The sequence below is a fragment of the Nycticebus coucang genome, chromosome 10, assembly GCF_027406575.1.
Source record: "Nycticebus coucang isolate mNycCou1 chromosome 10, mNycCou1.pri, whole genome shotgun sequence".
Classification (NCBI taxonomy): Eukaryota; Metazoa; Chordata; class Mammalia; order Primates; family Lorisidae; genus Nycticebus; species Nycticebus coucang.
The window spans coordinates 43,071,692-43,143,780 of record NC_069789.1 but is presented as its reverse complement, the minus strand read 5'-3'; the positions used below and the strand labels follow the sequence as shown (position 1 = coordinate 43,143,780).

The following is a 72,089-nucleotide window of genomic DNA, read 5'->3' as shown; positions in this document are numbered from 1 at the left end:
CCTGTGCCTCTTTACAGGACAATTTAAACCATTCACATTAATTGCTAGAATTGATAAGCATAATAGTGTTTGGAGTGTCATGTTTTTCAAATATCCAGTGGATATTTTTAATCTTTTCACCACTGTGGAACTGAGTTTTTTTTTTTTTTCCAAAAATTTCTGGATGAGTTTATGTTGATAGTAGACTATTGTGCTGCTTATTGTGGAGGATGGGTCTGAGAATATCCTGGAGAGCTGTTTTAGTTATGGCAAATTTCTTCAGTGTGTGTACGTCATTAAAGTAACTGATTTCTCCATCACAAATAAAAACAGTTCAGCTGTATACAGGATCCTAGGCTGAAAGTTGTTTTGTTTTAGGACAGTGGTTCTCAACCTTCCCAATGCTTCCTAATGCCACAACCCCTTAATACAGTTACTCATGTTGTGGTGACTCCCAACCACAAAATTATTTTTGTTGCTACTTGATAACTGTAATTTTGCTACTGTTATGAATCATAATGTAAATATCCAATGTGCAGGATATATTTTCATTGTTACAAAGGGGTGGCAACCCACAGGTTGAGAACTGCTGTTTTAGGAGATTGAAGGTTGAAGATTCAAGCTCTTCTGGCTTGAAATATTTTGGCTGAGAGATCTGCAGTCATTCTGATACCTCTCCCTTTATAGGTGATGCTTTTCTTATGTCTGACTGCTTGCAGAATTTTCTACTTCATCTTTACTTTGGCAAAGTTAATCACAATGTGTCTAGGAGATTCTTTATTAGTATTGAGTTTTGCTAAGGTTTTGAAATTGTCTACTATCTGGATCTCTGGATCTCTTGCCATGCTTGGGAAATTCTCCTCCATAATCTCTTGGAGTAGAGCACCTGTACCTTTAGGACCATTCTCTTCTCCTTCAGGAATTCCTATAAGACAAATGTTTGTTTTGGAGTGATCTCACAACTCTCTCAGGGAATGTTCAGTTTTTGCTCTCCATTTGTCTGCCTCTTTGAGCATTTGGGTATGTTCCAAAGCTTTACCTTCAATTTCAGAGATCCTTTCTTCTGCCTGGTCAACTCTCTATTACTGAGGGATTCTACTATTTCATAGCTCCTCAAATAACTTTTTCACTGTCTTGAGCTCTGCTATCTCTTTTTTCATTATGTCCATATCTTTGGTAACTTTTCTTTCTTTCTTTTTTTTTTTTAGACTGAGTCTTACTTTGTTGCTCTTGATAGAGTGCCGTGGCATCACAGCTCACAGCAACCTCCAACTCTTGGACTTAAGCCATTCTCTTGCCTCAGCCTCCCAAGTAGCTGGAACTACAGGTGGCTGTTACAACACCTGGCTATTTTTTGTTGCAATTGCCACTGCTGTTTTAGCTGGCCAGGGCCGGGTTTGAACCTGCCACCTTTGGTATCTGGGGCCGGCGCCCTATGTACTGAGCCATAGGCACTGCCCAAGTGACTTTTCTTTGAATTCATTTCATGAGACAACTTTAGACTACTTTTTTTTTTTTTTTTTGTAGTTTTTGGCCGGGGCTGGGTTTGAACCCGCCACCTTGGGTATATGGGGCCAGGACCCTTCTCCTTTAGCCACAGGCACTACCCTAGAACTACTCTTTGGATTTTAATTTCTAACTTTTCTTCCATTCTATTCATCTTGTTTGCCATACATATTCTGAATTCGATTTCTGACATCTTAGCCATTTATCTATGCATGGCATCTTCATTTGTATCTCCTTTGTCATTCCTTGGGGTGGAGGGTTGATTTTCTGTGGTTATTTGTGCCACCTGAGTTCTTCCCTTGGTTCTGCACTGTGTTCATTTTCCACCATTTGGTTATTAGAACTGGTAGGGTGAAATTGAATTGGAGTTTCCAGGTATTAGGGCTAATTAGCCCCTTACAAAGCACTACACTTTGTAATTGTGGCTTATCCCCTAAAACCTTACAAAGGCACCTTTCAAAGTTTCGGCTGGAGACTCTGAGAACCTACTAGTTGAGATAGCACAAGCTACCTCTGTTTTGATATCAGCCAACCTCTACCCTATCCTAAGAACCCACAGTATTAGGTTTAATGTTGGCCATGGAGAGATACAGAGAGCTGCAGCTCCCCACTACTCACCCTTCAGTTCTTTTCCACTATAGAACTTTGGAGGTCAACCTCAGAGTGGCCCTGGGGGCACAGCCCCAGACATGAGTTCTAATCAAATTGTCTCAGGCAGTACAAACCCTGCTTAACAGAGAGGGATCCAACAGCAAAAATAGAGCCAGGGGTCCTTGAACCTGCCCACAGGTCTCAGTCCACACCTGGAGGCCTGTCAGCTCTGTTAGAGTCAGGGGACCACACCCTCAGGTCTTGGTCCACAACCAGCATGCCTCTCCTGGAGGGTTCTGTTAGAGTCAAGGGAACATGCCCTTGCCCTCAGATCTTAGTCCACACCTTGCAAGCCCCTACTTGCCCACCCAGCTGGGGCCGGGGACCAGCCCTGCCTGCCAAACTCAGTCCACATGAGGCAACCACTCTCCTGCTTGTGCGTGCCATCAGAGCTGGGGGTTCTGCACGCCCACCCCCCCACCAGACACAGCCCCAACTGAGGGTCAACACCACCACTGCTTGGGCAAAGTCATAATCAGGGGTCCACTCTTCCTCCCACTGATTGTCCCTTTCTTCTAATGCCCTCTTTCTTCCCCAGTAGTCACAGATTCTTCTCTGATATTCAGAGGTCCACACTATGCCCAGATCTCTCAGGAAAACACCAAACACTCCGTGTTCTGCAGGGGATAGAACTTCAGATTGCCATGCAGGGAGGAAGGATGGACTGGGAGCTTGGAATTGTGGGGGAAAATATTTTTTCAATTTTATGCCTGGCAGAGTGGTATCTAGGTTCATAAGTGGGACCTCCCTGGAGAAAGTGACCTGGTGTTTTACAGCTCTCTCCAGTGAGGAAAAATGAGAGGTCTTTTGTTCCCTGCTCACTAGCAGAGAACCTGCCTCAGGGCTTCTCACTTGGGGGGGAGGTCTCCTATCCTCTAGTAGATAGGTTTTGTACCTGTAATTTGTTTTCTTGAATGCTCTTCCTTGGAGTTACAGCTTGCCAAACTTCTTTTTTGGCTCAGCTTCCCACCTTTGGCTTCATAGAGTCCTATTCTGTCCAGTTTTTCTCCCTCTGGTCAGAAGCCTCTGCCAAAGTTTGCTACTAGTCGGCGATATTCCCAGAATTCCTCCCTACTCTCCAAGACACCTTATTTTTTGGAGTGAAAGTAGCTACTAAATTCCATTGCAAACCCCAACATTTTCCTTCCATTTCTTTTTTATCTTGTATAATGCCAAGGCCCTTGTGTAGTGAGTTGGGTGAAAAGTCAGATGTTGTCCACTTTCCTTTTGAAGGAAATTAAATGTTGTTTTCTACTTTCATGTGAATGGCTCTATTTTAAATAACAAAATGAACAAAGCTTAAAAGAAAATTAGAAAAGCAATGTGCTATGGTTTCCTTTCAAAGGAAGGCACATTCAAAGATGGCACATCTTCCTTTGTTGCCATCATGATCATTTTCCATTTGTTGTGATAATGCCTATAATTAGGCTTGATGAAATACAGGAGGAACCCCATTTTTCATTTTGATAGTTCTCTCTGCCAGTACCACAACTACTCCTTATGGTACTGGAGCCCAAGAAAAGAAATATTTCACTAGAGGCTACAAGGCAGCCTAAAGTAGCCAACTTTGTTAGCCATGGAGAGGCTATGTGGTACAGAGGAAAAGACCATAGTGCTGTGAGTTGGGTGTGTACATGCTGGCCATTTCTTCCCATGTGGACCTGGGCATGTCTCTTTCAACTCACTTGAATGAGTATAATATATCTAAGGCCTTCTCAGACGTTAAAATTCTATGATTAAAAGAAATAAAATCTAGAAGATTACATCTTTTATTTCTCTGTAACTTCAGTATGGTCACAATAGGCAACTGAATAATGAATTACAGCTCGGTGCCTATAGCTCAAGCCACTAGGGCACCAGCCATATACACTGGAGCTGGCAGGTTCAAATCCAGCCTGGGCCCGCCAAACAACAATGACAACTATAACCAAAAAAAAAAAGCTGTGTGTTGTGGTGGGTGCCTGTAGTCCCAGCTACTTGGGAGGCTGAGGCAAGAGAATTGCTTAAGCCCGAGAGAGTTTTAGGTTGCTGTGAGCTGTGACACCATGGCACTCTACCCAGGGCGACAGCTTGAGACTCTGTCTCAAAAAAAAAAAAAGAAGACAAAAATGAAGATAATCACAACTTCAATGAGAAAAGGCAGTCAATAGACTCCAATACTTGGATGAGTAAGAGGTAGAATTGTCTGACAAAGAGTTTAAAACAAACATCATAAAAATGCTTCAACAAATATTCGTAAATTATTTGAAACAATTGAAGGAATAGAAAATCTCAGCAAAGAAATTCAAATTTTCAAAAAATGGAAATTAAAAAACTGAAAAATACAGTAACCAAAATTAAAAAAAAAACCAAACTGGCTGAATGTGTTCAATAGTACAGTAGAAATGAAAGAAGATGAATCAGTGATCTTAATAACATGCTAGTAGAATTTACTGAATCTGACTAATAGAGAAAAAGCCAACTGAGGACTTCAGGAAAAAATAATAAAAGAGCTAAGATTCATGTCATCAAAGTCTCAGAAAGAAAAGAGAAAGTGGGAATAGGCCTAAAAAAGTTTTCAAGGAAATAATGGCTGAAAGCATTCCAAATGTAAAAGACATAAATCTACAGATTCAAGAAGTTGAGAAAATCTTAATTTCTGTGGGTTAAACCCATAGAAATCAACTCTAAAAGACTTCATAATTAAATTCTGAAAACTAAAGATAAATGAAAAGTCTTAAAAGGAGCCAGAGAGAAATGATTCATTACTTATAGAAAAATATCAATTAAAACAACAAGTGTTTCATCTGAAACTATCAAGGCCAAAATGTAGCAGCATATTTTTCAATAAATGAAAGAAAAGGTCAGCTGAAAGTTCTATATCTTATAAAAAATTTTCTTTAGGAATGAAAGAGAAATAAAAATATTCTCAGGAGAAGAAAAACTTAGAGTTGTTAGCAAGCCCTTCATTAAAGACGGGCTTCTTTTTTTTTTTGAGACAGACTATCACTTTGTCACCATCGTAGAGAGCCATGGCATCACAGCTCACAGCAACCTCAAACTCTTGGGCTCAAGTGATTGTCTTGCCTCAGCCTCCTGAGTATTTGCAATTACAGCCCTGTTAGTTTTAAAGACAGGGTCTCACTCTTGCTCAGGCTGGTCTCTAATTCCTGAGCTCAGGCAATCCATCTGCCTCAGATTCCCACAGTGTTAGGATTACAGGCATGAGCCACTGTGCCTGGCATAAAGACTGGCTTTAAAAGTTCTCTGAACAGGAAGGAAATGATAACAGAATAAAACTTGGAATTTCAGAAAGGAAAGAATGTTGAAATGGCTAAAATAGTAGGAACTATAATGGACTATATAATGGATTTTAAGATACTATAAGTATGATCTTAAATCATACTTAATGGTTGAAACAAATATTATAACATCATCGATGTGGCACTCAATAAATAGAGTGGAAATACTTAAGGAAACACTTAAGACAACTATATTTTAAAAGTGTGGTAGGTAAAGAGATAAATGGTAGTAAAATTTCTACATTTACATTCACAGTTGTAAAGCATAAATTCCCATAGATCAGAATGTGCAAATGTTAAGAAAATTATGTAATATGAGGTATTTAAAACATTAAAAAAATACTATGGAATCCTCAAAAATGTTAAAGTACTCATAGGAAGGGAAGAAAAGAACAGAAAAAAAGAATCAAAGAAAACAATAAAATGGTGACCTTGAGCCCTCACATATAGTCTAAATAAAACAATTGAAAAACAGAGATTGACAGAGTAGCTTAAAAAAAATTCAATAATATGCTGACTACAAAACATTTACTTCAGATACTTCATAAGGTAATTTGAAAATAAAAAAGCAGGAAAAGATAAACCATGCAAGTATTAAAAAACAAAAAAAACCGAGATACAATATTAATATCAGGTAAAGTAGGCTTCAGAGAAAAATTAGAAAAATATTATATAATGGTAAAAGAATTAACCATTATTTTACCAATATATAAAGCAATTGGAAAATATAACAATCCTAAATATAAACAATCCTAAAAATATAACAATCCTAAATGCATATGCACCAAACCGTAGAGACTCAAAATAAATGAAGCAAAAACTGATAAGAGCAGAAATCATGGCCATCTCATTTATTCTTTTGGAGCCATAATTTCTTCATCTGTAAAATGTAAGTGATACATAAATGGAGCACTAAATATTTTAGCTTCTGATGTGCATGTGTGAAGTATTATCTAATGGTCCAGCCCACCCATCTGCCTTGCTTGTAATAAACCTCTCCTCTCACCATCGCCATCGCAGCAGCCCATGATTCAGCCCATCAGAGAACTCAAGGCTGCTCTAGCCAAGAGCTTCATGGGGCCCCACAAAGTTGGGTTTCAGGCTCCTGACATAGCCAAGATTTTTTGGTCTATGTGTCCCCAAGGAGATACAGATGCCCAGCAGGCTGATAGGCTTAGTGCTATAGCCTCTGGTCATGACAATATGGACTTCATCCAGGATGAATCATGTCTGCCAAATGGGACTATCTACCACCCACAAACTTCTCAGATAGATGAGGTCATCCCCCTTTCACAGAAGAACAAATAAAGACTCAGAGAGATTAAAAGAATTACCCAACTCATACAGAGATCGACTGTAGGCCTGAGTTTTTAATAAAACCATAGGGGTTGCCAAAAAGAAAAGAGCTGGGCATTAGATGGTGTGTTTACTCAGGGCATCTAGGGAAGCTGGGAGCCCTTCATTTATTCATTCAATATGTAGTTATTGAGGCCCTAAAAAAAGCAAGACAATTATTTTTAGGTGTTCCCTACCATCGGACATTTCTTTGAACAAATTGTTTATCATATTGTTGGAAACTGAAGTTTTTTGTTTGCACTTTTCAGTCCTTCTTTCATAGCTTTCTTTGCCATTGTTTCCCTGAACTCTTGAAAAATTCCCTACTAATCTTCCCTTTGAAAAATATCTAATGAACCTGTTCCAGGTCTCACCTAGCTTGGCCCCACAATAGCATTTGATAAAATGTTTACTTCCTGGTGGCGCCTATAGCTCAGTGGGTAGAGCACTGGCCACATACACCAAGGCTGGTGGGTTCAAACCTGGCCAGGGCCAGCTAAATAACAATGACCACTGAAACAACAATAAAATAGCCAGGCGTTGTGGCAAGCACCTGTAGTCCCAGATATTTGGGAGGCTGAGGCAAGAGAGTTGGAGGTTGCTGTGAGCTGTGACGACATAGCACTCTACTGAGGGCAACAGAGTGAGACTTTGTCTCAATAAAAAAAAAAAAAATTGTTTACTTCCTTTTCACACATGCTCCTTTCTTGCTTTCCTCATTGTTACATATATGTTGCATAAATAAATAAAGGGCATATCTAGAAAGGCTGGACCCTGAGACCTTACCGCTGAACAAATAATCACCTATTTGGGGTGATGTGGCCACCCAGCTTCAGAAGGATGAATATAAAAGACTGAGTTCTTTTTATATGTTATGTGATTGCCTCACTGAGGTCTCTTTCAGTTGTGTCTCTGATATGAGGACACATAAGTTGGATTTAACTGTCCCAATGAAAGGAAGTGGTAATTCCTCATGTACAACTAGGGATGTACTTCTACCAGGAGAAATGAAAGTCTGAAAGTCGGCTCGTACCTGTAGCTCAGCTGCTGGGGTGCCGGCCACATACACCGGAACTGGCGGGTTCTGAACTCAACCTGGGCCTGAGTTCAATGCCAAACAACAATGACAACTACAACAAAAAACAAAAAAAGAAAAGAAATAGCCAGGCATTGTGTTGGGTGCTTGTAGTCCCAGCTACTTGGGAGGCTGAGGCAAGAGAATCACTTATGCCCAAGAGTTTATGGTTGCTGTGAGTTGTGAGTCTGTGGCACTCTACCCAGCGCAAAGTAGTGAGACTCTGTCTCAAAAAAAAAAAAAAAAAAAAAAAAAAAGTCTGAAAGACTGGCAGGAAAAGGTAGCCCACTTTTCTCTTTCGCTTGCTTGATCATTGAGAAATGGTGGGCAAATCTTGTCATTGTTGATGAATACTGCCTAAGAGAGAGTTAAGTTCCAGAGCGAGGTGAATTTTTAATGGAAAGGTTTTTATGCAAGGTGGAATGTGTCTCTTTGATGCATGATAGTACCCATCTGACTAATGCAGGCTCTGAGACCAGGAGTAATTTGTTCAAATGAAATAAAGCCTGTTAATCTTGCCAGTATTCACCTGCTTTGTTTAACACCAACCAGATGATGTAATCTGTCCCTTTCTTGTTTACAGGGATGTGTCTAAAGAGATGATCAAACACAGTACAAAGGGCTCAGTGTGGTTCAGAATAATGAGGCCACTTCCTGGATCTTTATATTACACATAGGAGTTTAGTGCTAGAGGAGAGTTAAGATAAAGAAGAAAGCTATCTCCTTTTTAAAGATGTACCAAAGAACCTTTCTAAATACTATCTCCCTAAAATTGAGTAAATTAAAATAACAAAACTGTGGTAGACTGAATAATGGCCCCAAAGGTATTCATGTCCTAGTGCCCAGAACTTGTGACTGTTACCTTATACTGATAGTCCCTGGTTTACGATGATTCAACTTATGATTTTTCACTTTATGATGGTGTGGAAGTGATGTACATTCAGTAGAAGGTGTACTTTGAATAGCCGCATTCTATGGTTTGAATGTCTATTTGGAAACTCATGTTGAAACTTAATCCTCAATGTGGCAATATTGAGAGGTGAAGCCTTTAAGAGATGACTGGGTCATGAAGGGATGTGCTCTCGTGAAGGAGTTGTTTGTGGATTAATGGATTAATAGATTAGTAGGTTAATGGATTAGTGGCTATCGTGGGAGTGGGACCGACAGCTTTCTAAGAAGAGGAGAGAGACCTGACCTACCCTCTCAGCACGTGAGGCCCTGTGCAGCTTTAGGACTCTGCAGACAGTCCCTACCAGCAAGAAAGCCATCTCAACCTTCTCAGCCTCCATAACTATAAGAAATAAATCTCTTTTTTTTTTTTTTGAGAAATCACCCAGTTGCAGGTAATTTGTTATGAGCTAGACAATATGAACTAAGATACCATGAAACCATTCTGTTTCTCACTTTCAGCACAGTATTCAATAAATTACATAAAATATTCAATACTTCATTCAAAAATAGGCTTTGTTTTGTCTTTTGTTTTGTTTTCTTTCTTTTTTTTTTTTTTGAGTCAGAGTCTCACTTTGTTGCCCTCATAGAGTGATGTCATAGCATCGCTCACAGCAAACTCTCTTGCCTCAGCCTCCCAAATAGCAGGGACTACAGGTGCCTGTCACAACACCCAGCTATTTTTAGAGACGGAATCTCACTCTCCATCAGACTCTTGAGCTCAAGCAGTCCACCCACCCCAGCCTCCCAGAGTGCTAGGATTGCAGGTGTGAGCCGCCACGCCTGGCCCCTAAATTAGGCTTTGTGTTTTATGATTTTGCCTCACGGTGAGATAATGTAAATGTTGGAGCACTTTTAAGCTAGGCTAGATGACTAAGCTATGTATTGGATACATTTTTGGCTTACTTTATTTTCAGTTTAGGGTGGGTTTGAGGAGGATCTGTATAGCAAAAGGGACTTTGAAGATGTGATTATATTAAGGATCTTGAAATTGGGTGGTCCCTAAACAAAATCACAAGGGTTCTTGCAAGAAGGAGGCACAGGGAGATTTGACTGCAGAATCAGAATAGGATCTGTGACAACGGAAGCAGGAGGAGTGATGTGAGAAAGAGGTGAGGAGCCAAAGAATGTAGTGGTCTCTGGAAGCCAAATAAGGCAAGGAAATGGATTCTGTCCACAGCCACTAGAAGGAACCAGCCCTGCTGGTGCTTTGATTTTAACCTAGTGAAAGTGATTTTGGACATCTAGCCTCCGTAACTGTAAGGAAATATAACAATAAATCTAATTAATCTGTGTTGCTTTAAGCGGCCAAGTTCGTGTTCACTTGTTACAGGAGTCATAGGAAACTAATGCGCAAATAAAAGCAAATGGGAGGGACTCCCATTTTTTTTGCCTGTTTGTTATTTCATGTATTTCCTTAGTCATTTGTATAAATTAGTTTTTCATTAGCTACAGTAAGGGCATAATTTGGCTGGGAGTGGTGGCTCACACCTATAACCCTAGCACTCTTGGAGGCCAGGCTGGATGGATTGCCTGAGCCCAGGTGTCCAAGACCAACCTGAGCAAGAGGGAGATCCCATCTCTACTAAAAATAGAAAACCTAGCCAGGCATCTTGGCGGACACCTGTAGTCCCAGCTACTTGGGAGGCTGAGGCAAGAGGATCACTTGAGCCCAGGAGATAGGGGTTGCTGTGAGCTATGAAGGCATAGCACTCTAGCCTGGGTGACAGAGTGAGACTCTGTATCAAAAAAAAAGGCACACTTGTCTTATAGTACGTTGCACCCATTGAAGTGCACTGTTTGATAAATTTTGTTGTATGTATATACTGTGAAACCACTGTCACAATCTAGATAATAAACGTTCATCATTCCAAAAAGCTTCCTTGTGCCTCTTGATAACCCTGCCCCTTTGTGCCTTTCTAAGCCTCCATAGTACCCGCTGATCTCATTTCTGTCACTATAAAATAATTTACATTTCTAAGACTTTAATATAAATGGAATCATACCGTATTCACTCTCTTTGTGTCCAACATAATTATTTTCAGATTCACTCATATTATTTTATAGATCAAGATTGCATCTCTGCCAACGATCAGTTTTTAACATGTTTGTATCTATTTCTTGACTCTTCTGTTCAATTGCTCTGTCTACCTTAACATAAGACTATACTTCTTTGATTACTGGATTTCAAGGCTTGCAGGAAGTCCTGAAGTCAGATAGTGTCAATCTTTCAAATTTTCTTTTTCAAACTTCTTTTTTTTCCCTCACTGCTCAAGGTTTAGTTGGTATGACATTTGGAAAGTTGTTTGCATTACTTATAGAGAGATCTTTCTTTTTTCATCATATGGCAATATACATTACTGATACTTATAGGACACAAAATAAGATCCATTAGGACTGCTATGCACAGGACATGCAATGTTGGATTTGCTGGACTAGGCATGTTAGGTGAAGAAACTGGAATTCATATAACACAAGTAAACACATGTCTAGTTTGAAGGCAACTGTAACAGGTACAGCATTAGCAGTGAAATGGTACCTTAACGGTAGTAGAACTATTTTACACTAATCAGTTTAGATCTACACAGGGTGTGGGCCACCCAATACAAGATACAGCTGTAGGGTTTTACAGCTGTAGAGTTCTTCCCACTGCCACCACAAACTCTTGGGCTCAATATCTTCCTGCCTCAGCCTCCTGAGTAGCTGAGACTATAGGCAAAATCCACCATGTCTGGCTTATTTTTTCATTTTTGTAGAGATGGGGTCTTGGCCTCATTGTGTTGCTAAGGCTTTTCTTGAACTGCTGGGCTCAAGCAGTTCTTCTGCTTCAGCCTTCCAAAGTGCTAGGATTACAGCCAGGAGCCACTATGCCTGGCCTCACCTAAATTCATTTTTTTTTTAATTTCAGATTAATATGAGAATACAAATAATTAGGTTACAATGTTTGCATCTGTTAGGTAAAGTCCCTGTTGTAGTTGTGTCCTGCACCCAGGAGGTATGCCATATATCCTTACCTTGTGCCCATAAAGTGGGAGCACACCAATCCTCCCCCGTCCTCTCCTCTCCTCCCAACCATTAGCTTGAATTGAGTTTTTCTCCTTTGTGGGAGTGTATTAGTTCATCTTCATATTAGTATTGAGTATATTAATACCTTCCTATTAGTATTGAGTATTTTGGATACTTGCTTTTCCATTCTTGTAATGCTTTACTAAGAAGAATGTGTTTCATCTCCATCTAAGTTAATATAAAAGATGTAAAGTCTCCATATTTTTATTATTTTTTAAATTTTTACAAGTCTCCATCTTTTTTATGGCTGAATAGTACTCCACGGAATAGATATACCACAATTTATTAATCCATTCATAGGTTGATGAGCACTTGGGTTGTTGCTGTATCTTGGTGATTGTGAGTTGAGCTGCTATAAACATTCTAGTGCAAATGTCCTTGTGGTAAAAAATGATTTTTTGTTCTTCTGGTAGATACCTAGAAATGGTATTGCAGGATCAAATGGAAGATCTATTTTGAGTTTTTTGAGGATTCTCCATACTTCTTTCCAAAGAGGCTATATTAGATTGCAATCCCACTAAGTGTAAAAGTGTTCTCTTCTCTTTACATCCACACGAGCATCTGCGGCTTTGGGACTAAATTATTTCTCTTTTATTTTCTTTCTTTATTCTCACCTAAATTCTTACAGGAGCCTCTTAACAGATCTTTAAGTTCTCTCTCTTTCCTCTTAGTACTTGGCCCTACCAACTCTAGTTACCTTGGTCTCTACTGAAAGTCTTCCAGGCTCAGCTTAGGCAGCCAATAATTGTGCCATGGTCTGAAAATTCTCCTAAAGCAGCATTCTGGTGTAATTCTGGGGCTTATCTGATTTCTTTCCCATCTCTCAGAATTATTACTTTTCATTATCTAATGTCTGATGACTTAGGAACTGTTGCTGTATGTATTTTGTTTATAGTTTGGTTGTTTCAGGTGGTTATATATATGTATATATATATTCACTCTCTTTTACACAATCTTGACCAGATGTGGCAGTCCCATGAATTCTTTATGCAGTTATTTTAAGCTCCATTTTCTATCTAATATTCATTTACATTCTATTTACCCTTTAACTTTGATCATTTTCATTTTTATGTAATTAGAGCTATTGACCATTGAAAAAATTATTACCACTTATTTTACTTTATTTTATTTTTGTAGAGACAGGGTCTTGCTATGTTGCCCAAGCTTGTCTCAAATGCCTGGCCTCAAATGATCCTCCAATCTTGGTCTTCTAAACTGCTGGGATTATAGGTTTAAGCCACTGTGCCCAACTAAACTTTGATTTTAAACTTGGAAAGTTGTTTCTGCAATTTAGATAGATCAAATATTTACTTATTTTTCTAATAGATTTTTTTTTCACATTTAATTCTGGAATTAATTTCAGGTTAAGATGTGAGGCCCTAAGTCCATTTTCTCCCCAAATCATCAATTTTACTAACACTTTTTTTTTTTTTTTTTTTTTTGTAGAGACAGAGTCTCACTGTACCACCCTCGGGTAGAGTGCCGTGGCATCACACGGCTCACAGCAACCTCTAACTCTTGGGCTTACGAGATTCTCTTGCCTCAGCCTCCCGAGCAGCTGGGACTACAGGCTCCCGCCACAATGCCCAGCTATTTTTTTGTTGCAGTTTGGCCAGGGCTGGGTTTGAACCCACCACCCTCGGCATATGGGGCTGGCGCCCTACTCACTGAGCCACAGGCTTTTTGCATAACAAATTCTTTTACTTAGTGAAACTTTTTTTTTTTTTGAGACAGAGTCTCACTTATGCCACCCTTTGTAGAGTGCCTTTGTGTTATACCTCACAGCAACCTCAAACTCTTGGGCTTAAGTGATTCTCTCATCAAAGCCTTCCAAGTAGCTGGGACTACAGGTGCCCACCATAAGGCCTGGTTATTTTTTGTTGCAGTTGTGATTGTTGTTTAGCCATCTCGGGCTGGGTCTGAGCCTGCCAATCCTTGGTGTAGGTGGCTGGTGCTATAACCACTGTGCCACAGGCACCAAGCCATGCCTCAAGATTCTTGGTTTAAAAAAATACTCTTCCTGAGGCCTGGTGTGGTGGCTCATGCTGAGAGAGGATACCTGAGAAAGGTGAGGTCTAGGAGAACAGGTCTTCTCAAGGAGACCACCTGCAGGGTCCTCTCCATGGTGACTCAGCTCTTGGGAATTTGTAAACTTAACTTTCTGGAACTTGGAAATTTCCAAGTTCTGTGAAATCCTGTAGTTCTGTAGGGGCTGGAAGAGCATCTCCCACTTGATTCAAGCTGGTCAATGAGAAGGGTACCTATGGGTTGGAATTTTTTGACTGTCAATAAAAAGGGAAAGACCAAGCCAGTCGGGGAGTGTGGCCATTTGGAATTCTTCTATGCCGTAAGCTCCCAGCCAGTAAATAAAGCCCTTTCTCTTATAAACATAGTGTTTGGGTGCTCTTTCTCTCCATTGGGCCTCGTCTCCTGCAACAATGCCTGTAATCCTAGTACTCTGGGAAGCCGAGGATGGGTGGATCACCTGAGCTCAGGAGTCTGAGACCAGCCTGAGCAAGAGTGAGACCCCATTTCTACTAAAAATAGAAAAAACTAGTTGAGCACTGTGGTGGGTGCCTATAGTTCCAACTACTCAGAATGATTAAACAAGAGGATTGTTTGAGCCCAGTAGTTTGAGGTTGCTGTGAGCTGTGATACTGACACAGGATTCCACCCCTCAGGGCTGGACAGGGAGTCCCCCATTCTCTCGGCCTAAGTGAGCTCAGAAATCTAGCCCCTATTTCCAGGCATAAAGAGGCTGCCTTTTTCAGGACACATGCTCTGGGTTCTAACAAGATCATGAACAAAGCAGCCCGAGATTGTTTTTTAGGTCCTTCCACCTTGAGTAGGGAGCATGCAAGCTAATCCCTTCTCAGAGACACAAACTGTAAAGGACCTGATAACCTTGCCCTAGTGGAGGCAGAACTGCATTCATTCATTCGTTAATGCACTCATTAACTTTAAAAAGATGTTTTCCACCTACCAAGTCCTGGCCAGATGTAATTCTCAAGACCTAATACCTTTAGATAAAGATCCCACTTAAGAGCACCAGAGCTTTTTACTTCTTCTGTATTCCTTTCTGTCTAATAAAAATCCTATCTTACCACTGATCTATTGTCCGTGGGTTCATTCTTCAAATCCCCCAGACCAAGGACCTGCTGAGGAAGAAATTCCAGTATGGATGCCACGACAGTTTACTCAAGGTGACGCCTGAGTGAGATACTGTCTCAAAACAAACAAATCAGAAACTGTTCCTTACTTATTTTGAATCTTAGAATTATTCTTTCAAGACTTCTTTTCATGTTTCTCCTCTCCCCCAAATTTTGTGGAATAAATAAACATCTTTAGAATATCTGGTCTGTCCTTCAGTCATATGATACATCATTTCACTTCCTTAAAAGTTTTCCTTTTTTTCTCTCATCATAGTGCCAAATCACTGAGATATTAGATTCCTTTTCCTTTGAGACCATAGTAGAGTATGACATCAGTGACAATCTCTTCTTTTGTGGAATTTATTTTGCTAATGTACAGGGACTTGTTACTGCTCTTCTCAAAACTCTCCATTCCAATTCCACATTCTTATTCCTTCTCATTCTCTATGATCCTGAGATTTCTTCTTTCTCTTTACTTTCCTCTTTCAGAGATTCCTCTCTATGTAGAGAAACCCAAGAACTATCATGGAACCAGGATCCGTCTCTACAGCCCCTTTCAATTTAGCCTTGTATTCAGACCTTCCCAGAGTAGCACTCCCTGGGCAATTATTCCTCCATCTTACATGTTTCATGTTCATTAGCTTAGACCTGTTCAAGGCACTTATATCAGCCAAGCTGCAGTAAGTCATCCAGGAAAAAAACATTTTATATTATTTTCTAATAAATATTAGCACATTAAAAAGGAACTCTCATTTTGTTCCCCCTTTTCCAAAAATGAGCCCCTCGCTATGGAACTTTCCAACAGTGTTAAAAGCAGCCTAAGTATGTGGATGCTGATAATTTTCATTACACCCCCCTTTCTAGATTGGTATTAGGGCCAATCAGGGGACAGAAACTTCTTAGGAATAAGAGAGTTTAATATATAGAACTATTAGCTATAACAGAAAGTTGAAGTAAGAAGAGATTGGCTACTAAGAGGTGAAACAAATTCTATATAGTAGCAGATATAAGAAGCTGTGACTTCTTCTGTAACTAAAATGTAGCACCCAAGAAAGAGGCCCATCCCTGCCTCTGTCCCCCTCTCTCCCCAACTCATGGCAGAAATCCAAATCTTGTTGAGGGCATAGTTATGGTTCACTGGATGGAAGAAGTTGCTGTGGTGCTGCCCTGTCAGAACTCATTGAAAATCATCCTTCCAGAACTTTCTGGAAACGAGTATTCTTTAAGATGTTAGGTAAGCTACAGATGGACAAATGTCCTGCTATGGGCACTTAGGAGCCAGATGCTGGAGAAGTTCACTGTGCTACACAAGTCCAGTGCTAAAGAACCTATGCTCTCTTCTGGAGTCTAATGCTGGAGACAGAAACACACTGAAATCACCAAGACTCCTTTGTCTTACTATGTCATTCTAGCGCCCTCTACTGCCAAAGCTTAACATTTGGCCAGTAGTCAAAGAAAAATATTTTAAAAACTCAGCTCCATTTTCACAGAGCAGCCAAACAGGGTGAATTTAGAGCTGAGAGGCAATAAGCTGAAAATGAGCACAAATTAGTTTATAAAATTCTCATACGAGCATATAGAAACTTTAGTTATTTTCTTAGAGACAGAATCTCATCCTGTCGCCGTTGGTAGAGTACTGTGGCATATCAGCTCACAGCAATCTCCAGTTCTTGGGTTTAGGCAATTCTCTTGCCTCCACCTCCTGAGTAGTTGGGATTACAGGTGCCTGCCACAACGCCCGGTTATTTTTTGTTGCAGTTTGGCAGGGGCTGGGTTCGAACCCGCCACCCTCGTGTATGGGGCCGGCTCCCTACTCACTGAGGCACAGGCGCCACCTGAAATTTCAGTTATTTTCATTAAACAGTGGACATTCTATTTGAACTCTCAGTTACTTTGCTTTACTATAAGGGAAATAATCTATGGATTCCAGACCTTGATAGAAATTTCCAGGCCCTATGTTTTAGGACAGGCTTTCTAAGTACAACCTTCTGATTAGGTAGTGTGCTTAGTGTTGAGCAAACTCTGGAACAGAGGGCTTAAATTTGAATGTGATTCTGCCACACATAGGCTGTGTGAGCTTGAGCAGCTATTTACTCTGTCGGTGCCTCAGTTTCCTCATCTATAAAATGGGAACAATAGCAGTACCTAACTCATCAGCTTATTATGAAGATGAAGTAAGTTAATACAAATATCTTCACTTAACAGTAGTAAGTCATTTCTGAAAATCATACTTCTGGACAAAAATCTGGAGTCTAATTTATACGTATTATTTTAAAGAAGTTTCTTAAACTGCAACTAAGCACACTAAAATTTCTATATATATAAACTCACATTACTATGTAAAATACTCAAAACATCACTTCTTGATCACCAAATAACATTAACATACAAATGCAGGAACTTTCAGTGTTCATATGTAGAAATATCTTTTCCACTGAATCATTGCAATCATTTTTCTTTCTCACTTTGCTTACTTCTCTACAATTTTCTTCAATGCTTTCCCAATTCTGTTTGAACTCATTATATAACACTAGGCAAAAAACAAGGGTTAAATATGAAGATAGCAGAAAATAGATTCGGGACTATGACCCAGTGGTAATGAAAGCAACATAGTGAACAGGATGGGGAGAGATTCTGGATAGCAGTAATAAAAGGTGCACCTTTAAGGGGCACCCCCTTTGTTGACAATAATTGCACTTAACAAAGATTTGTGCTGGAATCTGATCTTTTGCCAATTGTATCCAGACTATTGTTTTTCCTTGTGTACTATTTTGCTTTAAAAGCATTGTATTGAGTTTGAATTTTTAAGATGTAAAAAAATATATTTATTTCCTATATAAACAACAACTGGAGTATGTCAAAATGGGGATTTTTTAAAAATTTGGGTATTAAAAACTAAGAATCCAAGGGGAAAATGCTAAGTTTAGGGAAATCCTTTAGATATGTCTGGCCCCTTACAGTTTTGTTATTATATGTCTGAGGCATTAACCTTGTCAATAGTTGTATTCTGCCATCCATTGTCAATAGTTGTATTCTGTCATCCATTCATTCCTCCCTTCCAAAAGTATTTTTGAGGCTAGGGGCTCAAGCCTGTAATCCTAGCATGCTGGGAGACAGAGGGGTGAGGATAACTTGAGCCCAGGAGTTTGAGGTTTCTGTGACATAGGCTGACTCCACCATACTGTAACCTGTGTCTCAAAGAAAAAAAAAAAAAAGGCCAGGCTGGGCTGCTCACACCTATAATCCTAGCACTCTGGGAGGCCGAGGAGAGTGGATTACTTGAGCTCACCACCAGCCTGAGCAAGAGCAAGATATCGTCTTTACTAAAAATAGACAAATAACCTGGTGTTGTGGTGGGCTCCTGCAGTCCCAGCTACTTGGGAGGCGGAGGCAAGAGGATCACTTGAGCCCAGGAGTTTGAGGTTGCTGTGAGCTATGAGGCCATCGCACTTTACAACAAAGTGAGATTCTTGGCTGAGCGCCTGTGGCTCAGCGGCTACGGTGCCAGCCACATACACCTGAGCTGGTGGTTCGAACTCAGCCCAGGCTTGCCAAACAACGACAGCTAAAAAAAAAAAAAAAAAAAAAAATCGCTGTGGCGGGCGCCTGTAGTACCAGCTGCTTGGGAGGCTGAGGCAAGAGAATCGCTTGAGCCGGGGAATTTGAGGTTGCTGTGAGCTGTGATGTCACAGTACTCTACCGAGGGCGACGAAGTGGGAAGCCACTGAAATGATTAACCCGAAGATCATCTGGTAAAAGTTCAAAAAAAGGTCTCCATTGTTGTGTCATCTTTAGTGAGAGAGGATGGGGAAAGGGATGATATTATCATATTCTAATTACTGACCCTGAACCGCATTTGCTGCAGCATTCATTTGGCACTAAGGGAAACTTTCGGAGCACCCCAGTCCCCAAGGCAGCAGAAAAGGGAAGCAGCAGAGGGAAGGAAACAAGAACGGGCTGAACGTGGTTGGGGCCGGACTGGGGCAGCGAACCAAGGCAAAGGCAAGCTGGTAGAGGAGTCGGCTGAGACCGTTCAGTCTCTGGTTTCTGTCCTGGGACCGACTTCACATAAAGATAACAAGAGGTTCAGATCTCACTCCAATCCACATTTTCAGGCTCCACCCCCGGAACTCCGGCTTCGCTGATCCCGCCCCGGAACCTTGTGTTCCGGAACTAGATACCGAAGTTCCTCTTGTTGCCACCCGACAAAACTTTCAGGTAACGCTTCCGTCGTTGAAAGATGTCTGCGGCAGTTCAGAACTCGCGTGTGAGTGCGGGCAAAAAGGTGAAAAAGAATCCAAAGAAGAGGAAATTGGAAGCCAGAGCCGAGCTGGAAGACGAGGTCAAAGACGCTTCCGACAGCAAAGGTAAAGTGCTATCGCCGAGCTTTGGCGTCCAGGAGGAAAGGCCGGGCTGAGTTCGAGGGAAGCAGGGGTTGCGACTGCGTTTGCTGCTAGCTTCCTGGGTTTTATTTTGGCAAGATGTGTTTTTCAGCTTTGATGTTACCGAGAAACTTACCATAGCAAAGAATAAAAGGAAAGAGGTGTTTGAAATTACAGAAGTGGGTTAGTCTCATAGGGAGCGAGAAGCAAAAGATTAAAAGGTAAGCAGAAGGATGGTGTACGTAACTATTTTTGTGTGTGCGTGCGTGTGTTTTAGAGGCTAAATAGTAGTGAATGGAACAAGAGTTAGGAGGTTAATGTGGAATAAATAAAAGTTGCGTTTGGTAACTCTCAGAGACACTTGATATGGAAAGGAATGAGGACATGTTTTGAGGTCTTCACCCATTATGTGTCCTTCTGCTTCTCTTTACCATCATTCTTGGCAACAAATTCTTAGGTTACAAGGAATTGCAGACAATCCCTGTTTTCCTGCTGCCCAGTTGTTGTTCCTCTGTATTAGCTGATACTAACAAAACAGAGCTATTCTTTTATAATGTGTATCTCCTTATGTCAGTTATCTGCTTGAGATGATCCAGTGACTTCTCATTTTAGTATAACATCCATAATCTCTATGATCTGGCTTAGGTTACTACTAACTGTAATACAGCTATGTTGATATCCTTGGGGTTTGTTTAACACATCGAACATACTCTGCCACCAGGATTTCTGCCCTTGCTGGCTTCACAACTTAGAATGCTCTTAAGATTCTTGGATGTCTCTCTCTTCCTCACTTCTCTCAGCTTGTGATCCAGACCCTGACCACCCTACCCATCTACCACCACTACCCTTCTTGTTTTCCTGTCTTTGATTTTTTTTTACTTACTACCCTACTTTATTTTTTCTTAGCATTTCTCAACCCATCTGACATATATTTGCTGTGCTTCTCCCAACTGGAATATAAATTCCATAAAAGTAGAGGTTGCTCTATCCCCAGTGCCTGTTGCGTAGTCGGTCCTTCACAGTAAATGAAATGAATGAATCTAGACTTCAGGACTGTCTTGGTAGTCCCTAGGTTATTAGAGTCCTCATCCCCTGACAAGGGAGTTAAGGAAAACAAACTATATATTTGTGGATTAGGAATTAGAATTTTTGGTTCTGATAATTTTTGAGAAACTGTAGTTTAGTTCAAAGCAGTGTTGTTGGCAGGGTGTGGTGGCTCATGCCTGTAATCCTATCAATCTGGGAGGTCAAGGACTGGTGGATCACTTAACCTTAGGAGTTCAAGACTAGCCTGAGCAAGAGCGAGACCCCATCTCTACTAAAAATAGAAAAACTGGTCAGGAATTGTGGTGGCAGCTGTAATTCCAGCTACTCAGAAGGCTGAGGCAGGAGGATTACTTGAGCCCAAAAGTTTGAGGTTGCTGTGAGCTCTGATGCCACTACACTCTACCCAGATTGACAGAGTGAGACTTTGTTTCAAAAAAAAAAAAAAAAGAAAGAAAGAAAAAGAAAAAAAGGGCAGTATTGTCCAAGGAAGAGAAATTGTTACATTTGGTGCAAAATGTTAGCACTGCTTACCAGTTTCAAGATAGTAACAAACTACCAAGTTCCAGATAGTAACAAATTGGAAATGTTCTCATTTCTCAGTGCATTATAAATATTGATTAGGTTTAAGTTCTTTTGCTAATGTAGGTCAGTTACATTATCAGTTGAAAAGGCTTTTGGCTGATATGGAAACCTAATTATCCAGTTCAGTTCAGTGAACAATGTTGTGTTCCCTAGTCACCTCTAGGTGTTGAGGATCCAAAGGATGAATACATTCTTGCCTTATGATTTCAGATTAGGGAAGACTTACATTAAACATGGGACTACAATACAGTATATTGAATATTATTAAAAGGTAGTTACCCAGACCATGGTCTAATTTAGGAACGGTGAGGATGGAAGCTGAGAAAGCCATGTCCTGTGGAACCTGGCCTAGGCCTTGCTTTCTTCTGTGTTACACATACTACTGGTAGTATACTGTATTATGATTGCATTTTAGCATATCTCTGTCCTTATAGATGTAAGTTTTGAAAATGCTGGAATTATGTCTTGTTTATCTTTTTTAAAATGTTTTTTGCATATTTTGGTATTTAGTAAAATTTTTTTGTTGGATAAATAAATAAAGTAGTATCTTATTTAGGTCTTAGGTAGGTGAATAGTTTTGTAGGCCTGGAGGTGGATAGGATGATTTTCTGACTTAGAGAAAAGCATACATAGTGGCATGCAGTCTCTTAAAATTCACTGCCTATTTCAGACAAAATGAATCATTTGCTATGGCTCTAGCTGTTCAGAGAAGTGACTAGAAGTGAAACTAGGAACAAAGGTTAAAGGCAAGTGGTAAAGGCCTTGTGTATTTGTAGGCAGCAGGGAGCTATTGAGAACTTTTAGGCAAGAGAGTGATAGACCTTTGTAAATGTTACTGCTGGAGGTATAGTGACTGCCCTGGAGTGCCAGAACAGTTAGTAAACAATTGCTGTGTTAGGGCCTGCACTAGGACAGGATTGGAGACAGAGAGAAAGACTTGGGACTTGGGAAATGTTTTGCAGAAAGAAAGAATTAAAATTTCCAAACAACCACCTTTCAAATAGATTTGTTTTATACTATACTGTTGGAGGAGCTGGACAGTAGTTATAATACAATAGAACCTCTGTAAGTTGACCACTGTTAACCAACTGGTTAATGTATGGAGGTGGTTAACGTAAGGAACTAGGTCTGCTGTACTGATACTTACATGTGGTGCATGTCTGGTCTGTAAAAATTAGGTGAACTTAAGGAGGTGGTCAGTGTAGGGGGGTGGTCAACTGTGGAAGTTCTACTGTAGTTACATTTTTTGAGTTTTTCTGTGTGTCCCGTACTGTTCTTAGTTTCTTACAGGTATCATTTCGATTCTGACAACTGTATGAGAGATACTACTGTTACCCTCCTTTTACATTTAAGAAAACTGAGGCACAGAAAGGTTAATAACTTGTTCATTTGAATGCATACACTGGGTCTGGCACAGTGGCTCACCCCTGTACTCCTCGCACTTTAGGTGGCTGAGGTGGGAGGATTGCTTGAGCCAAGACCAGCTTGAGAAACATTGTGAGACCCTGTCTCTGCAAAAAAAAAAAAAACACAAAAAACACAAACCTGGCTGGGTGTGGTGGTGTTGCCTGTCCAGCTTCTTGGGAGACTGAGGCAAGAGGGTCTCTTGAGCCCAGGAGTTTGAGGTTTTAGTGAGCTATGATGTCACTACACTTTAGCCTGGGCAATAGAGTGAGACCCTGCTTCAAAAAAAAGTACATAACTTAATACATAACACAACCGTTATTGAAGTTTGGCGGTAGTGTCTGCACTGTTGACCACCTCCGTATGTTGATCAGACAGAGGTTCTCCTGTATTAATATTATATGATGATGTCTCTTCTGCTGTAAGAAAACTGCTAGTCTCATTTTCTTTGTTGTGAACTAAGCTTTCTAACCTTTGATAACAGTAGTATTGGTCTGATATAACTTTGGTAACATTGCAAAGGTAACTGATGGGATTTCTGCTTTACAGATGAGAAATCAAGCTTGGAAATAGTTTCCCTTATTTCATAATGCTTCCTAAGATGTTTACTGTTATTCCACCCTTCATTCATAATCTAATACATAACTTAATCATGTATTTGTGGTAAAATTCAAGGTCAACAATAAGGATTTGTTTTTATTTTTCCACAATAAAGTGTCTGCAATAATAATGGTTTTGACAACTATTGATTCTCCATTTAGTTTTTCTTTCTTTTTTTTTAAGAGACAGAGTCTTACTTTGTCGCCCTTGGTAGAGTGCTGTGGCATCATAGTTCACAACAACCTCCAACTCTTGGGCTTAGGTGACTCTCTTGCCTCAACCTCCTGAGTAGCTGGGACTACAGGCGCCCACCACAATGCCTGGCTATTTTTTTGTTGCAGTTTGGCTGGGGCCTGGTTCAAACCTGCCAGCGCCCTACTCATTGAGACATAGGCGCTGCCCATCCACTTAGTTTTTTTTACTCTTCCTTTGCTTCTGTAGCTATTTGGTTTAATTAATTCATTTCCTCTGTTGATATCATTTCAGTTCTTGCCAACCTCTCTTGTGCTTATGTTAGTACTTTGGTTTTGCTTTTTAATTTCTAGTTTGTCATGGTCAGATATTTTAAAAAATCAATAAAAAAGGATGACCAGAAACATGACCATATGTTTGGACATCACAGTAACATAAAATTGCTATGCAGGTTTCTTAATGTTTACTCTCAATTTATGAATTTACAGTCGATTTTCAGAAGTTCTATGAGGTTGCAGAAAGTATGTAATTCAGTGAATAGAGAATCATTGCTTTGGGAGAAATACAAGGTTAGGCTCCCTTGAGCCTCTGGTTGGAACATTTTGTCTCCTTACCAATGTATAATCTTGTTTTATGTGTGTTTCTGTTTAAAGGCACTTATTTAGTATATATTATTTACATTAACATTGAACTCATGGCTAACAATTTAACTTGTGCCTGAACAAAGCTTATTTAACACATGTATTTTCTCTGTGAGGCTCATCACAGTATTCTTATGCATAGGGACAGTAGACAGCACTTCAGCCTATGTTTGGGGGTTATTTTAAACCGTGAAATCATCAAGAGAAAGCAGAGAAATGTGAAATGTGGTGCTGCTATTGGAAAGACCTCTGTTTACAGTATGAGGGCTGAAACAAGAAGGCAGAGTGCTAGATTATTCATCCTCAGCAAATTTCGTGGAAAACATATAAGTGTAACCCATGTATTGTTTGAACTTAATTTTTCATCTTTGGCTTTAATTATTTTGTTTTTTGACACACTATATAAGGTAGAAAATTGTGCAGTTATGAGTACAAAACTCTAGAGTGTGGTATGTTACACTTTGCCCAACTTGCCTAAATTCTGTTGTGAGGTCAAATACCTTGTCAGCTTTGTTGATACCTGTATCTCAGAATTTGGCATAGAGCCTGATTCATTGTATAGTACTCAATATCCATTTGTTTTTAGAATAAGTTGGGCACTTCTCAATGTGATTTTTTTTTTTACACTCTTCTCATATATGAGATTATTGCTGAGGTTGAAATTAAGAGTTGTATATAATTTGAATTTGAATGATAGCAAAATGATTCAGACTGTATTTTTTATAAATTGTATCATCTGAAAGGACTTGAAATTTATTTGTAGTTAGTAAAATCACGGGATCATGAATCCTAGTTATATAAATGGTAAAATGCTTCAGTCTGTATTTTAAACAACATATAAATGACAAGCATTATAGAGGAGGATGATACCTCTGCCAGAGTTCTCCATGAAACTGCTCTGATTTATTGACTTCATACCTTGTTGGAGGTTTATATACATTGTATACTTGGTTTGTAAGGTTGTAGTCTTAAAAAGAAAAAAGCAGCCTTCCTGGTCAGTATATCACCTCAGGTGAAAAAATTAAAACACTGGTTGACGAGCTATCCAATATTATAAAGGAGAGAATGATGGTGTCTATCTCAGAGTTATCCTTGAACTAGATTTATTGAATTGATACATTGTTGGAGGTTTAGACACGATGCTAACTAGATTATTAAGCTTGTCTTCTTGGAGGAAAAAAATGTGTCTATAGTCAGTAAATCAACCCAGGGGAAAAAGCATCGGTGGTTATCCACTGCTGTGGTATGATTGACCTCCCCCCACATATAATGTGCCCGTATGACTATAAAACAGTGGGGAGGATCATTTCAGGTTTCTGGACAGTTAAAAAGTCTGAATCGTCCTGGTCACATAAATGAAAAATCACCATCTACTTCTAGACGTGATAACAATCCAGTTTAGAAGGTCGTAGGAGATAGCCCTTCATTTTTGATAAACTACAAAGCTGTATTTAAGATACAGTAACCTAGCAGATAAATGTGCTTTTTATCAAACTGTAGCTTATAGTCTCTTTCATCATTTAAGTTACTTAAAATAGCAAAGAAACACGCCTAAGAAATGAAGTATATGATAGCCCTACTTGAGTGGTTTAGCAATTTATAGGACAGACTCAGGAAACAGATGACTTCCAGGCTCTGTCTGCTTTGGCTTGCCCAGATAGCACGTGCAGTCATAGCTGACAGCGTTTCCCATGGTAGCACTGTCATTTTATTTTTGGTTATTTTTATGGAAGCCTGGGATGACTTCAATTTTTCCCAAAGGTAAGTGCTTTTTAAAAAGTTCTAAAACATATATTTTAAATATTCTAGATTTAGTAATAATTGAAAGGAAAGACCATGTGACAGGAGCAGAATTGATAACTTAGAACTGAATGGGGAGCAGTGGTTTTACAGAGCCCTTAATAATGGAGTATATATATTATACTTAGGTAAAATCAGAATGGGGGGTGGGAGTGGAAGGTTCTGACTAACTGAGGCTTAGACAGAATTCCTTTCTAATGGAGGCTGTATTAAACTACATTTTAAAATATTTTAAGAATAGCTGCCGCATTAGTTCAATACATGTTGGCTTGAATTGAATCTTTGCTTCAAAGGTTTGTAGTGTCTTGGAAATAGGACAGCCCCATTACCTTTGCCTTTGTGACTCCGCACGTGTTTTTAACTTTCAGAATCATTACCTGTGTAAATAAAATTTAATAGAAGTTACTCTTAGAAGTGGTTGTGAAATTATGATGCATGAGAAGTGCTTTAAATACATGTTGGCTACTTACTGTTAGCATTATTGGAAGAGTTGTAAGGCAGAAACCTTGACCACCTCTGAAATAAAGTAAACGTTAGCTTGCTAGTGAGTCAATTCGATGCTTCCCTAGAGCATGGATTATAGACTATCACGAAGGCTTTTGTCAGAATTATAGTGGAAGTGAAATTCATTTACCTTCTATTTTTTTTTTTTTAGAGACAGACTCTCACTTTATTGCCCTGGGTAGAGTGCCGTGGCGTCACACAGCTCACAGCAACCTCCAACTCCTAGGCTTAGGCGATTCTCTTGCTTCAGCCTCCCGAGTAGCTGGGACTACAGGCGCCCGCCACAACACTTGGCTATTTTTTGTTGCAGTTTGGTGGGGGCTGGGTTCGAACCCGCCACCCCGGCATATGGGGCCGGCGCCCTACTCACAGAGCCACAGGCGCCACCCTACCTGCTATTTTTTTTACATCTTTTTTTTAGCTTTTGGGATTCTCCCCTGCTCTGTCCTTCAGGTTCTCAGGAGCTTTGTCCTCTGATCACTGACTGTCATTTATTTAGTACCTTCCATTATGCCAGATCTGTGCTACGCACTTTATGTGTATCTCATGTAATCATTGTTACAAACCAGTGTGGTGGGTACTTTTTAAATTGTTATTGTTTTAGAATATTATAGGGTACAAACGTTTTTGGTTACCTGGGTCACTTTTGTTATGCTTGAGTCCGGGTTATAAGTGTGACCACCCCCCATGCTGTTTGTTGTGCCCGTAGATAGAATTTTACCCACCCCTCTTCCCCATTTCCAACAAGTTTTACTTCCTTCTGTGCACATGTGTGGTCACTGGGTAGTTCCAATTTAATAGCAAAGAATATAGAAACTGTTTTAAGTTCCAATTTTACTAATAAAGTGAGATACAGAAGGATTAGGCAACTTGCTCAATACTGCTGTTAGAAAGTACTAGAATTCAGTAACTAATGTAAAGTCTGTCTAATTCTATAATCTAAACCCTTAACGTCTGTGCCTTAACTGTCTGGCCATCTAAAGTTTCTCATTCAACATCTTACACGAATTCCAAAGATTCTAAACGCCAGAGGTATTTCTTCCTTGTTCCTTCTTCTTTACCGCAGCCCCATACAAATTCTTACTGTGTGTGTCTACGAGTGCACTGTGCGCGCGTAGGTTTACGTCAACAGGTGTTACTTACTATGATCTAGGCATTCTTTTAAGAACTTTATATATGTTAACTCAGTTAACACAAAAACCTAGGGGAGTGTAAGAACCGTTTTTCCTCCCATTTTTACAGATGAAGAAACTAAAGCAGAGAACTTAGACTACTTCAGAAAAGCCACTTAGATTTATGTTTGTAGGTGAGATTGAACCCAGGCAACAAGAATTCTGTGTCCATTCTCTTAACCACTACTATTTGATCTTAGTCAGGTTTTTATGAGGAATTCTGTTTGGTTTTGGGTAAATTCTAACAATGTGAAGTTAAAGGTTAACCGTCAGGCTTAATGCTTTCAGGTGGTATTTACATTTTAAAAGAAAAACCTTAATCTAACAGAGAATGTTTTTAAAAGTAAGGACTTAAGATAAGTGCTAAGAGGGGAAAAAACCCAAGCAATTTGACCTCTTACTGGAAGCACATACCTGGAGTGCAAACTTGCTTTCAATTTTGGGGTTAATGTTTATTTTTATTTCTTGGACCATAAATCAGATTTTTATGAAATCCCCAACCTTGCTTTTTTATGCCCAGTTTTTACCATACAACCCTTAAATCTCCCTGGTTCAGTTACTCTCAACTTTTTTTTTTTTTAAGACAAGAGTCTTTCTGTCTATCACTCCAGGCTAGAGTGCCTTGGCTTCAGCCTAGCTCACAGCAACCTCAAATTCCTGAGCTCAAGTGATCCTCCTGCCTCAACCTCCCAAGTAGTTGGGACTACAGGCACTGGCACTAAAGGCCATGGCCACAGCACCCAGCTAGTTTCTCTGTTTTCAGTAGAGATAGGGTCTCACTCTTGCTCAGGCTGCTCTCAAACTCCTGAGCTCTAGTGATCCACACCCCTCGGCCTCCCAGGGGGCTGGGATTACAGGCATGAGCCACCACCATCCCTGGCCAACTTCTTTTAATTTTATAAATATCTCATTTTATTTAACAGTCCCACACCTTTTGATATGCTGGTTTCTTCTGCTTGGAATGCCAGTAGTAATATGTTTACAGTAATAAGTTTTATTTTCATACAGAGCTGAGGCTCAGATCATCAGATGTGTTTGATTTTAGGTTCTGTGTTCTTGCCCTGTGTTTAGTAGGCCTGGATTGTGGAATCCTAATTCCTTGGCCTCTTACCTTCTCTTATCGTTCAAACTCTTGCTTTGTCCTTTAAGAAACTATTGAATGTCATCTTTGTAAAACTTTCCCTAGGTTATTTCCCAGATACCCTCAACAGTTTTCTTCATTGCTTTTTTTGAGAACACTTAAAAATTTTATTGGACTTGCTTGTGGGATTTATCTACTTACTAAACTCTTGAGTTCTTCAGAGATCTAAATTTGGATTTTTCCTTTTTTTTCCTCCCTTGCTGATCATTCATGGGTGCTTGATAAATGTTGAGGGAATGTGATTCTTCTTAAAATTTTCTCCCTGTTCTAGAGGCTAAGAAAAATGGCTCACTTCCCTGCCAACAGCTAACAGTACTTAACTGGAATCAGAGAGAGATAGCAAGTTTGAAAGGGAGCTGGAGGTTTGGGAAAAAGACAGCAGGAGATGAGAGATGCCTGTTGTCTACCTCAGTACCTCAGAGGTTTGACCTTGCACAGTTCAGTATGGTAGTCACTAGCCAGCCTTGTGTGTTAAAATTTAAGGTAATTAAAATTTAATAAAATAAAAATTTATTTCCTCAGTCATGTTAGCCACATTTTTGAAGTGCTCTATAGGTTCTTGTGGCTGTTGGCTACTGGGCAGCTCTGGTAGGAAACATTGCCATGATTGGAACTTAGAATCAATTAGCATCCTCTGTATTTTTTTTTTTTTTTTTTTTTAGAAAGAGCTTCAAACTGTCGCCCTGGGTAGAGTGCTGTGACATCACAGCTCACAGCAACCTCCAACTCCTGGGCTTAAGCGAGTCTCCTGCCTCCGCCTCCCAAGTAGCTGGGATTACAGGCGCCCGCCACAACACCTGGCTGTTTTTTGGTTGCAGCCGTCATTGTTGTTTGGCAGACCCAGGCTGGATTTGAACCCACCAGCTCAGGTGTATGTGGCTGGCGCCTTAGCTGCTTGAGCCACCGGCGCCAGACCTGTAGTTTTTCCTTAATTTCCAGATTTTTAAAGTAGAATGCAAAAATAATATTTTTAACACACAGAACTTCTTCTTTTTTTTTTTTTCTTTTTTTAAAAAAAACACTACCATTGTGTCTCCTTCTTTATTCTCAGGAAATAATTTGATAAATGAGCAAAGATTATGTATAAACGTGTTCACTGCAACATTGTATTTGTAACATTAGACTTCTAAGGAATTTTTTATTTGTTTGATGATTTCCATCTATGAGCTCTGTGCAACAGATGGAGAGATTCTATCTTAAAAAAAAAAGAAGTTGGTTCAGTGCCTGTGGCTCAAGGCCCTGCTTAACCCCCAGCTAAGGTGCCAGCCACAAACACCTGAGCTGGCGGGTTCGAATCCAGCCTGGGCCCGCCAAACAATGATGGCTGCAACCAAAAAATATCCAGGCGTTGTGGCGGATGCCTGTAGTTGCAGCTACTTGGGAGGCTGAAGCAAGAGAATTGCTTAAGCCCGAGAGTTAGAGGTTGCTGTGAGCTGTGAAGTCATAGCACTCTACTCAGGGTGACGGTTTGAGACTCTGTCTCAAAAAAAAAAAGAAGTTGAGATTGACTGAACCAGAGAGATTTAAGGATTGCATAGTAATAATTAGAAATAAAAAACAAGATTGAGGATTTCATAAAAATCTTATTTATGATCCAAGAAATGAAATAAATGTTAACCCCCAAATTAAAAATTATTTCCATCTATATATACCTCTGGATGTATTTACTTATGCTGTTAAAGATCAGTTAGTGGAAATTTTGAAAAATCTCATTTAGTAGGATTTTTAAGTAAATTTTTAAGAATCAGTTCTATTTGCAAAGTGATAATCTTTGGTATCCTAGAAGTAAATCCTGTTTTTTAGTAGGCTAGGAGACCTCATTACATTGGCATTTTAAATTTATTTTTATAAAATGTTGTAATTTTCATTAGCAGCGAATGGCTAACCAAAAATCTCTGAGCTAGAACTTCTTATTAAAAAGATGTTTTTCTTTACATTTCTAAATATTAAGGGGTGCAAATGTTTCTGTTACATGGATACATCGTATAATGCTTAAGTCAGGGCTTTCAGTATACCCATCACCAGAATAGTGTTCATTGTAGCCAGTAAGTAATTTTTAGCCCATCACCCCACTCCTTGAATCCTTCCCACTTCTTAGTTTTCAATGTCCTTTATATCTCAAGAGCATCTTTAAAAAAATAATAAAATAAAAACTATAACTTTAGGGAAATCTTCTGGAATTTTTTTTTTTTTTGGTGGGGTGAGGACAGGTCGTAGAAAATGGTACTATAAAACTTTTCACAGATGTATTATATGTCCATAATCTGCATGTTGGGGTAGTCAAGGTGCGTAAGAAATGCACCAAAGGAAAATAGCTAAGGTTTTGAGGTGGCAAGTTGGAGTGGCTTATACAATCATAAAATGTTGTAGCTGCCATTAATGGTGCACTTGAAAAACATGAAATCTGTGAATACATCAGGACAAAACACTAGATGTCAGTGTTGTAATTTTGAAAATTTCCAGGAGCTAGTAAAGATGAAAAGATTCTGCTTTTAATCAACTTGCTGTTTTTCATTGACACAAACTTTTAAGCCATCTTGCCTCTTTACATTTAGATAAATGCTTGCTAGAGAAGCACTTTTCCCAGGAATTGTTTATTTTGTTATTAGTGTCTGAATAGTGCTACTGACTCTGAGCATATAATATGTAATGAAGTATATAATATTAATAAAGTATGTTTATTTTTTAGCTCAATACATTTCTCAGTGTGCTGCCAGGAACACTGGTCCTAGGAGATGCTTCTTGGGGAAAAGTTTTTTTAAAATATTGTAGGCAAAAAAGAAGAAAAATATTGTAGGCCACGAAGAACTTGTATATCACTATTATCTGTATGGCAAAGCCTGAGGACATGAATGTCTTCTGACCTCTTAACTTGGCCCAACATACAGAATATAGAAAATGTTTCTAATTAAATGTTTTTATTAAAAAAATTCTTTCTTTTTATGAAGAAATATTCAGCTCCATTATGGTGATCGAATTTAAAGGATTTGTTGCTTTTAACATTTCTTTTAATATTTTTTCATACCATTGACATACTGAATATACTTTAAGATCATGCTCTTTAATGTGAAGTTATTTTTCTTTTTATTAAGGTTCAGCTAATTTTTCTAAGGTACTTTATTTCTTGTCATATGCTTGAGGTCCAATTTTATATAGGTATGCTTTATTTGCTATTTCTTTTTTCTTTTTTTTAATTTAAATTAAATTTTTTTTTTCTTGTGGCAGAGTCTCACTATGTCACGCTGGGTAGAGTGCTGTGGAGTCACAGCTCACAGCAACCTCAAACTCTTGAGCTTAAGCGATTCTCTTGCCTCAGCCTCCCAAGTAGCTGGGATGATAGGCTCCTGCCACAGCCCCCGGCTGTTTTTTGGTTGTAGTTGTTGTTTGGCAGACCCAGGCTGGATTCAAACCCAACAGCTCTGGTGTATGTGGCTAGCGCCCTAGCTGCTGAGCTACAGGTGCGGAGCCTATTCGCTATTTTGTAACTTGTTACAAATTTTTATTTGAAATGGATCATTTTTATTTCGTGAGTTCTCAGCACTTAAGAAATAAAAGTATTATACAGAAGTAATGCCCAACTTGTAAGTTTTATAATCACTAGCTAAAAGTCAGATCTTTTCAGCAGTTCTTTCTTGATTTGTGGCTGAAAGTCATGTGATGAGAGGGGACCCCCTCAGGAGTGCTGACTGTGCATTCTCTTCCATTTTCTTTTGAAATGAAGGAACACTCCCTTAATTGGCCCCAGTATACCCCCGTAAGGAAGTAAGGAAAGTTAAAACTTAGGAATGGGAAACTGAGGTAATGAGCAACAGAAAGCCGGCCGCCTCACTGGCGCTGTTGTAACCGGCTGACACTGGACCCTAGTGTCCAGTTTTAAATTGTTCTGTTTCCCCTCTTTGTATAATTATTTTCTTTTCCCTATTGTGTAAACTGCTGTGTAACTGCAAATACCATAAACCAATTCTGTTTCTGTACAAACCAATTACGAAAAGTCGGTTGCTTGCTCTCTTGCCAAAGTGCATGGTAGCCCCTGATAGTATAGATAATTTACCCTATATAAACCCTTCCCTCTTCACAGCCAGTTCTGTTCCCTCTGTATCCACATAGAAGGGCAGTCGATTGGCCAACCTAACAAAGACTTCTAAATTGGCATCAATTAATTGGCGTCCTTGGTGGTCTTTTATCCCGCATGCTGTAACACTTTGGTAGGGAACAAGCAACAAGAACATAGCAACACACTGACCATAAAAAGGATGAGAGGATATTTAAAAGCAAAATATCCATGTTTTATTGGAATTACTTAAAGAAAAGACTGAGGCTTGGAGCTGAAGAACAGATCATTTTAAAGTAACAAGGATCAATTAAGTAGAACTCTTTAGAAGGCAGAAGTAGCAGTCATGATTCTGATGCTTAGCTTTGCCAAGGTTAATGGAGCCAGAGCAGACTCACTGAGATGCTGCAGTGCTTTTGGACTATGATTGCTTTTCAATTCTGTACGTTTAGCTGCACATACAGCTGGATGGGAAGACTAGAATTGAATTATAGGAGCAGCAGGAAACCTGCATAGGCCTAACTAGGCCTTTTTCTTCTTTTAGTGTTAAATAATATTTTATCCAAGTGCAAGAAAGTATTTAAAAGATTACTTAAATTACTAATGTTATATTACTTAGTAGAGGTATTGTGGTAGGAAAAGTTTTAGGTAATAGCATTATCTGTACACATAATCTTTGAGAGTCAGCTAGTTCTGGAGTCAAAAAGAAGGCACGGTTTCTTACCCAAAGATATTCTTAAGTGACAGTCATTTGTATGTCATTGAGTTTTCCCTTTCTTTGTTAATGTCTCAGCCTTCCTCTTCTTTTGCTTCTTAAAGAATTGCTTATAAGATTATGAAACTAGTCACTTTAACATTTAAAAAAAAGTATCTAATGAAAGGCCCCAAATACCAAAGATTAATTATACTACTCAGTAATGGAATGAAAATACCAAGGTCAGAGTTGAAGATGTAAATTTCAGTGTACTGTTTGTTGAATTTTATCATGCAGAACAACCAAAAAAAGCATATACAGGTTACCAGGAAACCAGTTGATGATTTAAAATCCCAATGATTCAGATCACAGGACTAGCAGAAACCACAATCAAGGTGATGCCTTTGCTCACAAATCAATTTGCTGGGTATCTCTTTAAGTTCTGCCTCCTTTCTTAACTTCTGCAGTTACCGGTAACTGCTTTTTTTTTTTTGGCCGGGGCTGGGTTTGAACCCACCACCTCCGGCATATGGGACTGGTGCCCTAGTCCTTGAGCCACAGGCGCCACCCCAAAAATAGGAATTTTTTTTTTTTTTTGGCTGGGGCTAGGTTTGAACCCGCCACCTCCGGCATATGGGACCGGCGCCCTACTCCTTGAGCCACAGGCGCCGCCAGGTAACTGCTTTTAACAATGAGAGCACCAGCAGTCAACACAGCTGTATGCATCTGTATGATCCCTCTGGAGAGTTTCTTTCTTTAGAAACCTGTGGAACTTACTAGCAAATACTTAAAAGTAGAAAAATCTTCCAACAGCCTAGTAACTTGAAATGTTTTTTAAAATTAGGCTGGCTTTTAGTTTTCCCCTCCCCCCAATTTAGAATATATTAGAAGAGTTGTTCTGATTATACTGTCCTATTTTCTTTTCTTTCTTTCTTTTTTTTTTTTTTTTTTGCAGTTTTTGGCCAGGGCCAGGTTTGAACCTGCCACCTCCAGTACATAGGGCTGGCATCCCACTCCTTTGAGCCACAGGTGCTGTCCTGTCCTATTTTCTAAATAGAAAAAGTTCTTTGTTATTTGTTTATAGTATTCTTCATTACTCTCTTTAAACAGTTTAATGGCAAAATTATGGTTCATGTTCTTGACTATATACCCTGTAGTGACCCTATGCCAGCATCTGTCACCACTTTGATAGCAGGGATGTGGCAGAGGCTGTTGGATTTGTTTCTGTGGCCTGGGTCCTGGGTTTTGAAGCTGCTGTAATTTCCCCTGTTGATGTGGGTGGGCCAAAACTAGGGACTGATGGTAATGGGATAGATGGTTCTTCACCATTACTGCAGCTTGTGGGACTTGGAAGAGTCTGCCTTTACAAGAATGGAGATAGGTGGAGCTTCATGAAGGGTCCCTGGGGTGTGTGTGTGTGTGTGTGTGTGTGTGTGTGTGTGTGTGTGTGTGTGTGTGTGTGTGTGTGGATATAGTCATGGCAATCTCTTCGTAGGGTGTTAAAGTTTAATTTTTTTTACTCTTCTTACTGTAGGAAGCTGTGGATTGGAAAAGGATTGCTTTTCTTCTGATGATGAAGCAAGAGAAGCTGACAATGAGGATGATGATGAACCCTATAATGAAAATGAAAATACTGCAGAATCCATTGTTGGGACTAATATGGGCTGGGCAAATGCCATGGCTAAAATCCTTAACAAAAAAATTCCTAAAAGTAAACCCACCATTTTGGTCAAAAACAAAGAGCTGGAAAAGGAAAAAGAAAAGTTAAAACAAGAAAGACTAGAGAAAATAAAACAGGTGTGTCCTACTATAGTTGTCTTGTGGGTTAGATTATCTAGTTTAGTTCTTTACCAAATTATTTCTTGCATTTTTGTCCAACAAGACGTTAGCTTTTAACTTGCTTTTTATGTGAAGGTGGATAACCAAGGTTATTTATGTTCAGAAACTTAAATGAAGTTACTCCATTGAGCATGTTCCCTTTTTAATTATCAAAGCAAAATAAGGCTAATCCTTATAGTGAGAGCAGGAGTTTGGTTTACTAGTGATTAAACATTCTCATTAATACAAAATGAGAAATAGGGGCGGCGCCTGTGGCTCAGTCGGTAGGGTGCCGGCCCCATATACCGAGGGTGGCGGGTTCAAACCCGGCCCCGGCCAAACTGCAACCAAAAAATAGCCGGGCCTTGTGGCGGGCGCCTGTAGTCCCAGCTACTCGGGAGGCTGAGGCAAGAGAATCGCTTAAGCCCAGGAGTTGGAGGTTGCTGTGAGCTGTGTGAGGCCACGGCACTCTACCGAGGGCCATAAAGTGAGACTCTGTCTCTACAAAAAAAAAAAAAAAATGAGAAATAGATGAGGGGAGAAAAGAAGAGATAAAAGCATTTTTTTCCCACTGGTCTGTATTACTCATTTTAATGCATTTGATGCTTGCTAGCTTCTTGGTGATTAGTTCATCATATCATTATATTTGATATTTGGTTAAATGTTGGCCTGAGGAGGAGACCTGAACACAGAGTCTCACTATGTTGCTCTCAGTAGAGTGCTGTGACGTAACAGCTCACAGCAACCTCAAACTCTTGGGCTTAAGCGATTCTCTTGCCCCAGCCACCACAATGCCTGGCTATTTTTTTGTTGCAGTTGCCATTGTTGTTTTAGATGGAGGGGCTGGTTTCGAACCCGCCAGCATCAGTGTATGTGGCTGGCGCCATAACCCCTGTGCTACGGGAGCCAAGCCCAAACCAAATTCTGTTGTCTATGGGATCTTCTTATTTCCCAGTTCCCCTTCTATTTCTGCACAATAGCAGAGAGTCAGTTTGCTGCAGTTTGCAACTGGTACCCCATGTGTGGCAAGAATATTGGTTAGGTGTGCTGCAGGAGGAGAAGTGGGTTTAAATGATTTTGTGCAAAGAGAAATAATTAATATATAAATATATGGATGTGATGCTATTCTTTTAAAAGCTGATGGGATTCCTTAGTAATTCTGATTGTGGAGGAAATTTCTGAAAATAAAGATAAATAGCGTTTAATCTTGTTAATTAGCAGAGAGGGCAGTTTGGAGTCTTCCTTGTGCTTTCCTCTGATGATCTGGCCGTGGCACATCAGGCATGTGGCTCTCTGACATCTACCTTGTATTGCCTGGCTGAATGTGCTGGCAGGTCTCCAGGCCCCCACTGTCAGAGAGCTTGACAGAAACTCACTTTGTGCCTCTCACATGTCACACCAAGTGGTAACCACAGGCTCCCTGAGCTGAACCCCTAAAATTGTGGTTTTCTTAAAGTCCCTATGACAAACTTAAGTCAGAATGATTTATTACCTCTGTCCTTTCACAGAGTATCATATCAGTGTTTGCTGCACTTTCAAAAATATCTAATATTCTTTCATATAACAATATTTATAACACAGCGTGATAAGAGGCTGGAGTGGGAAATGATGTGCAGAGTAAAGCCAGATGTTGTCAAAGACAAAGAAACTGAGAGAAATCTTCAGAGAATTGCAACAAGGTAAGGCAGTGTTTTTGCCCTTGAAAAAAATAAGTATTCTAAAGCTTTGATGGTGATCTATTGTTGACTACATTCGATTCTTAAGCTTAGCCATCTCAGAGCCAAGTTATACATATCTAGACCTGCTTTATTCAACACTGTAATTCCACCAAAGATTCCGCAGTCTCATGAGGCAAGACTATAAGTGCTAAGTGTGTATTTGGTATGAATCTATTTCAGATCATCTTGTATTTATAGTCGTAAGAACTGTAATCAGACCTCTTACGCATTTCTCTTGTGATGGTTGTCTAAATTTATGGCACTGATGATTTTTGTTATCTTGCATTATATTTATGGCATTATACATTATAGAGCTTCATGCTATTCTTTCACTTTTGTTTTTGTCTGTGCCAAACATTTATTTGATGCCTTCTGTGTCTAAAGATAAATAGGATATGGTGGCTGCTGGGCAGTTGTTGCCCATCTATTTGTACCCATCTGTAGGAATTATTTAGAAGTATGTTGTATGTATTGGGAACATGCAACGGCAGATTGGGGAAGTTGGGGAAGGCAGTACAGAGGAGATGATATTTGGGTTGCTACTTAAAGAATGTAGCAATTCTATTTAATGGAATTACTTATTTATTTTTTTTTTTGAGACAGCATCTTCCTCTGTGCCCTTGGTAGAGTGATTGGACGTCCTAGCTCACGGCAACCTCAAACTCTTGGGCGTCTCTTGAGTAACTGGGATTACAGTTACCTGCCTCAATGCCTGGCTGTTTTTCCTATTTTTAGTAGAGACATGGTCTCACTTTTGCTCAGGCTGGTCTCCAACTCTTGAGCTCAAGTGATCTACCTGCCCTGGCCTTCCACAGTGCTAGGATTATAGGCATGAGCCATTATGCCCAGCCTGCTTTCAAGTTCTCAATTATTTAAATTATTTTGGTCATTTTGTAATCCGTCTAACTGTTATATAGTGATAGAGTGTGATGTGGTGTGGTGATGAAGGGCATGGGTGATGAGTTCAAAGCCAGACTGCTGGGTTCAAATTCCACCACTGACATACTAGCTGTGTGTCCTTGGGGATGCTACTTAATTTCTTTCTGTCCCAGTTTATCTGTAAAAGGAGGATAGTGTTATAACGAGCCTATAGGGTTTCTCTGAGAAGTAAGCGACGTAATACATACAAAATATTTAGAAGATTGCATGAAAAACATATAAAGTATTATATATAAAGACATATAAAGTATTTAGAAAATTCCATGAAAGTGAGTGCCTCTTTAAATTTTGTCCCTTGGGCACCTCAATTGTCTGGTCCTGTCACTGCTGTAAAGGGTCTGGAATTTTATTCTCCATGTAAGCTATAAGCTAGCCTATTAAAGTTTCTTGGATGCTGGCAGAAGACAAGAGACTTTTGAGACAAAGATAAAGGACTTTATTACTCATGGCTAAAGCAGTAGCAGGAACTTCACATTCTCACTGGTTTCTTTTGTCCTACGGGGAATGCAGGTGCTCTAAATAGATGCCTGCATGTGAGTGGCTTGTGATATAGTAGAAGATCACTCGGCTTGGGAATCAGTCTCTTTTATAGTGATTGGTAACAAGCCTGCTCTTTGTCTGGAGGTGGAGTGGGGGAGGGGGAATGCTACTTACTGCAAATACAACCCTGAGAAATGGCTTGGGGAAAGAGCAGTTAGGGCCTTTCATTTTTGAAAAACCTTGCAAGAACCTGCAGAAATGCTCAGAGACTGTGGTGGATCGCCTCTTTCAGCAATTATTACAGCAAGAGAATTCATAGGTTATAGAATTTTAAAGCTGTAATGGATCATAATGGCCTAAATTAGCCCTGCCCAGTAGAAATAGAATGTGAGTCCCATTTATAATTTAACATTTTCTTATAGCCACATTGATAAAGGTAAAATGAAAGTAGTAAAATTAATTTTAGTAACATATTTTATTTAACTATATTAAAAATATCATTTTAACATGTAATCAATGTAAAACAGTAACGAGATTTAAAAATTCTTTTTTTCATACTTTGAAATCCTATGTATTTTCATTTATAGCATATACCACTTTAAACTAGCCACATTTCAAATTCTCACTAGTCACATGTGGCTCCTTTATGGGACACTGCTAGTTTTGGTTTTTCAGAATTCACCTTGGCATGAACTTAACTATAGAACAGAGTTTTTTAATATATATATATATATTTTTTTTTCTTTTTTTTTTTTTTAAAGAGACAGTCTCATTTTATCGCCCTTGGTAGAGTGCCGTGGTGTCACAGCTCACAGCAACCTCCAACTCCTGGGCTTAGGCAATTCTCTTGCCTCAGCCTCCCTAGTAGCTGGGACTACAGGTGCCTGTCACAATACCCGGCTATTTTTTGTTGCAGTTTGACCGGGGCTGGGTTTGAACATGGCACCCTCAGTATGTGGGGCTGGTGCCCTACCCATTGAGCCACAGGCACTGCCCTAAAATAAATACTTTTTAAAGTAGGATTTTAAAATTAGTTTCATAACACAAAAAGTGAAGATAGGCTTGGCTCCCATAGTTCAATGGTTAGGGTGCTGGCCACATGCCCTGAGGCTGGTGGTTTTGAACCTGGCTTGGGCCAGCTAAATAACAATGACAACAACAACAACAAAATAGCTGGGCATTGGGGTGGTTTCCTGTAGTCCCAGTTACTTGGGAGGCTAAGGCAAGAGAATCACTTGAGCCCAAGAGTTTGAGGTTGCTGTAAGCTGTGACGCTACAGCATTCTACCAAGGGCGACATAATGAGACTCTGTCTCTAAAAAAAAAAAATAAAAAGTGAAGATAATATAGCTGAGTACTTTTTAAGCTAGTCAGACATTATTTTTCTAATTTACAGATGAAGTTGAGATCCAGAAAATCATTCCTAGAGTCAAATGCTTAGACTGCTAACTGTAAAGACTGTGCTCTCTCCATTACACGTTATATAATGTGTTTAATCATTATGTAATTATATTCTGAGAAGTAGAGGTTTGTGTTAAAAGTAATTCTCAGAGGCGGCCCCTGCCCATATACCGAGGGTGGTGGGTTCAAACCCAGTCCGGCCAAACTGCAACAAAAAATTGCTGGGTGTTGTGGTGGGTGCCTGTAGTCCCAGCTACTCGGGAGGCTGAGGCAAGAGAATCACCTAAGCCCAGGAGTTGGAGGTTGCTGTGAGCTGTGTGACACCACGGCACTCTACCAAGGGTGACAAAGTGAGACTCTGTCTATAAAAAAAAAAAAGTAATTCTTAGTTCTAATTTCACAAAAATTGATTTAGAAAAACCAAAGCTGTTAAAATATGAATCCACATTTATTTCTCTATTCAGAAATTTATATTGATTTATTGAAACATATGTTCATTTTTTAAGATGTATTTAACCATTTATCCAGTTCGTTCATTTAAGCGCTTGTTAAGTGCTTGCCACTTTTCTAGGCAGTGGAAATCCATTGTTCTTTTTTTTTTTTTTCCAGGACAAAAGGCTATTTTTTATTAAAGACACAGAAATAGAAAGACTAATACAATATGAATCCCTACATACACATCACCCATCTTCAACAATTAGCAATAATTCATTAATTTTGTTTCATTGATCATGTTGGGTGTTGGGGGTTTCAGTTTCCCGAATCCAGTTGACCTGGTTTGATTACTCTGCTAAGCTAGAATGTTCAACCAAGGCATCGTGGAAAAGTAAAAAGGAATGGAAACTGGAAGTAAAACTGGAGCTGAACAGGCAACATGAATAGAGAGCAAAGTAACTTGCACAAGTGTCAGTGTAACAAAGAGAGATTTTGTTTAGGAAGAACAAAGAGGAAGTTTAGAGCACTTCCAAAGAGAGTTGGAAGTGGGTCCCTCTCATGATGGAGAGAAGGTGAGAGAAATGGAGACACAAAGGCAGTGCAGGGGTATAAATACCCTCTCTGAAATTGGTTGCAAAAATCCAGTGTTCTTAAGCTCAGCATTTGTATTTTAGCATAATTGTTACTTAACTACATTGTTCTGGTCATTTTATATTCTGTAGGGGTGTGGTGCAATTATTTAATGCTGTTCAGAAACATCAAAAAAATGTTGATGAAAAGGTTAAAGAAGCTGGAGGCTCTGTTAGGCGGCGTGCTAAGTTGGTATCAGGTGTTTCCAAGAAAGATTTCATCAGTGTTTTGAGAGGAATGGATGGAAGTACAAATGAGACGAGTTCAGCTAGGAAGAGCTCAAAAGCCAAACAGGTAAGACTTTCATGTAGGATTCAGTGTATCTGACTTTGCTTTGACTTTTTCAACGCAAAATAAGAGTTTTGAGATGGAAAAGAACACCATAGGATTACAGTTCTTTTTCAAATTTTATTAAAATTCCTACATACCTATAGCCTAATTTAAAGGTTTGGATTCTTTTTTTTTTTTTTTTTTTTTTATTGTTGGGGATTCATTGAGGGTACAATAAGCCAGGTTACACTGATTGCAATTGTTAGGTAAAGTCCCTCTTGCAATCATGTCTTGCCCTCATAAAGTGTGACACACACCAAGGCCCCACCCCCCTCCCTCCATCTCTCTTTCTGCTTCCCCCCGCATAACCTTAATTGTCATTAATTGTCCTCATATCAAAATTGAGTACATAGGATTCATGCTTCTCCATTCTTGTGATGCTTTACTAAGAATAATGTCTTCCACTTCCATCCAGGTTAATACGAAGGATGTAAGTCTCCATTTTTTTTAATAGCTGAATAGTATTCCATGGTATACATATACCACAGCTTGTTAATCTATTCCTGGGTTGGTGGACATTTAGGCTGTTTCCACATTTTGGCGATTGTAAATTGAGCTGCAATAAACAGTCTAGTACAAGTGTCCTTATGATAAAAGGATTTTTTTCCTTCTGGGTAGATGCCCGGTAATGGGATTGCAGGATCAAATGGGAGGTCTAGGTTGAGTGCTTTGAGGTTTCTCCATACTTCCTTCCAGAAAGGTTGTACTAGTTTGCAGTCCCACCAGCAATGTAAAAGTGTTCCCTTCTCTCCACATCCACGCCAGCATCTGCAGTTTTGAGATTTTGTGATGTGGGCCATTCTCACTGGGGTTAGATGATATCTCAATTCAAATGGGAGCAGAGGAGGTCAAACTCTTCCCTCTTTGCTGACGACATGATCTTATACTTAGAGAACCCCAAAGACTCAACCACAAGACTCCTAGAAGTCATCAAAAAATTCAGTAATGTTTCAGGATATAAAATCAATGTCCACAAGTCAGTAGCCTTTGTATACACCAATAACAGTCAAGATGAGAAGCTAATTAAAGACACAACTCCCTTCACCATAGTTTCAAAGAAAATGTAATACCTAGGAATATACCTAACGAAGGAGGTGAAGGACCTCTATAAAGAAAACTATGAAATCCTCAGAAAGGAAATAGCAGAGGATATTAACAAATGGAAGAACATACCATGTTCATGGATGGGAAGAATCAACATTGTTAAAATGTCTATACTTCCCAAAGCAATCTACCTGTTCAATGCCATTCCTATCAAAATACCAACATCATACTTTCAAGATTTGGAAAAAATGATTCTGCGTTTTGTATGGAACCGGAAAAAACCCCGTATAGCTAAGGCAGTTCTTAGTAATAAAAATAAAGCTGGGGGCATCAGCATACCAGATTTTAGTCTGTACTACAAAGCCATAGTGGTCAAGACAGCATGGTACTGGCACAAAAATAGAGACATAGACACTTGGAATCAAATCGAAAACCAAGAAATGAAACTAACATCTTACAACCACCTAATCTTTGATAAACCAAACAAGAACATACCTTGGGGGAAAGACTCCCTATTCAATAAATGGTGTTGGGAGAACTGGATGTCTACATGTAAAAGACTGAAACTGGACCCACACCTTTTCCCCACTCACAAAAATTGATTCAAGATGGATAAAGGACTTAAATTTAAGGCCTGAAACAATAAAAATCCTCCAAGAAAGCATAGGAAAAACACTGGAAGATATTGGCCTGGGGAAAGACTTCATGAAGAAGACTGCCATGGCAATTGCAAGAACAACAAAAATAAACAAATGGGACTTCATTAAACTGAAAAGCTTCTGTACAGCTAAGGAGACAATAACCAAAGCAAAGAGACAACCTGCACAATGGGAAAGGATATTTGCATATTTTCAATCAGACAAAAGCTTGATAACTAGGATCTATAGAGAACTCAAATTAATCCACATGAAAAAAGCCAACAATCCCATATATCAATGGGCAAGAGACATGGATAGAACTTTCTCTAAAGATGACAGACGAATGGCTAACAAACACATGAAAAAATGTTCATCATCTCTATATATTAGAGAAATGCAAATCAAAGGTTTGGATTCTTTAGTTTGGTGATGACTGAGTCAGTATGGAAGTTCCTGATTATGGGTCTCAAACCCCTGCTGTTAGAACTTAGGAAACAACCAGATTCAGATACATTTTTTAGAGCTGGAGTTTACATCTCCTATCTGAAATCCTACAGTTGTGCATATTGGAGAATAGAAGCCTAAGTGAGGGCCACAGCTTTAAATTTGAGGCTTTCATCCATAGAAGTAATTGTGATTGTATGTAATTTGTAAAGTATGAAGAGTCAGAGCTTTATGAAATAAGGGTAGAAAGTCATTTTTGCATTAAGACAGCTTTGGTGACGTTCAGCTGGTTGGGAGGTAAAGAACACATCTTTGGCATGATAACTTTGCTTCTCCAGCTTTGACCTGTGTACCTAAATGGTTGCCTTTCTTATGTACCAGGTGAAAACTTTTGAAATGTGCTTTAATCTCAGAAGGGCTGTTTTTTTTTTGTTGTTTATTTGTTTTTTTTTTAATTAAAGCCAAGTACACAGTTGTGTTTGAGGGCTTGATTTCTGTTCACAACAAGAAGTACTTTAATCAATTAGGAGATGAGTGTCTCTGTCATATATTTTTTGTTTATATTTTGGGAAAACAGTTGAAACCCTGGCAAGAAGAGAATTTAGGAATTTCGTGCTAGACTAGGGTCGGAGTATTTTTCAGTTTTCTTGATTATGTTGCCATTTTACCAAATTTTGATGAAAGTTTTCTGATTTATTTATATAATAATGATTCTCACTAGTGCTGCTATTTTAAAGTGTCTATCAGAAGTAATCATAAACATTTGAACACTATGTGTGGGGATTTATACTATATAGTTAAAAGGCCTTACCAGGCTCTGTTCTTACTACTAACATTTTACTGTAAGAACTGGAGAAAGATTGGGTAGCATGGGATGGGAAAGAACTAGCGGAAAGATAGTAAGACTTTTTTTTTCTTATTCCTGTTGGCTTTGAAGTAATTTTTTAGAGAATGTTTATTTTTGCTATGGGATTCTTTCTTTCATGAATTATGAAAATATATGACAGGTTCTTTTCAATGGCATTGCATTTTCTTTCTTAATCATTTGCATTTGCCCTTGACTTCCTTTTTTTCTACTTCAGTGATCACAGCCATAGTATTAATCTTGGACAAAATCAAAAACTGCTTGAGACTCAAGCCAAAGTGGTTTTGCTCTAAAGATAATTTGTTTCTAATCTGTTGCATGCCACCAATACCCTGACATATTTCTTTCATTTAAAAATGTTTGTTTTCACTTTGAGTTCGTATTTTTGGAAAACGCTTTTTTAAAAATTGTGTTTGAGTTTGCATCTGATTAACTATAAAAGTACTATACTATTTGTGACTGGATGATATAAAAATATTTAAGTGCATGTTTGTACCAGGTACTATCTTGTGTGGGCTTCAGATAAATAAGTTAACGAGATTAAATTGACAATGGACAGATTCTAGATTAGTGTGTCTAGACTACATGTTAATATCAACTACACTAGTTACAATAAAATAGAAATTAAGTGGCTACCCTCATTTGTCCAGGGACCTTCAAAGTAACTGTAGTGATACTTATTTAGAGCATAGGTAAGTATGTCTATGTGTGTTACTTGAAATGGGTGGACTTTTAAGGCAGTTAAAGGGAAGGAGGGGAGGCAAAGGTGGGGGTAGATTTGGTGTGCCAGATCTAATCATGGGGATGAATCATAGATTAACTGGATAAAGGGAGATAGTAAGAAAGTAGAGAATAACATTTGCCCTTTTGTCTCTTATTTTTCTTTGACCGAGAACCGTAGCTGTGTGCCCTTTCCTTATAAATGCTCCGTTTTTCTCATACACAGTGTGACAAAAAAACTTGTCCCTTCTCTGGGTTGTAATGATATTCAAAAGATAGGTTTTTTTTTTATTTAGTACTTCTAATACTGTAAAATCTGTAAAATTAGAGACTACCCACATAAAAACTGGATTCACTGGCGGCTGTCAGGATACCAATTTGGAAACATCTTCATTGTAATGACTTCAGTCCCTTTTCCCAGTTAATTCATTTTGTTTATTCATAATTGTGACATTAAAGTCTTATGTCCAAAACCAAGAAGAGCCCACAGTTTTATATTACAGTAAATCTAGATATAGATAGAATTGTAATAATGTAGGTTATAGAGGTTGAGTCCATTGTAGTTGTCATATTAGAGGAGTGGTTTTGGTGGGATTTCTTTTTTTAAAATCTTTTTACTCCTAATGAGTTAGGAATTTATTTTAAAGAATGCTTTTTCAATAATTTTCTTAGAAATTTCACATTTCGTGAAGATACCCAATACAGAGACATTGTGACAAGTATTTCTTTTTTTTTTTTTTAACATATACATGTGTTCATTAGGCTTCCACTTTTTGCCTTCACAAAATTAAAAAGGCTTAAACTTTAACAACAATAACGATGTTTAAGATAGGGACCAGGGACAAAAACCTCACAAAAAACGAAGGAAAACAAATACATTCAGAAAAGAAATCAGACGATTGCTGCAACACAGTATTAAGCAATAATAATAATGGTAATGCAAAGAAAGTAACATTCACATTGTCAAGTAAGAATATGTCTATTACAGAATGCTTTGACTCTGAGGTTCAGTATGGAGTCATCAGTTAACTACTTCTTATTATTTTTTTCTCAAAGTATCAGAATAGACAACTAATATTTATAAATAAAGATAAAAGATAATTTTAAAAAATAGATCATGCTGAGTTTTATAGACAATAGAAATAGAAGAAATACTTCAAAATCATTCTACTTAATCTGGATACACCTGATATTAAAGTTAGAAAAAATATATTATTATAAAGGGGAAATTACAAACATCATTCATTTATAAATGAGGCTGCAGTATCCTGTGTCCTAAACAACATATTAACAAGTTGAAGTAAAAATTAATGTTTAAGAAATGTACTTTAGTCAAGATCAAATCCAATTTGTGTGAGAATTAGTATTTTCTTTCTTCTTATTATTTTTTTCTTTTCCTTACCCTCACCCCCTCCCTCTTTCTCTGTCTGCTTGTCCCTTCCCCCATGCCCCACTATGTCACTGATTGTCATTAATTGTCCTCATATCAAAGTTGAATACATAGGATGTAGACTTCTCCATTTCTGTGATGCTTCACTAAGGATAATGTGTTCCACCTCCATCCAGGTTAGTACAAACGCTGCAAAATCTCCATTTTTTTTTTTTAGTAGCTGAATAATATTCCGTGGTATACATATACCACAGCTTGCCCATCCATTCCTGGATTGAAGGGCATTTAGGCTATTTCCTCATTTTAGCGATTGTAAATTGGGCTGCAATAAACAGCCTAGTACAAGTATCTTTATAATAAAAGGCTTTTTTTTCCTTATGGATAGATGCCCAGTAATGGGATTGCAGGATCAAATGGGAGGTCTAGGTTGAGTGCTTTGAGGTTTCTCCATACTTCCTTCCAAAAAGGTTGTATTAGTTTGCAGTCCCACCATCAGTGTAAAGTGTTCCTTTCTCTCCACATCCGTGCCAGCATCTGCAGTTTTGAGGTTTTGTGATATAGGCCATTCTCACTGGGGTTAGATGATATCACAGGGTGGTTTTAATCTGCATTTCTCTAAGTTAGAGATGAAGAGCATTTTTTCATATGTTTGCTGGCTATTCGTCTGTCTTCTTTAGAGAAGGTTCTTTTCATCTCTCTTTCCCATTGATGTATGGGATTGTTGGTTTTTTTTCTTATGGATTAATTGAAGTTCTATATAGATCTTAGTTACTAAGCTTTTGTCTGATTCAAAATATGCAAATATCCTTTCCCATTGGGTAGGTTGTCTATTCGCTTTGGTTGTTGTCTCTTTGGCTGTACAGAAGCTTTTCAATTTAATTAAATCCCACTTGTTGTTGTTACTGCCACGGCAGTCTTCTTCATAAAATCTTTCCCCAGGACGATATCTTCCAGTGTTTTTCTTATGCTTTCTTTGAGGATTTTTATTGTTTCATGCCTTAAATTTTAGTCCTTTATCCATCTTGAATCATTTTTTGCGAGTGGAGAAAGGTGTGGGTCCAGTTTCAGTCTTTTACATGTGGATATCCAATTCTCCCAGCACCATTTATTGAATAGGGAGTCTTTCCCCCAGTGGACGTTCTTGTTAGGTTTATCGAAGATTAGGTGGCTGTAAGTTGCTGGTTTCATTTCTTGGTTTTCAGTTCAATTCCAAATGTCTATGTCTCTATTTTTGTGCCAGTACCACGCTTCCTTGACTACTATGGCCTTGTAATACAGCCTAAAATCTGGTATGGTGATACCCCTGGCTTTGTTTTTATTACTAAGAACTGCCTTAGCTATATGGGGTTTTTTTCTGGTTCCATACAAATCACAGAATCATTTTTTCCAAGACTTGAAAATAAGATTTTGGGGGCGGCTCCTGTGGCTAAAGGAGCGGGGTGCCGGCCCCATATGCCAGAGGTGGTGGGTTCAAACCCAGCCTTGGCCAAAAAACTGCAAAAAAAAAAAAAATAGGATGTTGGTATTTTAATAGGGATGGTGTTGAATCGGTAAATTGCTCTGGGAAGTATAAACATTTTAACATGTTGATTCTTCCCAACCATGAGCATGATATGTTCTTCCATTTGTTAAAGTCCTCTGCTATTTCCTTTCTTAGGGTTTCATAATTTTCTTTATAGAGGTCCTTCACCTCTTTTGTTAGATATATTCCTAAGTATTTCATTTTCTTTGGGGCTATGGTGAAGGGAGTTGTGTCTTTAATTAACCTCTCATGTTGGCTGTTGTTGGCATATACAAAAACAACTGACTTGTGGACATTGATTTTATATCCTGAAACATTACTGTATTTTTTTAATGACTTCCAAGAGTCTTTAGGGTTCTCTAAGTATAAGATCATATAAATCAGCAAAGAGGGAGAGTTTGACTTTCTCTGCTCCGATTTGGATGCCCTTTATTTTCTTGTGTTGTCTAATTGTATTGGCTAGAACTTCCAGCATGATGTTGAATAGTAATGGTGACAGAGGACAACCTTGTCTGGTTCCAGTTCTAAAAGGAAAAGCTTTCAGTTTTACTCCATTCAGTAAAATATTAGCTGTGGGTTTGTCATAGATAGCTTCAATCGGTTTAAGAAATGTGCCACTATGCCTATACTCCTCAGTGTTCTAATTAGAAAAGGATGCTGGATTTTGTCGAATGCTTTTTCTGCATCTATTAAGAGGATCATATAGTCTTTGGTTTTGGTTCTGTTGATATGGTGAATAACATTTATAGACTTGCGTATATTAAACCAGCCTTGCATCCCTGGGATGAAACCTACTTGATCATGATGTATGACTTTTTCCTGACAAGCTGTAATCTATTGGCTAAAATTTTGTTGAGAATTTTTGCATCTATATTCATTAGTGAAATTGGTCTGAAGTTCTCCTTTTTAGTTGGGTCTTTTCCTGGTTTTGGTATCAGAGTGATGTTTGCTTCGTAGAACATGTTGGGGAAGATTCCTTCCTCCTCAACTTTTTGGAATAATTTCTGTAGTATAGGAATAAGCTCATCCTTTGAAGGTTTGATAAAATTCTGGTGTGAAGCCATCTGGACCAGGGCATTTTTTGGTTGGAAGATTTTTTTATGTGACAAATATTTCTTAAGTTTGACAGGCTGGAACAAATCGTTTTTCTCAAAATATGTTTCTTTTTTCTGAATTAGAGATTTCAAATTTTATTATCAAAGCAATAGAAGTACATACAGTATCAGGAGTGAGCTTATAATTATATAAAGTAACCACTACTCTTTACCACACTTATCTAAACCCTTGTTTTGCATCTTTACCCCCAAGGTAACCATTTTCAATTCTTAGGTCTTTCTTTCAGTATTTATCACCATATCTTAAATAATGTTTATACTACAGTGTTTCTTATCACCACTAGATTTTTTTTTTTTTTATGAAAGTAAAGAATTAGTATCTTCATTTCCCTTCACTTTCTGACCTCCCCACATTTTGTCCTTCTAACATAGTGTAAGTCGGTCCAGCCTGAGCAAGAGCAGGACCCCATCTCTGCTCAAAATAGAAAATCTACTAGGGAGGCTAAGGCAAGAGGATCGCTTGAGCCCTAGAGTTTGAGATGGCTGCGAGCTATGATGGCACCATGGCACTCTACCCAGATCCTGTCTTAAAAAAAATAAATTTTTTTTTTATGGGGGGAGGATAAGTTGGTCTTCAATGTAAATATTATTCACTACTGAGCAAAGCAGTATGCAATAATAATGTTTACTTTCTTCAACTTATTTTCTTACAGTTTTTGTTTTCTTGGAGTTAACATTTGCCTCTTTTTTTCTTAGTTTTTTTATGCATCAAAGTCCTTCACATTTTTTAGAAAAAGCCATTCTGAGTAGTGTCTTTCTCATCTTGTCTCCTGCTGTCGTCTAGACTGGTCTTTACCTGCTGTGCACTGTCACCTTGTGACGTTGCTTTATCCTTCACTGGGAGTTACGTTCCTCTCTGGCCTTTGCAGTAGCTTTTATTTTTTGGACTACCTGTCTTCTTTTTTTATGGCTTGCTTCTGCATTTTGTCATGGCATAGTTATCAGTAGCTTTCTGGGAAGGAGTATAGGTGTTCTTAGTTTTTATTGATGCATTGGCTTGATATATGGCTTCCAAAACGACATATTCATGTCCTAATTCTTAGAATTTGTGAATGCATTTATTTGGAAAAAGGGTTTTCGCAGATGCAGTTAAGGATTCGGAGATGAAGAGGTAATCCTGAATTGTTTAGATCAGTGATTCTCAACCTTCCTAATGCCCTTTAATACATTTTCTGTGGGTCATGACCCACAGGTTTAGAACCTCTGGTCTAGATGGACCCTAAGGCCATTGACATACAGGAGTGATTCTTAGACACACAGGAGTGATTTGACAGACAGAAGCAGAGTAGGGAGTGTGACCTCAGGGTGTAAGGTAGAGCCATGCCCTGCAAGTCACAGGGTGCTGACAACCACCAGAAGCTGGAGGAGGCTGCAAAGAATGGATTCTCCCCCAAAAGCTTCCCCCCACCCCCAGGTAATGAGGCCTTGCTAGATTGTTAACTTTTAGCTTCCACATCTGTGAGAGAGTCTGTTTCTGTTGTTTTAAGCTATCTAGCTTGTAATTTAATATGGCAACTACAGGAAATTAATATTCACGTAATATAGATGTTCATGTGCAAGTGATTTTCTCTTAGAAATTTGAAATAAATTTTCTTATATCTTGTCTTTTGTCATTGAGAGGTTCAGTGCTATTCTGACTTCTGATTCTTTACTCTTTGGAACCTTTTAGGATCTTCTTTATCCCTCTTCAAAAATTTTGCAGTGTAGTACACGGGGGTGGCTTTTTTTCATTCTTGTGCTGGACATTTGGTGTGATCTATCATCAGTCCAGCAGAAAGTTCATGGTCCTCATTTCTAGGCAGGTTGTTTTGTTTGTTTGGCTTAATATATTTGATTATGTTTGTCTTCCTTTTTTTTCCTCTTTCTGGAATTTCTGTTAATTTGTTGTTGAGTCTTCTGGATTGATCCTCTGGTTTTCATAAATTTTTTTCTCTAATTTTCTACTTCTGACCCTTTTTTGGTGAAGTTCTCTGATTTCTAGCTCTTATATTGAGTTGAAGAGAAAAACCTGCTTTTGTATCTTTAAATTTTGAAGAGTTCATTTTATTCTTTAATTGTTCCTTTCTTGATTAGAGTGCTATGTTTATTTCATTAATATAGTTAAGAAACTAATTCTACATGTTTTCATTTTTTTCTGCTCTATATCTTAATCTTTTCTGAGATTATTTTTGCAGTTTATTTTGGTCTCTTTCCAGTTGGAGGTCATCCTCAAGTGCATAGTGGTCTGTATTGCCTATTCATATTCAAGCACAAAGTACTAAGGAGTTGATTAAAAGTTTGAGTGTGAACCCAGAGTTTGCTGGTTGGAGTCAGCAATGGGAATATTGAGTAGAATTGGTTCTATATTTAATATTGGTTCTATATTCAATATTTGTTCATTGGGGGATGCCTGAATTTCGGTTTTTATAGGTCTTTTTTCTGGAATCTCTGTCTTTCCGAGAGAGGAATCTTACAGCATGCTGCCTATGTGGTGAGAAACATGCTACCAACATTCCTGGGGCAGAATTTTGGAATGGTTATTGGGGCTCCGAGCTTTCAGTTTGTAGCTTTGCTCAATAAAAGCTCTTTACATTAACCATTGTTCAAGAGTTCGAGACCTCTGTTATTTAATATCTTCAGCAACTAAACTATTGTACATGTCAGCAAAACACAGAGTCAGTCACTTCCCCATCATAAGCTGGGGTAGGGACCTAAGAGTGCAGCTGCTATACAGACTATCAGCCAGTGTTCCCCGTTTATCACACCCTTCACTGTGTGTGGTTCCCCTCACTCTCTAGTTGCCTCCAGTTTCTGACACAGATCCTTTTGTTTTTTCCTTAGGTATTAGCTTTTTCTTCTCTGGTAATTGATTACCTCTCTTTTATCCAGTTTTCATCACCTCAAAAGTTGTTGGCAACAGACACCTCCTGTCTTACATATGGTTTCCTTGTTTGTTCGTATACTTTTATACCCTTGTTTTTATTGTGTTTTCAATAAGTGGTGAAGATAAATGTATGTGTGATGTTTAACTGGAAGATATTTTTACTTTAAAAATAGAAATGTTAATCTTATCATAGTTGCCTGTTGCTTTGATGGAATTATTGGTAGTCTGAAATTTCTTATGCAGTGGCTGGGCAGGGTGGCTCACATATGTAATCATAGCACTCTGGGAGGCTGAGGCGGGTGGGTTTCTTGATCTCAGGAATTCGAGACCAGCCTGAGCAAGAGTGAGACCCCATCTTACTAAAAATAAAAAAACTAGCTAGGTGTTATGGCGGATGCCTGTAGTCCCAGCTACCTTGGAAGCTGAGACCAAGAGGATCTCTTGAACCCAAAAGTTTGAGGTTTCTGTGAGCTGTGATGCTATGGTACCTTACCTAGGACAACAAAATAAGACTCTGTTTCAAAAAAATTTTTTTCTTATAAAGTATTTCACAAACAATAATCTTTCAGATGTTAGATAATGGGCTTGTTTATGCTTTGAGGTAAATTACTTGAAATATACTTGTTTATAACATTTTATAAAATTTTAGCCTTATAAAGAGGAATTGTCCAATACAAAGCAGATATAGACACCTGTTCTATTTGTCTGGACTTGTATCTTTGGAAACAAAGTCGATATGGATCTTTAGATATTTAGATACATGTGCACATGCGTGTGTCTATCTAGCATTGTTTCTGAGAAAGCAGGAGAGTGTATGCTTATAAAGGATGTCTAGTATGTTGATTTTTGTTTTTTAATCTGATAGATATGCAGAATTACTCAGATTCATTTCTTTACAAGTTACATATGCTTATGAATTTATGATTTATAATTTTTTTAATGATATGTGTACTTTTAACACTTTACATCTATATTTGACTAATTTCATATTTTTATATTTTTGTGAACTGTACCTTCAGTGGAAGGAGCTGTTAAAAGTCTGTTTTGGGCAGCGCTTGTGGCTCAAAGGAGGAGGGCGCTGGCCCCATGTGCCAGAGGTGGTGGGTTCAAGCCCAGCCCTGGCCAAAAACTGCAAAAAAAAAGAAAAAAAAAAGTCTGCCTTTTTCATTTGAAACTATGATCATCTTCAACATTTTTGATGTCCAGATTGGAGTATCTTTCTTCATGTGTTTCATTTCCTTCCTTCCTTCCTTTTTTTTTTTTGAGGCTGAGTCTCACTCTGTCACCATAGCATCATCGTAGCTCACAGCAACCTCAAACTCCTGGGTTTCAGGTGTCCTCTTTCCTCAACCTCCCTTGTAGCTGGGACTACAGGCATGTGCCACCAGGCTGGCTAGTTTTCTCTATTTTTGTTAGAACTGGGGTCTCACTCTTGCTCAGGCTGTTCTCGAACTCCTCAGCTCAAATAATCCACCTGCCTTGGGCTCCCACAGTATGAGGATTAAACTTTTTGAGACAGGGTCTCAGTTTGTCACCAAGGCTAGGGTACAGTCATCAGAGCTCACTATAATCTCAAACTCCTGGGCTTAAACCAGTGGTTCTCAGCCTTCCTAATACCACAGTCCTTTAATACAGTTCCTGTGGGTCATGAACCACAGGTTGAGAACCTTTGGCTTAAACAATCCTATTGCCTCAGGCTCCCAAGTAACTGGCACTGTAGGTATGCACTAGCGCACCTGAATAATTTTTCGATTTTTTTTTAGAGACAAGGTCTTACTGTGTTGCCTAGGCTAGTCTTGAACTGGTCTGTGATCATTCTGCCTTGGCATCCCAAAGTGTTGGGATTACAGGCGTGAGCCACTGAGCCTGGCCTTCCCTGTCATTGACTGTTTATTGAGATATTTTTAATCCTCTGATCCTCCTGACTTGAATAACATTTTTATCCTTAGAATTTTGTATTTATATTTATGTCTTAATTTTATTACATGCGGTAGTTATTTCTATGGTGAAGTACATGGAAACTCATATCTTAGAAGACCTTCTTTAGGGACAAAATGGTACAATTACTTTCTTTAAAGTTCATTTTTGTTGAGATTTTTAGAAGACTTATACATACATTAAAAGATGTCAAACTGTTAAATTATATTTTAGTCAGTATACTTGATTCTTTGGAGCTGAGCTTGGATTATTACAAAGTAAAACAAAAGGGTACTTGATGTCTCATTGTGGAAGAGAGAACAGTTAAGATAGATCTGAAAGCTTTTATCTAGAGCTTAGAGCACTTATTATTCTAAGTAATTTGCAGTCTAAAAAATTAGCTGCTTCTTCAGTTAATATTTAAGGTTTAGTTTTTTTTAGGTAATATTTACACATCCTGTTCATCATGTTAGGCCAGGTCATTTGTACAGAAGATGTATATCATTTTAATAAATGTAAACAGATTACACCTTTGGCATTCACAAATTTAACAATCTTGTTTTTCTTTTCTTTTTAAAAATTCCTTGTATTGCAGTGCTTATGTGGAGGGGTTAGGCGCTAACTGCTGCATTGGTTGCCTGGTGTCTGCTTCTCAATAATGCCCATTGTTTTCTCTGGGCACCTTCAAATCATGTCATAATAAATTTTGTCAAATCAACATTAGGGACTTACTTTATTTTATTTTGTCTATATTTTTGTGAAACAGATAAGGCTGTGGAAAGGAATAATGTTAGTAGAAGTGTCAAGGCTAAGAAAAGAATGACCTTTCCCTAAAAGTAGGAAGTTTTGGTAAAACATTGAATGTCAGATTATGTGGAGGTTTAGTTTTATGATATGAATCAGCAATTACTTCATTTAGAAACAAGAAGAGAAACCCTTTGCCGAATGATTTTAGTAAGTGCTCTGGGTCATACTTAACATTGTTCATGAAATTAGGAAGTATTAGGGTTGGAAAAATTGTGCTGTGGGGATATTTATAGGAAACAGGATTCTCAAGAGGAATATTTTCCAGAAGAACATAAGAAACTTAGCTTTGAGTTTAAACAGCATGAAGCAGGATGGTGCCAATGGCTTAGTGTGTAGGGCGCTGGCCCCGTATACTGAGGGTGGTGGGTTCAAACCTGGCCCCAGCCAAACTGCCTTATGGTGGGCACCTGTGGTCCCAGCTACTCGGGATGCTGAGGAAAGAGAATTGCCTAAGCCCAAGAGCTGGAGGTTGCTTTTAGCACGGCGCTCTACTGAAACAAACAAACAAACAAAAAAACAGCATGAAGCAAACAAGGTAAAGGGAAAAAAGCCTACCTGTTCTATAATTTTTTACATATTTTATCTTTTTCTTTCTATTTTCTTTTTCCATGGAAATTATAATATAGATTATTTTCTTAATCAGTGTGGAATTAGAAAAAGGGATTCTGAGGAAGTAATTTGGGATTAGATTTTAAGTCTTTTGTTAAGGAATTTGGACTTTAGTCCTTAGGCATTTGAAGGTCAATTCCATCAGTCAAGTGATCTGATCAGATTTGAATATTTTTAAAGAAAAGAAAGAGCTGAAGGATGGAAAGAAGGTGTCAGGAGAACAACTAGTGGGAGGCTGTTGCTATGATCAAATCAAGAGGGGAGAACCTGAACTAAGGTTGTGTGGGGATGGAGTGGATTGGGGGTGAATAGAAAAAAGAAATCAGATTAGGGAGGCAGTTTTGAGGTCTAGATCAGCTTGATTTCGGACTAACATGATGGAGGGTGATAAGGGAAGAATGGTGAATAACTGTGAAGTTTGCAACTTGGAAGACTCTAAAATGGTGACAGCTTTCACCAAAGTTGAGAATTTAAAAGGTAGAATATGTTTGTGAGGCAGTGCCTAGTCAGGTTGTAATCAGGAATGAGAGTGATAGCAGTAAAGATCAGGTTAAAAGCCAGTGTGGGGAGAAGTGCTTACTTAGCGCCAGGAAGCAGCGTGATCACAGAGGAGGCGGCTCTGGAAGAGCAGAGTGGGCTGAGGGTACTTACACAGCAGGTGTGGTCGGTCTGCGTGTCGGTCAGCAGGGTCTCTGGGTGGGAACAGCTAACCTGTTTTCTGAGTCAGGGAAAATGAATACTGTATTTCAGTGAGTTTTTCAAATGATTAAATTTTAAAGTTTCTAGGTTTAAAGAATTAAGTTTTAGTTATTTGGAAGGAATTCCCTAATCCAGAATCTGTAATCTCTACCTTAGCCCAAATAAATGAAGCACCATACCAACTACATACTGACCTGTGGCAAGGCGTATTGACTAATATCTTGATGTTGACCCTGAGTGATCTTTAGATAGATTAAATTGTGTTTAGGACACTGATTAAAAGCAACAAAAGCTTATATTTTAAGAAAGATTTCATAAAATAAGTTTTTTAAATATTAGGAAATAATAACATTTATCTGAGACCCAGCTCTCAGTAGCTAAAAAAAAAAAAGAAAGAATAACATTTAGAATATGTACCTATCTAGAGTCATTTCCCCCAGTATGTTAAAATAATCAACTTAAAAAAAAATGTAGATCCATTTTTTTTCTTTAGTTTTTGAAGTTGTAATTTTATTTCTTTTGTTCTTTTCTTGAAAAATTGATTAAAATCTAGTTAGATTTCTTGGAATTTAATTATTTGTCCTTATGGGCAGAATAGAAATGAATGTGATGCATTTTAAATCTATGAGTCTCAAAGGAGAATATATTGGCTGCTGTTAAGAAAACATTGGTATAATATTACTCGTACTTTTAAATTATAGACTTTCTGTAAGGTTTTCGTTTACTTGAAATTGCCAGTATATCAATTTTAGGTTTTGTTTTGTTCTAAGGAACTGTAATAATAATTTTGTAGGGGAAAATGCTAGCTGTTACAGTTTTGGTTACAAATGGGTTTCCTTGGTGATTGAAGGACAAATTTTAATAGAAGTCACTAGGTAAAAAAGGTACCGGAAGAGGCTAAGTTTGTTTTTTCTGATTTTGTGATATGAGCACTTTAATTGTCAAACAAAGATAAGTTGGGATGCTCTGTTTTTCTCACATTTCTCATAAATGGCATCTTTGTAATTTCTTCATAGCTAGATATTTAGTGGTGGAAATACTTTCGAAATACCTGGCTTCTTTGGCATCCCACAGTTCAGACGCAAACTCCGAATTGCTATTACTGTTAAAATTGTGCATTCCTTCTGGTTCTTAGGTACTACTGAGTTCTTGCTTCTAAAGACAGCAGTTTAGTAAGGAAGGGACTTCTTTACACAGTTCCCTTGGTGGTCCTCCAGCAATTTTCAGGATTTAGTTTTTAAATGGAGTTGGGAGTGTGGAAGGCAGGCAAAGGGGTGGAGAAAGATCCTGTCCTTAGATTGCCCCTGCATTGCAGGGCAGCAGTTTCTTACTCTCACATAAAAGCTGTTCTAACTGGAATGTGTGGAATCCTAACTTTGTAAATAATTCAGCTTAATGTTTGTTTACTGAACATGCCTAAATAGATTAGAGTTTAGACAAAAGTGAGACTCCAAGTTTGAAATGAGAATGGGCAGGATTGTACATACTACTGTTGATGGGAACAGTTGAAAGCCAGTTTCTCATTATATTCACTTCTGTTCAGTTTTATTATATGGTAGTTTCTTTCTTTTTTCCCCCCTTTTGGAGACAGAGTCTCACTATGTCACCCTCGGTAGAGTGCTGTAGCATCACAGCTCACAGCAACCTCAAACTCTTGTGCTTAAGTGATACTCTTGCTTCAGCCTCCCAAGTAGCTGGGACCACAGGCTCCTGGCCAAACGCCCTGCTATTTTTTGTTGCAGTTGTCATTGTTTAGCTGTCCTGGGCCGGGTTCGAACCTGCCACCCTTGGTGTATGTGGCTGGCACCCTAACCACTGTGCTTCAGGCGCTGAGCCTGTATGGTAGTTTCTGATATGAACAATAGTTGTAATCAAAGTGAACTTGTTTGGCAGTATGGCACATGTAGCATATTAACTTAGGGAAGATATAGATGTAATAAGAAGTAGTTATTACAGAACTGTGGTAGAAATTGTTAGTTACTGTTAAATTAAAATGGTGCTGTACATCTTTTGGTGCTATTTGAAGAATATCCTCACCATTTGAAGCTGCTGCAGTGGCTGCCTAAACAGGATTTTCATTAGTAAGCTTGAAGCTTTAGAAAAAACATTTATCCTGCACAAATGAGTCTTTTATGTTTGTATTTATGCAAATAATGTATTTTTAAAAATCAAAATAATATTTTCTTGTGTCTTGCTAAAAATCATTTTGAGTAGCAGGCAGTTAAGACCCTCAATGGAGATGGGTTATGCATGGTACTAAAAGCCACAGATTCTAGAACTAGACATCCTGGGCTCCAAACACCTGTTATAATGTATAGAGTGAAAAATTCTCACTTCCTGGGGATGCTGTGAATACTAAGTGAGTTAATATACATGACGTAGTTAGAATAATGCTTGACACACAGTAGGCGCAACGTATATGTTTGCAATTTTATTTTTCATCACATGTCATTAGAATGAGTTGTTATACTTGGTGCTTATTTTTTCCTAACAAATAGTAGTCAAAGATGAATTATTCTAAATTTGTAAACCAGTCTGAAAAAGAGCTGTTACTACTATTTATCTGAATTATTGGATAATTCAAAAATTCTTCAATAATTTAATAAAAATTATGTTTAGATTTGAAATAGTCTGACTTCTTTTAGGTGTGTTTGGTTTAGTAATATATAATTCTTACAAAATAATAAAACTAGATTATGAGGAACTAGCAGTATGTCCACTTTCTGTTGTTCCTCATTTCAAGTTACAGTTGAACTAGCTAAATGACTTACAAGATTTTGCTTACTAAGAGAAGTTTGGTTTGTTTTTTAAGTGGGTTCTGTCATACTGTTTGAATATTCCCATCTTTGTGACTAGTGTGTAGAATATTATTAGAAGATTATGGATGTTCCAGGTTGAGGACTCTGCATTCAACTCAGGGCATCACCGAGTAAGGATACTAGTCTAAAGGGCTGTTCTTGGCATTTGCGTTGGGCCACATGCTGTGCCAGATATTTTTACATAATTATCAGTTTAGAAGTGATAGCACTGCCATTTTAGCACCAAAAGTCAGAAAGGTTAAGTGACTTATCCTAGGTCACGTAGATAGTAATTGGTGGAACCTGGATTCAGTTGCAGTGTGAGACACTCTTGTTTTATGCATTATGTCTGCTGTTTAAAAAGATCTGAGGTACTTAAAGTAATGAGAATCAAAGCAAAACTTCTTTTACCCAAATGAGTTAGAAGAACTGGGGCTGGCTAATGAGCCAATGTGTCACGTGCCAAGACTAGGAAGAGAATGTGAGGAGGCAGCTTACATCTGTTTTTTCCTGGGTCTCACATCCTCTTCATTGTTGTTCAGCATAATGGAGACAGAAAAATTTTTTCTTTCTTTGAGACAGAGTCTCACCTTGTCACCCTTGGTAGAGTGTTGTGGCGTCACAGCTCACAGCAACCTCCAGCTCTTGGGCTTAGATGATTCTCTTGCCTGAGCCTCCCAAGTAGCTGGGACTACAGGTGCCTGCCACAATGCTCGGCTAGGAGACAGAAATATTTTAAAGTCTAATTTCTCAAAAGTGTTATGTAAGATGAAATATTACCATAGTAAGATATTTCAGAATCATGAAACTCCTGAAAAAAATATTTTTTTTTGTTTTGCCGGGGTCAGGTTTGAACCTATCACCTCCGGTATATGGGGCCAGCGCCCTACTCCTTTGAGCCACAGGTACCGCTCAACTCCTGAACATTTTAAAGAAAATTTTCTATAAATTCACTGTTAGAATTGACTTTCCATTCACATAATAAGGAGTTAAAATTTGTCAGACATCAAATGACTCTTGTATGCAATGATTGTATCTAGTATAAATTTTAGAATCCCCTTTTACTCTAGTTCTTTCATGAAAACTTTCGAACAGAAAGAAAATCTTAAAAGAATGGTAGTATAAATACCTGTATTCCTACCACCTAGGTTCAAAAATTATAAACGCTGCTCTGTGTTTGTTTTAAATGGCCATCTGCCTTTTTCTCTATCTGGTTTTTGTTTGTTTGGGTTGATATTTTAAAGTACTACCCATGCATGTACCAAAGAATTGTCTTTCTCTTTTGAGATGGAGTGTCTCTCTGTTGCCGCAGGCTAGAGAGCTTTGGCATGGCCTGGCTCTCAACCACCTCAAACTTGGGGGTTCAAGCGATCCTCCTGCCTCAGTCTCCCAAGTAGGTAAGACCTCAGGCACCTGCTACGGCTGGCTAATTTTTATACTTTTAACAGAGACAGGGGCTCACTCTTGCTCAAGCTGGTTTCGAAAGCATTCGTCCTGCCTCAGCCTCTCTCTTATTTTTTTGAACAATTTTATTGAGGTATAATTTACATAGCATACAATATAAGAGATTTTTTTCCTAACTTTGGGAACTGGAATCAAATCAAGCTTCAAAGTTGCGGTTAGTCATCTTTTTTACTCTAGACCAATCCTTTGCCTTTTTTTTAAGACTAACTTTTAAAGAGACAAGCTAGTCATTTCAAAGAATGAATAATAAGTCCAAATTTTACATTTGTCTGTTTATTTCGTTATGGTATCTTAACTTGTTCTGTATGCTCTTTGCCTTTGAGCTGGAAGTTAGGACTAAGGCTTGATGAGATTTAGGTTAGATTGTTTTGGCACAATTATTTCATAGGTATAATACCCCGATGCTATGTACCTTTACTATTGTAATACATCATGAGACACACTATCAGAATGTTCCATATTGTTGGTGCTGTTTTTCACTTTGTTAAAGTGGTAATAAATAAACTTTTTGCATTAAAGATGCACCTACACACTTCCCTAACTTCTGCAGTTATTAATTAATTTCTGGGATGAATACTCTGGCAACAGCTGTTATACTATCCAGTCTACGACTGGATACTTTCCCAAAAGTCCTTTTACACTTTTCTCCATCCAGCTTTTGCCTTTTAGTGTCAATTAGTGGTCCTTGCCTAAAATAGTTTTGTCTTTGGAGGTTACAGAATGGTGATTTTCTTTTTTTTTTTTTGCAGTTTTTGGCTGGGGCTGGGTTTGAACCCACCACCTCCAGCATATGGGGCCGGCGCCCTACTCCTTTGAGCTACAGGCACCGCCCGTGATTTTCTAATTTATCACGTTTTTTGGTGGGGAGGGGAATGGATTAAAATTCCTAAAGATGGGAATTGATGATTCATCCCTCTTAATTATGGCTATACAGAGTAAGGAGTAATTGGCTTAACAGTCACTTCCAGTGCTGGTAAATGAGCTTTCCTCCCTTTCCCCTTTTGTCTATCTTTTGAAAATATGGATATAGGGATTTTTATTCATTCAGGAAAAGCAAAAAGAAAATGTTTACAGTCAGTTACAGTCATTGTGCTTTCTGATGCTTAAATTTGCAAATGTGGCTGTGGGAACTTTGTAAACCATCTCTTCTGCCCTTTGGGGATGACCCCATTTTTGTTTGGTTCTTCTTGTTCTGTGTGCTTTCTGTGTCCCAGATCTGGAATTGTCCTTTTCTCGAAGGAGGTGGGGTGGGAGCAATACATTTATTTTTATATCCTTTGTTGAAATCAGTAGATAAATTGATAGTATGCATATTCTTCACTAGAGATAGCCTACTTTTATTTGTATAGCATTTCATGGTTTTACAAAGCACTTTTACTTACGTTTTCTTATTTAAGGTTTTCTAAAAATTTGTCATATTAAGAAGACATTGTTGTCTGTTTTGCAGATGAATTCACATTTCTATTAATCTATTTATGAATCTGGGCTCTTTATTTATATATTGCATAATATAGCAGATAAAATAGTAAGAATATACTTTAAGAAACTAATTGGCCAGAATACATTATAAAAATTTCCAACTCTTGGGCAGCACCTGTGGCTCAGTGAGTAGGGCGCCGGCCCCATATACCAAGAGTGGCGGGTTCGAACCCAGCCCCAGCCAAACTACAACAAAAAAATAGCCAAGTGTTGTGGCAGGCGCCTGTAGTCCCAGCTACTCGGGAGGCTGAGGCAAGAGAATTGCCTAAGCCTGAGAGCTGGAGGTTGCTGTGAGCTGTGACGCCACAACACTCTACTCAGGGTGACAAAGTGAAACTGTCTCTAAAAAAAAAAAAATTTCAAACTCCTGACTTAGTGTGAATTGTATATAGTGCTGTGTATATGAGATGTTACATTTGATTTCTTAGGCAGTTTAGTTGACTATAACTTACTAACAATTCTTAAGAGAACATAAACAATGAGGGAAATTATTGCTGAATAATGTTTCCTAGAAGTCAGTACTATGGATGTAGCCCTATGGATAGCAAGAAGAATACACATAAAAGCCATCACATAGAACCACTTTGAATAAAACCAAGGGCAACAAAGAATTAAAACAGAAAAGTTCAAGAGATAAAAAAATAAAAGAACAGTAAAATTTATTTTTTAGGGATATTAGACCTGAGTTCTTGGAAAGCTAAGAGTTAGGTTTTCTTAGAAATTTAACATGTGCTTGGACTATAATTAAAGACGGCATAATTTCAGCATCTGGATTTTTTTCCCCCTCCTAGTATATCCTACTAGACACTTTTCTCATTTGCTTGGATCTTAAAATTACTTTTCTGAATCTGGAAACTATACATGAATTTGGAAACTGTACAAATAATTAACAGAAATGAAGCCCCAGTGGGCTACCATCTAGGAATACTATCTTAGAAAAACAGTTTAATTAAGACATTTGTAGAGGAATGGAAAAGGCAAAAATTGATCAAGACAGTTGGGAATTATTTATTAAGAATTTTTTGAGAATCAGAAAAATTGGTAGTGTTGATACGGGTTTTCCATGTCATCTTAGCTCTGTAGAATCTTCATTGGATCTCTTGTGCATTCCAGATGGAAGTCTTTCATGATCATTGGGATGTTAGAATATCTTGCATGGCTAGAAAATCATGGATGTTCTTATTCAGCTTGTAAAGATTAGGGCTGCATTTCACTTCTATTGATTTCTACCAAAATATGTTCTTTATATTAAGGGATTTTCTATAGACCCTTCATTTCACAGGTAGAAATTTCAAATAGGCTTTAATCAATTGTAGGTTAGATTACTAACTACAATTGTAAATAGCTTACTAAAAATTTTTAACAACGAAGGTATTAAGGTGAATTTAGCCAGTGTTATGAATCTTTGCTAACATAGGTAAAACTAAATTAAAATGAATATTAAACATTCTTCTTTCGGAAGGCAGTGAAAGAAATGGTTGTAGATTGCTAAATATAGATGTAACTATACTGTTTAGTTTTTAGGGTTTGAAATGAAGTTAAGCTCCTAATTATTTGGTGTTAGACTAATGAATAATTCCCAGCCTCCTTTTTCAGTGTTCTTTTCAGTAGCTGCCAATGTATGTTTAAACTTTGATTTTGAAATGGAAGCTGATTAACATTTTTAAGAGTTGTCTTTATCTTCAAAATTGACAGACTACTTCTGCAAGATCTTGGTCAAACATTTGTATAGAACCAGTCCATTAAGGGTAGGGACTATTTTATTTCCTTCTACCACTTGGTTTTTATTAATTTTTTGCATTTAATTAGTTTTATTTATTATTTATTTATTTATTTATTTTTGCAGTTTTTGGCTGGGGCTAGGTTTGAACTCGCCACCTCCGGCATATGGGGCTGGCGCCCTACTCCTTTGAGCCACAGGCACCGCCCTTATTTTTAATTTATAAAAAAGCACAAGCGTTATCTTATTTTTTTAATTAGATTTAGATTCAATATTAATATCAGGGTACAAACGATTAGGGTACAGTGTTTCCCTTTTGTAATTGTGTCTTGTATACCCTTACATTGTGCTTATTAGGTGGGAGCACACTAATCCTTCTCCCTCTTCTCCTTTCTCCCTCCCCACCCAACTTGAATAGTTTTTCTCTTGTGTGGGCATGTATTAATTTGTCTGTTGGCTTCATATTAGTATTGAGTACATTGGATACTTACTTTTCCATTCTTGTGATACTTGACTAAGAAGCATGTGTTTCAACTCCATCCAAGTTAATACAAATCATGTAAAGTCTCCATATTTTTCATGGCTGAATAGTATTCCATGGTATAGAAATACCACAGTTTATTTATTTTTGTTGTTCTTGTTGTTGCAGTTTTGGCCGGGGCTGGGTTTGAACCCGCCACCCTCGGCAAATGGGGCCGGCGCCCTACTCACTGAGCCACAGGCACCGCCCGAAATACCACAGTTTATTAACCCATTCATGGGTTGATGGACACTTGGGTTGTTTCCACATCTTGGCAATTGTAAATTGAGCTGTTATAAATAATCTAGTGCAGATGTTCTTATGATAAAATGATTTGTTTTCTTCTCTGTAGATGCTTAGTAATGGGATTTTGGGAACAAATGGAAGGTCTATTTTGAGTTTTTTGAGGATTCTCCATACTTATTTTCAGAGAGGCTGTTATTGGTTTGCAACATGTAAAAGGTTCTCTTCTATAAAAGAGTTACCTTGTTGGTGGCGTTAGGTCATTGAATCAGTGCTGCCTTTAAACAACACTGGAAAACTTTGTAAGTTGATGAATTTTGATTATTACAGTTTATATTTAGATGCTAACAGAACTTCTACCTAATGCTAATAAATATCTGTGTCTAGCATGTATAGTAGGGTTAACTTTATCTTACGTTATTTTTATACCCAGGTTAAGAAATTTCTTACTTATGTCAAGTCTTGTACCTTTAAAATTTTCTAATTTGCAGTATCGGAGTCACTGGCTTCACTAAGATTCAAATCCAGAACTCTCTTGGTTCTTATTCCTATTGTAAAAAAATATATCAGAGTGCCACTACTTGTATTTTACAAACAAAACCCAAAACCGTTCATTCTCACGATATCTTAACATTTAATGATATTTATTCAGGGATTTCCCCAAGTAAGCTTTTCCAGTGAAAGATACATTCAGAATTTGCCTCAGGAGTTCTTTTTTTCTTACATTAATCTCTGATCTACTGTTTCTTTGTGGGTGTTCAGAGTATTCAGGAAGTTTTTATAATTAATGGTAAATCATGTATGTAGAAAAGATATAGTAAATTGAAATGATGTGAATCTAATGAGTAATATAGTTTACCACAAATCTGACTTTAATATAAATTATTTAAAACACATGGAGGCGTTTTCACATGTATGTGGTATATTAGTACTTGTTCTACTGTGTAGTTTATATAATGATGACTTATTCTGCCTACTCTTTATACTTCTTACCCCAGGGCAACTACTTCTTAACTTCTTTAGCTGGTTCTGTTGGCATTTAATATATCTCTGTATTCTTAACTAATATGCAAATAGTTATATCGTTTGGTTCATCAATTTGAGATGTTATCTGTTAGCTTCAAGCTTTAGTTTTCTTGAATAGTTTCCTCCCCCTCTCAATATAGCTATTTTATAATTATTTGTTAAATCAATATTTAGCATTTATTATTATGTCTGTGCAGGTATTATTTATAGCCAAATGTCATAGTCCACATTTATGTTTCCTTTTTATTTATTTTTCCTGGAGATAATAATTTTCATGATTTTTCATATTTAATTTTCCTAGTTTATCAAATTCAAGCAACTTCAGGTACCATATCTCTTGTAATTGTTCCACTTTGAGCTGATAGCTGTCTTAGGCTGCTTCACGTTGTTATTCTGGAACTTACGTTTTCTGGGTTCCTTGGGATTGCTCCTTGACTGAATTTCCTCTTTCCTAGTTCTTATGTCCTTCTCGTTTCTTGATTTTCTCTCACTTTTTAGTAAAGCATCTTCTTCATTGGTTTTGTGCGGCAGCAGATGTCATGGTGATGACAGCTTTCAGCATATGCCTTCCCTGCGGCCACACTGCTGCCCGTGTCCTTTATGCCTGATCTGGAGCTGTCAGCTTGGCATCCCCATTTGCTTTCATCCTAGCAGGTCCCTTTCTTTCTTTCTCTTGTCGATTCACCTATTTCTCTATCCCATGTTGTTGTCTTTTGGTTTACTCCATCTTTTGGGAAGAGGGCAATAGTTTCCTGAGGAAAGCTACATTGGAAGTAAATCTTCCAATGTAGGTTTCAGGAACCTCAGATGTCTGAAAGATCCCGTTCAGCCCTTACGAGGACTATTATTAAGAATAATAATACTTTGGCATTATGAAAGTATTTGGACTTTCTTGCTTTGGAAAGTCGAAATCTGTTTTGTCCTGATTATTTTCATGTATGTGACTTGCTTTGTTTTCTTTCTGGAAGCTTATGGGATATTCTTTTAGTTCCCATTGTCCCCCAAATCTCACAGTTATCTGTTGAGGTGTATAGGGCTCTGTTCCATCTGAAAATGTGTTTCACTGTGGGGAATTTTCTTGAAGTACTTCATTAGTTTTCTCCCATACGTGTTTGTTATTCCCGTTGTGTATCTTGTGTTAATTGTCTTTTGAACCTTTTGGCCTGGTCCTCCTGTTACCTTTCTTTTTCTTATATTTTTTCTTTTTGTTTTGTTTTCTGGACGGTTTCTTAAGCTTTATCTTCTCATCTTTGTGTTAAGCTTTTTAATTTCTGCCAACATGTTTCTAATTTCAAACTCTTTTTTACTGTTTTTATGGTATTTCAAAACTAGCAGCTGTTGTTATTTTGTGGATACAATATATTTTATCTCTTTAAGGATATTATTGATATTTTCTCCTAAATTTTCTTCTATTTGAATATTTTTTTTTTCTAGAAGTAGCTTTTTAAATTTTGGTGTTAGTGTTGCACTCTGCCTTCTTTCTGATAATCCTTAATTGTCTCTTTATGATTAGAACAAATAGTCCTAAAAATGCACTTGGAAGTTCTGAGCATGTGGACTGGCTGGGTTGTGTATTGGCAATGGGTCAGCTTTTCTTTTTTTTTGATACAGAGTCTCACTATGTCGCCCTGGGTAGAGAGCTGTGACATCACAGCTCACAGCAACCTCAAACTCTTGGGTTTAAGTGATTCTCTTGCCTTAGCCTACCAAGTAGCTGGGACTGCAGGCCCCCTCCACAATGCCCAGCTGGTTTTTTTGTTTGTTTGTTTGTTTTTTGGTTGTAGTTGTCATTGTTGTTTGGCAGGCCCAGGCTGGGTTCAAACCAGCCAGCTCCAGTGTATATGGCTTGGGCCTTAGCTTTTGAGCTACAGATGCTGAGCGTGGTCAGCTTTTCTATGTAGTACTCCTGATGTTTTACCTGAGGGAAAGGCCAGCCCGCTAGCATTTTAGGAGCCCAATATGAGAAGAAACCTGAGGTTCATTATTTGGTTGGTGTATTTATGTAACTTAATCTCATTTTTGGTACTGTACCTATGTGTTTCTCTGTGCTACTATTACCTGTCCGCAAGTCCAAAACCCCAGTTTTTTTTTTTGTTTTTGTTTGTTTGTTTTTGAGACAGTCTCAAGCTGTTGCCCTAGGGAGTGCTGTGGCGTCACAATTCACAGCAACCTCAAACTCTTGGGCTTACGCGATTCTCTTGTCTCAGTCTCCCCAGTAGCTGGGACTACAGGCGCCCACCACAATGCCTGGCTATTTTGTTGTATTTGTCATTGTTGTTTGGCAGGCCCGGGCTGGATTCGAACCTATCAGCTCCCATGTATGTGGCTGAGCTACAGTTTTCTGCCAGCATAATGTAGAATGGGAAGAGGGTGGTCTAGAGATCTGCTTGTTTCTCAGAACATAACTATTATCCCCAGTTCTCTTTATTTTGTGTTGCTATTGTCTCTTCTGATCTTGTCCTTTGAGTTACATCTTTAAAACAACAGATCACTTTTCTGTAGTTTTATTGCATATTGCAACTGAGCAAAACTATGTTGTTTTATGTTCAAACTGCCACCTTAGCACGGACCACCTGTCTCTTGTTACATATTTCTTAAGCAAATGTAGACATTAAAATTCAGAGTCATTCTGTTGTCTTGAGAACGAAGTGTTCTTTTTTGACCCTCCATCATGGTAGATGTTCTAAATTACCTTCCCATTTCGTTGTTCTCCTGTCAGTGGTGTGTCAGGCAAAGCATGCAAGTGTTTTATAATTGTTGGTTTTTCAGTATCACAGATTTTATTTTTGTTTCTTTTGTTGGTTAAATTATAGTAACAAAGTGTTTTAATATTTGATTTTGCCAATTCTGAAATCTTTGATCAAATTTATGTACTATTCAGTCTTCAGATTATATATTAAAGCACTATTTCTGCTTTATATCTTGACAGTAAAGACAAGAGTGAGCCAGTCCCTGTTTATAATAGTGTCCTTTTTTTTTTTTTTTTTTTTAATGGGATGAGTGTTTCAGGGCTATACGTTTTAAAATAAAGGAAAGTTTCAGAGTTAGATAAGTAATCTTTTATAACTATCTTTTCTTTTAAAATTTGCTTTCTATCTTGTTAATGACCCCATAATGATAACACTGTTTTCCAGCCAAGTGTCACTGAGTTCTTATCTTGCATATTTAGATTTTAATAAAGTTTTATATTTCTGTGAATCGGGTAAATATATATGCATAGATTGTTAGCTCTTTGAAGATAGGGACTTTGTTTTGTTCACCAGTATATTTCCAGCCCTAAGAACAGTGTTCAATACACAGTTAATTATCAGTAAATATTATGTAGAAGTGAATGAAAAAAATCCAGCCCTAAGAACAGTGTTCAATACACAGTTAATTATCAGTAAATATTATGTAGAAGTGAATGAAAAAAATCTCACAGCTTGTGGTTCTGCATCTTTGTATTACTTAATACCACAAGGTGGTACTGTTGTACCATGAAATGAGAGCCTAGTTCTTAGATCCTCTTACATAGTACTACCTAAATCCTGTGACTAAATGAAATGAGTTGAGCACCTTTATGTTTATTGCCTGGTTCATTTATTTATAATTTTAACATGTGATTAGTCCTTGATTGCGTGATTGAGTCAGGCAGTGAGATCATAATCTAAATAAGGAACATTTGGTTCAAATTTTTATAAAATGTTAAATGAGGTGACATCTATAAAAACCTAGCTCAATACTAAGGTTAGTTTTCTTTTCTCTCATTCATTTTACCTTAAGTCAAAAGATTTTGTTAAATTTCTATTTGTGAAATAATTTGTCAGAAATTTTCTAAAGAATTATTACTAAAGGAAAATAATTACTGTAAGTCTGTTTGGTTGTTAAAAGTTTTAGTAGTTGACACCAAACCTGGATTTTACTGTATTTCACCCCCATCCTCAAAAGGTTTTATTTTGCTTACATGTTTCTTTATGGGGTTGCTAAAATGTTTTATTAATGTATAGTTCTTTATTATATTCTTGTACATGTATGATTATAGTGTATAAAGTCAGTCAGTTTATGATTTATATTGATTTTACCCTATTGTAAAACTGTGGTAGCTTGAACCTTTTTATTTCTTTCTGACTGAATTGACTTTGGCATATTTTGATTCTCAGACTGAAGGGAAATCAGAAGAGGGCCCAAGTTGGACTATCCTACGTGATGATTTCATGATGGGAGCATCTATGAAAGACTGGGACAAGGAAAGTGATGGGCCAGATGACAGCAGACCAGGATCTGCACGCGACTCTGATACGTAAAGCAATGTAGGAGGCATATTTGCAATCACTTGCTATCTCCTACAAAAAATGTTTCATTCTCTTACAGTTGGAAAGTTATAAGGATACCATTTGAAAGAAAGCCTAAAAACTTTTACTAGCTTTGGTAAAGGGAGAATACTGGTCTTCCCTCTTTTCATGTAAATTGTATTAAGATTATATTTTCAATTCTTGTATAGTTTTAAGTATTATTCCACAAAACAATTGTAAAAAAATTTTCTGCTTAACCAGCAAGAGATACATTTTTCCAGGATCATTACATGTTTACTGATTGGTCATGTCTGTTGATGTGTTGTTTTAGAATGACCATTATCTACAGAAATGCAGTACAATTCTTAATTAAAATAAACTTTTTGAAATTAATATTTCTATAGTTTTTGGAAATAATTGCTGTTCTTTTGTTTGTTTGGGGAAGCTATTAAGATGTCTGTAGTAAAATTTAAAATTATAGTATTTCTGATTTTGGGTGGTGATTTTAATTTTAGATAATCTGGTAAATATGGCCTAAGAAACATCAGAGTTCTGCTTTTATATTATTTCTTTTTATTTACTAAGTGATGCACATAATGATGTAGGTTTATTTTAAGCGTTAGGCTATTTTTATATGACGGATTACTGAGTTGGAAATTCTCATTTTAACTTACACAGTGAGACATAATTTCTTAGGAAGCACATTTCACATATATTAATTTCTCTCTTTCTCTTTTATCCCCTGAGTGTTTGAGTGAGGTTAACTTCTCTTATACACTGCCCCACCAGTGAAATGAGGGAGTCAGACATGTAGTCTACATCAGAATGTTGCATCTGCTTTGAGACTTGATTCAATATTGTTGCCTTAAAAGTTATTAATTTGGGTAACTTTTAGTATTTAGCTGTTAAAATGAGAAGAGATAGTAAAACTGTTTAATATCTTTCCAAAATTTCTGTGAAACTCAGCCTAAGATCTAAAGTTTTTAAGGGAATTATTTAATAAGTGTGATCTGTTTCTTTATGAAAAGGGTCTCTCCCTTTCTTCATCTTTCCATAATAAAAATACTTCCCTCCTACCACCCAATAGCACATACTTGGATCTGTTATATATTGAAGGATAATCCTCTCCCAAAAATACGTGCTAGAGCAGAGATGTTTATATTTTCAAACCCATTTGAGTGTTATAGTATTGTGTGACTAAGGTTAAATTATTCCATGGCGTGGTAGTTGTTATATAAAGAAAGTGTACACCCAAGATATCAAGTGTTAAAAAAGCAAAGCTTAAAAATGCATTTGTATTTATTCTAACTTTTGAACTTTGCCATTTTATTATATTATAGAACTGCAGTTTTGTCATTTAATATAAATAAATATGAAAAATGTTCCTAAATAGTAATATAGCAGTGCTAAATACCCCAATATAACTTAACCTAGAAAACTATTTTAATGTAACCAAACACATAGATAATTTTGGAGAAAATAATGTGTGCAGCATCTAATCATTTTTTTTCCTCCGAAACTAAAGATTATATTTTGCTTTTGGTTAATAATGATTTTCTGGGTTATGCTAAAGTTTTACAAAAATTTTTCTGAATAGTACATTCAGGTGATAGAAACAGATAAATTCTTATTTACTAAAAAGTTGTTTAGAAACATTTATTCATTTATAGTCCTTCATTTAATTTAGAAAAATTTACCAAGATTTTCAGATTGAAAGTAAGGAAGAGAATATTTGCATACATTTTTGTTCAGAAATTATTTTATTCCAAAGTAAAATTGAGTTGCTATTGTCAGGAAAAAAAATAGTATCACTTGTGTTAGTAGGAGATGAAGTATGCATAAATTATATGAAATGATTGTTATCAGAGAAATGAGATGTCTTCTATGTATTAGTATTTCTGTATCTTGACTATAAAATATTTAAGCAAAATACCAGCAAGTATAAATATGAATCTAAGGATAAGCATATTTTAGAAACCAAGTGTGTGTCTTAGTGAATAGTTTAAATGGTCTAGTTCTGTTACCTCTATCCTAAATATTTTACCTGCAGCATTTAACTTCTTCTGACATCAATCAGATAAATGATCTGCATCTCTTCCATCTTTCTACATTGTCCCCTCTCCCCCATTTATTTAAACATAATACAGTATTAGGATTTTATTTTTGGTAACTAATGAGAGTAATAAAGTAGTAAAGAGCTTGCTTTGCTTTGTTCAGAGAGAACTACAGAAAATAGGAACCAATAATTTAAAAGTACAGAGGGTGTCAAAAAAATGTATACATATTTTAAGAAAGGAAAAAACCATATTATCAATAAATTTATAATACTAGTAGATATAAGTAACAAAAGATGAATGCAAGTCACATTGAAACCTCTAATAATTGCAGAAGTCAAATGTGACTTGAGTATTACAAATTTAATAGATTTTTCCTTTCTTTAAATATGTATACATTTTTTGACACCCTCTGTATTACATTATTCCTGTAATCCAAATGTTTGAGACATTTGGGTGGCTGTGGTGAATGTTCTTGGTATTTAGCATAGTTTAGCATTGGCTCTTAATTGATTTTTTTTCTTATAGCACTAAAAATGTGTCTTTAATCCGGATAGAACAATCAATCAATAATTATTCTGTGAGATTCTTACTTCTGTTATTTCCTCAGTGCCTGCTAAGTCTGTTTTACAATTTTTTTTTTTTTTTAAGAGATGGGGTCTCACTATGATGCCCAGGCTGGAGTGCAGTGGCTATTCACAGGTGCAATCATAGCTCACCACAGCCTCAACTCATGAACTCAAGCATGTAACTCAAGCATGTAACTCAAGCATGTCATTTCCATTCAGCCTCTTAAGTAGCTGGGACTACAGGCGCTGGGCTGATTTTTTTTTGTTTTTAATTGTAAAATGTGTGTTAACGTGAAATTTAGCATTTTAGCCATGTTTTTACTACACAATTCAGTGGCATGAAGTTCATTTCCGTTGTG

At 37.8% G+C, this 72,089-nt stretch overlaps 1 protein-coding gene across 1 annotated transcript; it reads left to right on the top strand.

Moving 5' to 3' along the window:
- Positions 1–19,212: 19,212 nt before the first annotated feature.
- On the top strand, positions 19,213–69,131 carry RRP15 (ribosomal RNA processing 15 homolog). The gene is made up of 5 exons (XM_053607919.1): positions 19,213–19,360; positions 34,738–35,000; positions 36,603–36,700; positions 40,716–40,917; positions 68,976–69,131. Exons 1-5 carry the CDS (start codon positions 19,234–19,236, stop codon positions 69,117–69,119), a joined length of 834 nt encoding a protein of 277 aa, XP_053463894.1. The 5' UTR covers positions 19,213–19,233; the 3' UTR covers positions 69,120–69,131.
- The last annotated feature ends 2,958 nt before the right edge of the window (positions 69,132–72,089 follow it).

Coding starts and splice junctions, on each gene's coding strand:
- RRP15 (XM_053607919.1), top strand. CDS start 19,234: ATGTCTGCGGCAGTTCAGAACTCGCGTGTGAGTGCGGGCAAAAAGGTG. Junction 35,001..36,602: donor GACTAGAGAAAATAAAACAG/GTGTGTCCTACT, acceptor TTTATAACACAG/CGTGATAAGAGGCTGGAGTG. Junction 36,701..40,715: donor CTTCAGAGAATTGCAACAAG/GTAAGGCAGTGT, acceptor TATATTCTGTAG/GGGTGTGGTGCAATTATTTA.